This window comes from Macaca thibetana, chromosome 8 (genome assembly GCF_024542745.1).
Source record: "Macaca thibetana thibetana isolate TM-01 chromosome 8, ASM2454274v1, whole genome shotgun sequence".
NCBI classification, from domain to species: domain Eukaryota; kingdom Metazoa; phylum Chordata; class Mammalia; order Primates; family Cercopithecidae; genus Macaca; species Macaca thibetana.
This window is the reverse complement of record NC_065585.1, coordinates 72,702,436-72,774,524: the sequence shown is the minus strand read 5'-3', so window position 1 is coordinate 72,774,524 and position 72,089 is coordinate 72,702,436. Positions and strand designations below refer to the sequence as shown.

Genomic DNA, 72,089 nt, shown 5'->3' with positions numbered 1-72,089 from the left:
AAATGCTAGCCTCCTGTATTAGTCTGTTTTCATGCTGTTGATGAAGCCATACCCAAGACAGGGTAATTTACAAAATAAAGGGTTTTAATTGTACTTACAGTTCCACATCACTGGGGAAGCCTCACAATCATGATGGAAGGCAAGGAGAAGCAAGTCATATCTTACATGGATGGCAGCAGACAGAGAGAATGAGAGCCAAGCAAAATGGATTTCCCCTTATGAAACCATCAGATCTTGTGAGACTTATTCACTACCATGAGAATAGTATGGGGAAAACCACCCCCATGATTCAACTATCTCCCATGGGGTCCCTTCCACACACAACATGTGGGAATTCAAGATGAGTTTTGGGTGGGGACACAGCCAAACCATATCACCTCCTTTTCTAGTTGCTTGGTTTGGAAGAGTTATGTAATCTTTTTGAGCTTCAATTTCCTCATCTATAAAATAGGGAAGATACTAGTTACTCTCTTATAGGGTAGTTATGATTTATTTTATGTGAAATGTTTAGAATGGTCCATGTCATGATGTACTGCAGTTGGTTTGTACTGGCTCACAATGACCGATAGTGCACCTTTTTTCTGATTTTGCCAATATTCTCATCCTCATATCCAGTGACATCATATTGATAGCTTGAAATTAATTGGCCATGGTGAGAATATTTACACTACAGATATTTGCAAATACTATACAACAGAGGCTAGCTTGCCAGCACACCATCAGTTAGATGACATCGGTAAGTTCTGTGTAAAATTTAAGATTATTATTACTCAGTAGGTACTCCTGCTCCCTTATGGTTTTGAGAAAGCATTCTGCTAGTTAAATAAATCATTTTGAATTAAAATAACACTGATAGGACTCCTTTAGCAATGTTTTACCTCTTGGGAATCACTGCCTACATTTGTGGTCTATAAATCTGAATCCTTAATTCACTCGGATAGATTTTTGGCTCAATGAAAGTAAGAGCTTTTCTCACTGCTGTAGCCCCAATACATGGCACAGGCCTGGGACAGAGGGGGCACTCATAAATATTTGTTAAGTGAAAAAATAAATGAATGAAAGTATCTGAAACACTTGCATTTTCAAAAGGTTTTGACATCTATTTCCTTTTCTTCTCAAAGCTACCCTTTGAGATGGATAGGTCCTATTTTATCTCCATTGCATCGATGAAGAAACTGCAATGTAAAGAGGTGTCTAATTAGTGATTTACTTCCTTTCAACATATATGTCCATTACACCAGTGTTTCTCAAAATGTGTTCTATAGATCATAAATCCTGAAGGATGTTAATCGTTATTATGTGCCAGGGGACCCATGGGTATATAAGTTTGGAAAATAGTGAAGTAAAAACAAAAAAATGGTTTACTTACTACAGGTTTTCTCAGAGCCTTATTAAGCCAATGTGCATTGTGAATCCGGGAGGTAGTGGAGACAGCTTAAGTATGCAGCATTTCCTATATTTGACTATAGTTTGCTTGATTGTTTTTTTGTTTTTTGTTTTTGTTTTGAGATAGAGTCTTGCTCTGTCACCCAGGCTGGGCTGGAGTTCAGTGGCGTGATCTCTGCTCACTGCAAGCTCCACCTCCTGGGTTCATGCCATTCTCCTGCCTCAGTCTCCCAAGTAGCTGGGACTACAGGTGCCCGCCACCACGCCCCACTAATTTTTTGTATTTTTAGTAGAGAAGGGATTTCATTGTGTTAGCCAGGATGGTCTCGATCTCTTGACCTCGTGATCAGCCCACCTTGGCCTCCCAAAGTGCTGGGATTACAGGTGTGAGCCACCGCGCTGGCCACTTGATTGATTTTAAATGAAGCATCCAGCAGTGTTAGTGTGAAAGTTCATTAGGTAGTACTTTTCAGACCCTAACTTGCATATGAATGGCCAAGGGAACTTATTAAAATACAAATTCTGATGAGGAGGGAAGAGTGCCTAGGGCGGGGACCTGAGATCCCACATTTCTTTTTTTTTTCCTTCTTCTTCTTTTATTTGAAACAAGGTCTCACTCTGTCCCCCAGGCTGAGGTTCAGTGGCATGATCACCGCTCACTGGATCCTCAAACTCCTCGGCTCAGATGATCATCCCACCTCAGCCTCCCAGGTAGCTGGGACAACAGGAGCATGCCACCACATCTAGCTCATTATTTTATTTTTTATTTTATTTTTTTGAGGCACAGTCTCGCTCTGTTGCCCAGGCTGGAGTGCAGTGGTGCATCTCAGCTCACTGCAAGCTCAGCCTCCCAGGTTCACGCCATTCTCCTGCCTCAGCCTCCCGAGTAGCTGGGAGTACAGGAGCCCACCACCACGCCCGGCTAATTTTTTTTTGTATTTTTAGTAGAGACGGGGTTTCACCAGGTTAGCCAGGATGGTCTCGATCTCCTGACCTCGTGATCTGCCCACCTTGGCCTCCCAAAGTGCTGGGATTACAGGCGTGAGCCACCACGCCCGGCCATCTAGCTCATTTTTGTATTTTTTTGTGGAGACGGGGTCTTGTTTTGTTGCCCAGTCTGATCTTGAACTACTGAACTCAAGCAATCCACGTGCTTCGGCCTCCCAAAGCTCTGGGATTACAGGCGTGAACCACCATTCCTGACCAGAGATCTTGTATGTCTAACAGGCTCTCAGAGGGTGCCCATGCTGCTGGCCCACAGGTCACACCTTGAATAGCAAGGCGCCAGAACATACAAGAGTCAAGAGGAAATGGCATCTTATTGAAAGAGCAAACGAGAACATTAAAACACCCTATCCACCCTCAGGACCAGCTGTTAAAGAAGCACGTTGTTTAGAGGGGTGAGGAAATAAGGGACAAACCTCCATATGATGAGCAAGTAATGGAGGAACATAGAGCTAAACTAAATTGCTGGAGTAAGGCAGGTCCCTTCAGCTGAAGTCTAGGTAGTGAATTAATTATTGAAGGGACGCAGAGATGGCTAAAGGGACCCTGGATTTCTTTGTGGACTCAAGTAGCTTCATTTTTGTCATTTTAAAACCTAGGTTCAAGGAGAAGAGGGCAAGGCCCACTACTGCTTCAGACTTATTGTTTTCCCTCTCTATCCACAAACTCAAGTTCCATGAGTTATTAGTTTTTTAAAAAAAACTTTTTAATTATTCAAAATGGAATATGAATGTTAGAAATTGGAAGGGAAAAATGGGGACTGACATAAAAAGAGATTAGCCTGGGCCAGGTGAGGGAGTAATGCTATACAATGTATTCAGCTATTTAAAGGCTTCAGAAATGCTCCTATCTCATTCAGACTCATCTTCCTGACCTCATCTGGTCCCTGCTCTGACGTGGAAACTTAGCTTGGATACCTGTGTTTCTCCAGCAGTGGTTGTTCTCTGCTGGTGCCTTGAACTAGCATACTTTTCTTTCCTAGTTCCTTGGCAACAGTGTTCTAATAACCTTTGCGGGTCACACAGTTCCTAAGTGTGGAGCTGGGATTAAGCTAATGGAGGTGTGATAAGACTCTCCCACAATGTATCTATCAATGATTCACTTCTACTAATTATAACTTGACATGTTTTGATAACTTAATGAAAGCAAAAAGGTTAATAACTCATTACTTCCTTGTTGGTCAAATCTTTATCCATGTAAAGCAATAATTTTGCATAATTTTATATTTTTTCCCTTGCATTCTTTGGGTTAAGTTCATTTTGTCACTCCTGTTTATATTCGTATATTTATTTGTTCATCTTTTTATAATACTAGTTTAGATTATTCTCTAGGGATTATATTTTTTAACCCAGAAAGGGAGTATTTTGTTTTTTACTGAAGTTTAGATTAGTTGTCAGAACTGATAGATTTTATTTTACTTGTGTAGTCTTGTTTATGTTTTCACATTTGTATAGGTCTTGATGTTTTCTTTTAATTTTTTAAGTTTTTCTTATATTGCATGCTTTGTTTCTTTATATTTCTTTTTGTATGTACTAATGAGTACTTATTCTGTTTAAATTATATATATATATATATTTTTTTTTTTTTTTTGAGGCGGAGTCTCACTCTGTCACTCAGGCTGGAGTGCAATGGCATGATCTCTTGCTCACTGCAAGCTCTGCCTCCCGGATTCACACCATTCTTCTGCCTCAGTAGCTGGGACTACAGGAGCCTGCCACTGTGCCTGGCTAATTTTTTGTATTTTTAGTACAGACTGGGTTTCACCATGTTAGCCAGGATGGTCTCAATCTCTTGACCTCGTCATCAGCCTGCCTTGGCCTCCCAAAGTGCTGGGATTACAGGCGTGAGTCACTGCGCCCTGCCTAAATTATATTCTTGATTATCTAACAATTAAAAAAAGAATTATCCACCCTCTATTTTTTAGTCACAAGTATGTTATGAAGCAGTATCTTTAATTTGAATAGAATTGAGTCCTTGCTAAGAAAAATGAATGAGATAAGGTATTTCATCTTCTGTTCACCACCCGTACCTGTGAAAGCCAGTCTGACTTTTTACATCTGTCAGTGATCAATACTGAAGATATAATCTGTAGTTACAAAGCGGTTGGCTTGGGCTTTGAAATGTAAACAGTGATAATTTATGAACGGGTTTGTCATCTTCCCAAAAACATCTGCCCATGTGCCCTGTGTCATAACACATTCATGCTACTGCGTTCCTTGTCTGTTGTAACATTCGTTGATTAGTAAATATTTATAGGTGTCTCTTGTAACAAAGTTTGGCTTTGGGCATGATCAATTAAAAATAAATTTTAAAATATCATAAAAGAACTATGTAGTGTCCAAGAAGAACTTAGAAAATATTCTTTTCTTCATGTTTCTGCCCTGTGTTGTATTGCTCTTGTCTTATCTGGTAGAATTGTCATATATGTCAAACGGGTAGCCTCATTATGATGAAAAATGAAACAAAGGGTGCTTTTTTCCATTACCCTATACCCTGAAATGGCAAAATATACACATATGGCACCAGAAGAACAGGGAGTTTGCCTTTTTCTAGCTTGTTTTAAAAGTGCAGTGCAGACAAACTAAATCCAGCTGGGAATTCTGTGGGTCACAAGCATGAGGCGGTGCAGAACTGAAACCTCTGTCTACAGCAGACTCTCAGAAGATTTACGTGCAAGGTTAAGCTAGCATATTTTTGTTTGTGTTGCCTTAAATCTTCTCCTTTGAAGGTTATGATAGCTGCTCAGTGACTAAGTGGTTATTTTTTTAAATCAGTGATACATTCGTTGTTTAGAAAGCATCTGATACTTCTTGTCTTAATAAAAATTTTAACAACAGATAAAACTCTGTATATAAGCATATCTCAAGTGTATAATCCTAGTTTGCTATTTACCGATCTGATTTGTGTAACATTATACTGTCATTTAAAATATACTTTTTAAGCCAGATTTTACATTTCAAAAGTTATCTTTAGTAATAACTCTCAGTACACTTACTTGTAAATAGTACCTATAAAGTTTTTACAGACTGTAAAAATGTATTTACTCATCCCTGTAAGCTTACATTTTATAGCTAATTACTATTTTCTGATACTTTATGTATATATACATATATTTTTTCTTGAAAATGATTTCCAAAAATATTTATTTAAATGCGAATCATAACGGTAAGTGAAAACATTTAAAACATGTACTTATTTTTGTAATTGCCATTCTAAATCAAAACACCCCCATTCTGATTTCATTCCCATTCATCTTTTCCAAGAAGTTAAGAACCTGAGTTTTAAAAAACACTGTACCCAAGCAGCAAATTTGCAACAAATTGAAAGGCCTGCCACACGTTTTGGCTCTATTGACCCTAATACTTTTCCAATTAAAAATAAAAAAAACTTAACAAAAAATAGACTGGAATGATTACCTTAAGCCACTGGGCACTTTGGGGCTTTATTTTATTCTGTTTTCAAACTGGCATATGATAATTGAATTTTCTTGGGGAAAACTCGAAGCAGCAATCCAGCTTTTTAGGCAAAAACTCCACAAAAAATACACTCCACTTGATGAATCTCCACTCGCAAAGAACATCAATGAAGCCCGGGTGGTATTATGTTCGATAACAAAGAATCACCACATTTTGATGATTCTCATTCTAAGTGCTAAGACTTAAAATGACAATATAAAACATGGCTCAAAATGTTTTAGTAGAATTTAGCTTTATCTCTTGTTGACTTTTCTTTACAGTAAAAAAAAAAATAGAAACCACTTTAAAAGCATAAAATTTTGAAAAAGTAGACATGTCACATATGCAATTTACTTCATATTGTGAAGTTAACATGGTACATATTTCAGAGGTTTGATAAAGCTCTGTGCATTGTCATTCACTAGTTGATGGAAACTTTCAAAATCTCTGATCCTCTGGCTGGTCATTTACTGACAGTGTCCTTTATGGGCTTATGTCTTATCAACTTGAAGAACTGATGTGGCGGCATAGAAACAGGATGTTAAAAGGTACAGTCAGATCTTGCACACTGAGTGTTAAGTTTACAGTAATTTGGATGAGCGAAGGGCCATTTCATTATCTTATCAACTGAGAAGGAATGGCAGAGCTGACCACTAGACAGTGATGCTATAGAGGTTTTAGAGGCACAACTCGGTTTTATACTTGGGAATGAGACAGGAGTTCAGCAGGACTGGTTTTACAAGATACAAATCACAAATACCTTGCTGGTAAAACAGGATGCAATAAAGAAGCCAGCGAAAATCCGCCAAAACCAAGATGGCCAAAAAAGTGAGTTCCGGTCATCCTCACTGCTCATTATATTCTAATTATAATACATTAGCATACTAAAGGAAGAGCCCACTGGTGCCACAACAGTTTACAAAATGCCATGGCAACATCTGGAAGTTAACCTATATGGTCTTTTAGTGGGAGGAACCCTCAGTTCTGGGAATTTCCTGCTCCTTTCTCAGGAAACTCATGAATAATCCACCCCTTATTTATCATATGATCAAGAAATAACCATAAAAATAGTCAACCAGCAGCCCTTAGGGCTTCGTTGCCCGAAGAGTAACCACTCTTTTATTCCTTTACTTTTTAATAAACTTGCTTTCACTTTACTCTATTGGCTTGCTCTTGAATTTTTTCCTGCAGAAAGCCAAAAACTCATGTGGCCTCCTGGGCTGAGCCCCAGTTTCGGCATTTGCCCTGTGACAAGTAAAGAGACTATTTGATTTAATAAATTTTCCATCTTATTTAAATTTGGGTGACTTTAGCATATTTAGAATTGGGAAAGTTTTCAAAGTGATACAGGATGGTGATAAATGCACACATTTTTACAATTCAGTATTATAGCTTTCCAAGAGTTTTCTGGTTTCTTTTACCACACTCAGAATTTGAAAGGCAACCATCTGGGTCATGAAGATGCTTGCTGATCAACTGCTGGAGTAGAAGAGACTGCGGGGGTAGAAGAGACTTTAAGTCCCTTGCTGAAGACTGCAGTTTGGCTTACTGGTTTTAGTTATTTATACGACCTAACCTGTATCTCGAGGACTGTGGACGCCACACAACATCACAGAAAACTTGGTAGTTGGAGGTTTATCGGATTATGAAAGATTTTGTGTCTGCCTGTGGTATCCTGAAAGTACAGACACTTGCAGTCTTGAACCGCAGCTTCTGGATTATTTCAATTATGAATTCTTTAGAGAGTTTTTTTTCTTTTTCTTTTTTATTTTTGAGACAGAGACTTGCTCTGTTGTCCAGGTTGGAGTGCAGTGGTGCAGTAACAGCTCACTGAAGCCTTGACTTCGCTGAGTTCGAGTGACCCTCCTACTTCAGCCTCTTGAGTAGCTGTGACTATAGGTGCCTGCCACCATGACAGGCTATTTTTTTAATTTTTGTAGATAAGGGGTCTCACTATATTGCCCAGACTGATCTCGAACTCCAGGACTCAAGCAATCTTCCCACTGTGGTCTCTCAAAGTGTTGGGATCATAGACATGAGCCACTTCCCCTGGCCTTAGGCAGTTTTGGTTCCTTCAGAATTAATGATCTGCATCTGCCATCTGCAAGGCCTGTGGATCTCCACTGATTTACAGAGGGTGTGCCATTACTGAGTTGACTTGTAGAGAGAAAAACAAACTGCCTTTGTTGAACCGTTTGATTTTTCCTCATATTTTTCTCTTTTGTGAAAGGCCTTAACCAAAGATCCCTGCTTTGCCTCTGGAATATGCCTGCAGTAATGTTTGTTAAGAAATTTGAGTTTGGGAGTAACTGTTCCTGTGGGGCCGTAGAAGAGCTGGTTGTTATTCTAATAGATTCCCGACCCTTGCTATTGCTTCAAATTAGATTGTTGCAAGTTTAGAAGGTGCAGGTGAAGTTTTCCTTTTAGGTTTTGCTGGTACTGACACAAGCACAGACATGCTGCCCATGAGCGATAATCTCCGTCTTCTTCATCCTCTTTCTTCCCCATGAATTTTTAAAACAACCCAAATTACCTCTGATAACTGTCTCTTCTGAGAGTTTTCTCCCTCAATACTTACGTTTTTCAGACTTGGTTCTGGAGAGCGGATTATGTCTTATTTAAGCTGTTAAGTATTTGTGATTCACATAAAAGTATAGTGTTCCTCCCTTCTCTATGGGGGGAATCATGAATAGCACTGAACCCTATATATATACATATATATGTATATACATATGTGTATATGTGTGTGTATATATATACACACAGTATGTTTTCTCACATACATACATACTTATAATAATAAAGTTTCATTTACAAATCAGGCATAAAAAGAAATATTAACTAACAATAAAATAGGGCAATTATATAACAATATACTAAATTTATGTGACTGTAGTCTTTTACTGTCAAAATATCTTATTGTACTGTACTCACCTCTTTTCTGATCATGGTAGACCAAGGATAACTGAAACTTTAGAAAGAGAAACTAGGGATAAGGGAGGACTACCGTACCACTTTATACACCTGTTTTGTGCATCTGTTTATTGGCAGTCTGTATTATCTGAAGTAATTGAAATGAAAACTTTTTAAATAAGTGCCACCATCTGCCTTTGGACTTGCAGATTCTCGATAAATCTCAATAGAAAAAGGAGCAGAAGCATACGTTAATGTCGCTATAGGTTTTCCTGAGATGAGAGATCCTCCTGCACACAAGGGAGGTCTCAATGAGGTCTTTTGGTTCCAGCTCAATATCAATTACACCCCTAGAGGGACCGGTTTCCCTCAGTGGTTTCCTTGTTGACGTTTGCAGCTCAGGATCATGCCTCCTTTTGCCTCCTAGAAACCTGTGGAAATGCTGGACACCTTGCGTAGGGTGTCTGGAGCTGGAAATAGCAAGGGGTAGCCCACATCTTCCTGTCTTCTGTTGTCTCCTATCACTTCACTAAAACTATCAAGCAAAATCAGAGCCAAATGACAAGACGACTGGCTTCAGATTCTAGAAATCAGCCCAGTTTAGTTCACTCTGTGGCTTCATGATGGTTTAAACTTCATGATGGGTTAAACAACTTCACTCAACTGTACCTTCAAAAATTATGCCCTAAGTCTGAAGTCTATGACTCAGGCTTCCCGACTTCAGTGTCTGCTCACTTGTTTTTATTATGTTTGTGGTATCCCATGTCTCTTAACCTTAAAATGCCCTTACCTATGAATGTTACATTCAGATATCCACTCAGTAACCTCTGAAGTATAAAGTCAATGAAGAAAGTGTGCTCTTTTTTCTGATTCTTATTTAAGAGATAGTATAGCTTTGCATTAAGAACACAAAATCTAGAAGCAGACTGCCTGAGTTTTCATCTCAGCAATGTGACCTCGAACAGGCTACTCAGCCTAGAAGTGTCATGATTTGTTTTACAAAACAAGGATGATAATTATCATAGCGCCTACCACATAGGTTTTGAGAATCAAGTGAGTTAGTACATAGTACTTGGAACAGTGCCTGATACACAGAAAACTTCATAAGCCTTTTCTTTTTGCTATTATTTAATGTGCTCACATCAAAATGTCCAAAATGATTAAAAAATATTCATTGATGATGATTTACTCTGACTAGTAAGGAGTTGGTGCTCCATCAATGTTTAATGAATTGAGTCTAAAGCAAAAATAAAGATGACAAAAGTGCTGAAATATTTTAATCAAATTTTTCTCTAAATATAAGGTTTTTATTTTACTACACACATTCCAGGATTTGTTTGGCTAAGGGGATTCAGAAGTACGTGGGAGCTTCAATTTATATCAGGCTGCTAATTAATTAACTGCCAAAGAAATTCCATGGGTAATTGGTATGATGTGAAAATCCTAGTGCTTTGTAACTCCCTTTATCTCAGGTAAATCAGTTTTCTTGAACACATTGCAATAGTGTTTACTGAGTTAGGTACTCTGTATGCGTGTGGTTGTCCAATTCTACCAACACTATAAAAAATATATTCTATCATCACCATTTTAGAGAGGAGGACACATGCCCAGAGTCACTCAACCAATAGAATTAGAGTCAATATGAAGGCACAAGTTGCTTCTTGCAAAACACAAGCCTTTCAAGTGCCCATGCTAATCATAGTTAACAATCATTAAAACAACAGCCCAGATTGAAGTGGTGGGAACAAAAAGGCAGAAAAGTGGTGTTTAATGCTTCTTCCACCACTGAGAGGCAAGTCATTCAACTTCTCTAGGACACAGTATCAACAGAAAAAGGACACTAAACCACTTTTCTGAGGCAGACTGAGCCAGTTTTCTTGCAGTCTCTTTCAGGTCTGCAGTATTTATTATTTTCATTGATTTCTCTGATTTGCCTGTATGTATTTGTTGAGCATCTGTTATGTGCAAGGCACAGTGCTAGAAGCTCCACAAGATTTAAAAAAATGAAATATGATGTAATTCTTTGCCTCCTTTGAGACTACTGGTGATAGTGACCCATAAAGCTCAGGGAGTCTACCCTCTAGTTGGGGGAGGATGTGGCAAGTCACAGTCACCGTTAACAGGCTGCAGTAGCAGAGGAGAAGTGCAGTCTGTGCCAGTTCAGAGGAGGCAGGAAGCATAATGAGTGGGGAGCATTAGGAAAAGACTTCAAGGTGGAGATGGCATTTAAACTGAGCTTTAAGAGTTAGAGAAGGGACATTCTGGCTGGAAGAGAATAGAGTTGGAGGTAGGGAGTTGGGAAAACATAGTGTCTTCATGAAACAATGGTCTTCCAATTTGGATGAAATGAAGAATACTGGAAGATAAAGCTAATTTGGATTGAGAAGCCAGGTTAAGAAGATTAGGTTACTTATGAAGAAAAAGAAAACGTTTAAGCTTTTTAGCATGGGTGTGAAGGCTTAGAGCTTCACTTTAGGAAGATTAACTCAATTTAGTATGTTGAGTCCTTTTGAGTCTAGGAGCCGGAGAGAATCCTGGTACCATTGATGGAAAACAGGAAGTCCAGAGGAGTTGGTTTGTTTCTCTTACCATCAAATTCAGGTTTCTATGTAATTAATTTGAAGAACTGCAGAAATGTTGGACTGGATTTTAGGAGAAGGAGCAGAAGGGAGGAAACAGAGGAAACAAAGCCAGGTACAGACCTCAGGGATGTACACATGGAGTTAGTTGGCATGAAATAGAAGCCAGTCGGGAAAGAAGGAAGCAATCAGTGGAAAAGCAGTGCTGTGTTTGGGGCTAAAGGAGAAAGAACTGAGAAAATCAGTGAAGACCATTGAATTATAAGCTTCTTGAGAGTACAGGTTGATGAGATTGTTGTAAGACAATCCGTTTATTTAAATATTTCCCACGACAGGCATGGTACAGTGTTTCTCACATTCTTGGCACTCAGTGAATGTTGACTGAGATCTGTATTGTGCAATGCCACACAAGGTTTGAGGAGAGGGAAGACTGAAAAGACCGTTTGTCTTTATGATCAAGAGATCTTTGGTTACTGCTCCTGTATTGTGATTTTCCAGCCTTTCTGTTTTAAGAAATATAAAGAACACAGATATTATTCATATCAAAGATGAAGGCATATACAACATTGCCTCTAGGCCGTGTGTTGTGTTGGACCATGAATGTAAAAGTATCTGGTTTTGTAATAGTACATATTGTCCCTCAGCACTCTGCTGGTTTGTATGAATATCAGTATGTTTGAGAATGTGTGCAGGAAGGTGGAAGTAACCAAGCTGTCCAACTCTAGAAAAGTCCAGTGTGGTGGGTGCCCACAATGAAATAGTAAGCCACCTCGAAAGCCCTGTACTAGATGGAATACAGTAACACAATTGTATCTTGTAAACATCATGTCCAGTGAAAAGGAGTAAGAAACAGAAATGAGTAAAAAAAATAAGAAATAAGTGAGAAGAGAAATAAGAATAAAAAAACAGAAATCAGAAATAAAAGCTATAGCATAATAACATCTGTGTAAATAATAACAGACTCAAAACAACACTGTATAGCATAACACAAGGACACATACTTAGCCAAAGACATAGCCATTAGCATGAATGTCTCCTGGGGGTAGTGAGGGAATAAACATCCAAATCAGGATGATGGAGAAAATCAGACAAAACAAGAGAAAGACCTTGAAAAGATTAATGATGAGGTATGTGATTAATTCATGATTTGAGTAGACATCAAAAGAAAAAAGGGAATATGTGATGCAGGCGTGTTTCTTCAAATCTCAAACAAAGGTTCATACAATAATGACAGGGATACTATATAGGTTTTACATTTATTATGCTCACTGGCAAACAAAAACAGAAACAACATATATTATCTACAGTAAAATTCGTGCATATCATAAGGCCTATTAATTTTTGCTTCAACTATATGGTTCAAAGTGACATCAGGTGTGTTGGGGACAGCAAGAAGGGTGGGGCTATTCATCACAGTAGGAACAGAATAGTGCACATGGTGCCACCCACAGGTTCTTTCAACATGAAGAAGCTTTCCAAGAAGAAGCTTAGGTTAGGTAGACCTCAACCTAATATTTAAGACTATCATCTAAGGCATTATTAATACTTGTGACTATTTTCTAGGGCATCACATATTATGCAATTAGCAAGCAGGAATTTAGTACTGACATTTGCATTCTAGCTTAATAGTTATATTTATTACTTCTTTTCATTAAAAATTGTGTTCTAGCAAATTCATTTTCTACCCATTCAAATAATGAATTTATCTCTCATCAAAGTCAAGTCCAATTTGAACATATCTGCAAAGATATCCCCAATATATAGTGATTAGTAGAAAATATGAGTAGAGGATAAAAGATGGTTTACTTTTATAGAGCATGCAGGAACCACGATTTCACACATAATGAAATCAGATTTTTGCGTCTTCCTCACTCTTTTTAAACTGAAAATTAGAACCAGCAAGTCATGCACCCCCCTATTAGAAGCCTCATTGAAGGTCTGAGGAGCTAAGGCTCAAGATGGTGTGTTTTTGCCTTGACTGCTCTCAACACAGTATTCCATCTGCTATTTCTTTGTTCCATCTGCTCTTTCTTAAACCTGTCTTGAAAAGAACAATGGTTATCTTCATCCTCTGTCTCAGAGATGATCTCCATCTTCTGAATGATCAGTTTAATGAGCTCATGCTGTTTTTCCAGGAGAAAAGTAAGATCCTTCAGCCTAAAAGGACATACACATTTCATGAATTTATTTTCAGTTCTTCTTTTAGCCCTTCTGATTGTAGGAAGGCATAGGTTTTAACCTCGGTAGTCACAATCCTTCCAGGAAACACAATGTTTTTGAAGTTTAAACGGTTTTTCCCAAAGTTACACTGTTAGTTCATGGCTAGTTTATTTTTGTTCCCAGTTTACAGGTAAGAAACTATTATAGAGAAAGGTTAAGCAGCTTGCCCAGTGTCATAGTTATTAAGTACCTGGTTGAATAGGGGTTTGAACTCAGGTACTAACTAACTGTAAAACCCTCATGCTTAACCACTGCCCACCACATAGTTACTCCAGGGATCTTCAAAAGCTTTCAGAGCTTTGCTTTATGAATTCAGATGAAGAATACAGTTTATAATACTACCTCCAAGAGAAAGAAAATCAGCATTTTAATTTTTATTCACTTATTATTGGAAGCCAAACTGATTGGTGAATAGCGGCAAATATGTTGTTGGTTCTAGAGAATGTCTCATGACCCTCAATACACTAGCTACAGCTGTCAATAAAGCATGACAATTATAAAATAAACACCAATATAAAATATAACCTTATATTGTGCATTATTATTTATGAGTTTTAAATTTCTCAAGTACAGATAGAAGGAAAAATACATACCGGTATTTCTGCTTTAATATTTCCATTTCTAAAGACGTATCAGCATTTGGTATTTCTTGTCTTATTTCTCCAGTGCAAAATAAAAAATAGAATATATGCTGTTGGATAAAAAAATAGTAGTTACTCAAATTGAATTCAATTCAGGAACTTTTTCTTAAGCTTGTGCCAAAATTCAACCACCACTGATACAAATATGCATAAGGCATAGCTATGCCCTCAAGGAACCCACAATCTGCCAGGAGAAAGAGACATGTGAAGAAACAGCTGTGAAAGGAAGTCATACATATAGTCAGACAGAAATAAAACATGTACAGATAAAACAGAAGAGCAGTAAATTAGGGTAGAAAATTGTTTAGAAAGGGGCTTAGCTGAATTGTTCTGTACATTTTCATGAGAAATGCCCATCATGGAAGGTGGTATTCTATATGAGATTCATCGCTACTTTCTAAAACTGCACTGCACATTATCCAATACAACTCAACCAATCAACAAAGTTTCACCTGGAGAAATTTCTGAAATGTTATTTTAATACATTTCATTTTAATTTAATATCTTTTAAACCACAGTTGACTGGAGAGGGTCAAAGGGCAGATGTGAAACGATCAAGAATGAGGTAATTCTAGGCTTCCAGGCAAGAGAAAATGGTGACTTGCACAGGACACCCAGGAAGTCAAATGGACCAGACTGAGGGGAGAAGGAGAGGGAGGGGACAGATCAAGGGTGACTCCTGGGTGGCTGGCTCGCACAGGCTAATGAATGGTGCTGACATTGTTGCAAGGAGGAACCAGGACTTTTTCACTTCTTTTCCGGTAGGGGATATGTGAGGAGAGGGTGAAACATGAAAGCATTGAAGTTTGGTTTTGAACCTGCTGAATGTGAGGCACCTTTAAAACATGCAAGTGGAGATGTCAAATAGGCAGCTGGGTGTAGGGGCCAGGAACTGAAGGGTGAGCTCTAGGATTGAGAAATCAGTTGCTGAGCATTCTGTTTCTGTAGTAATTGTAACCATGGACATGTGTAAAATCAGTTGGAGAGATACTGTGGGGTTAGAATAAAGCCTAAACTGATACTCAGGGCCACTTTATCACCTTATGACTACACAGGGGAAATTAACCTGAAAAGAACTCAGGAAGAACAGGTGTAGAGATGAAGGGAGCCCAGGCATACTAAGGATTCGCACCCAGTTATTCTGGCTCTTCATATGGCCCTTCTTGCATTATAATGCAATGGTCTTGCTTAGTCTTTGATCACTTAATTAGCTCCTTTTCTATAGTGGACACTCTGTGTGTGTGTGTGTGTGTGTGTGTGTGTGTGTGTGTCGTGTGTGTGTGATATGGTTAGGCTTTGTGTCCCCACCCAAATCTCATCTTGCATTATAATCCCCATAATCCCCACGTGTCAAGGGGGAGACTGGGTGGAGGTAACTGGATCATGGGAGTGATTTCCCTCATGCTGTTCTCGTGATAGTGAGTGAGTTCTCACAAGATCTGGTGGTTTTATAATTGTCTGGTAGTTCCTCATGTGTTCGTTCTCCTTCCTGCTGCCTGTGAAGAAGGTGCCTTGCTTCCCCTTCACCTTCCACCATGATTGCAAGTTTCCTGAGGCCTCCCCAGCCAAGCGGAAGTGTGAGTCAATTAAACCTCTTTCCTTTATAAGCTACCCAGTCTCAGGGAGTTCCTTATAGCAGTGTGAAAACGGATTAATACATTGTGTGTGTGTGTGTGTATGTGTGTGTGAATGTGTGTTCTTTATTGTGTATTCTAAACACTTGGCTGTATATACACACATATATATCTACACATAAATGTAAATGACATGTGACTGGGAAAAGCAAATAAAGTATACCTGTACTGTAAAAAAGACACTAAAAGGGTATGGCTGGTCCCTGGCCCATCTGCTCTAACAGGGACAGCATGCATTTAACACAGATGCCATGGATGAGCCACCTGAAAGGGGAGAGCAAATATCACCCTCCTCTCACCCAGCTCTTTCACGTCTTGGGTTAATCATATCCTTTTTTTTAAAGCACAACTTCTCTGCCCACAGGCAGAGAAGACTCAAAGTCTATAAAAGGGCCCCCTTAGGGTTAACACAATGAATGGATGTCAAACAGTGTCATGTTATTGATGTTGTTATTTGTTATGTGTACTTACGAATAATAGCCCACCACATCTGGGTTTGTTGGGATACACGATGATGGATTTCTGATCCACTTTGCGTAGAAACCAAAGTGGCAGCTTCTTCTCTAAGCTGGTATGAAGTTCCACCTAAAGTGCATTTTGGGTTTAATGATAGAATCACTAGTTAGTATCTGGAATTTTTATATGGCACAGAGGCAATCATTAATACAGCAAAATGAAAACTGATTTCTATGTCCTGACTTCTGTGCCACAGCTGGGCTGGCCAGGCTTCCTTAACCCCTAGCTCACAGTCACCTGCTCCTTCCTCTCACCTCACCCACTGACAGGGCAGCAATCTGCCTTGGAGCAGGAAAAGAAAGAGAGGAAGAAGTTGCTTAAAAAAGGAATTCAATATTTAGTCACTTGCTCTTTATTGTTCAGGGATAGTCACCTGATGTTTTATTGTTCAATGCTGGAGATTTAAAGAAGAAAAGGGTAGTTCATACTCTTGGGGTATTGCAATACTACAAAATGTGCACAACTGGACAGTGTGAATGTGTGTGTGCATGCATACACGTGTGTGTGTACATATGTATACACACCTAGCGCAGGAGAGAAGGAGTGCTTAACTGGAGGAAGACAAAGGTAAGCAGTAAAAGAATTAGAACTCTCAGGCCTAAGAGTATGTCATGCATTTTTCATGTCTGTGCTATCAGGTGCAAAATGGTTTATCTACGATGAATTTTAAGTATAATTACTAATTACTATTTGCAGGGATAGCAAATGAGATATTTCCCCACACTTAATTTTTTTCATTTATTTTTGCCAAATTTATCTCTGCTTTTTTATACCCCTTTGTATCTGGTAAATAGGTATGTTTACTGTAACTACTAGTGAGATTTGCTTTCTAACACCAAACACCTTCCAATATTAGCAATTTATAGCCATAAACAGTGAAATGGTAAGAACTTCCCTGACACTACTGCTTAAAATTGTGGCTCCCCACTGTCCCCCACATGACTTTCCCCCATGTGGCTTCCTTGCTATTTTTACAGCACTTACCACCATTTAACATACTGTGCATTAGTTCCAGCTTCAAGAATAGCTATGTTTTCTTGTATTTTATTAATAATACCAGTTAAATATTTTCACTGATTTTCTATAATAATTTCTAGGGTTCTTTTTTTTCCCCTTTGCTCTTTAGGGTGATACTACTTTCCCCTTCCCATACATACGGTTTTAGAAGTCACGTCTTATTTCCTGACACTTGATTGAAAAAGATTTACTCAAGCTTGATGTTTGCCAACAGATAAAATACATAGTGTGTCTTAACCTGTTCATTATCTACATAGGTCTCTCAAAGATGGTCCTGGGGGAGGCTGGCAAGCAAAGCCCCAAGTCCAGTATGGGTCTGGCGGGACCCACTGAGCCTGGCTCCGCTGGGCTCAGGGAGCATCTTTACCTCCTCTAACTGGTGGGTTTTCCATGCTGAAGGGTAAGATGCACTCTGTGGATTTCCCTTTCTAATTTGCAGCAGGGATATAAATGTTTATGGACTGTCTGCAGCTGCCAAAACTGTGGTGGAAAGTGGAGATACCAACATTTAAAAACACCCAAACAGTTTCAAGTCCCTCAAAATACTCATCACACCTATCCCTAAGGAACTGACAGTCCCCATATAGAACACATCTCCCAGCATGCGTTGTCCCAAGGCCTGTCTCCACTTCCCATGGAGATGATTCCCTGAGAGAACTAAACGGCCCTGTCGGAAATGTGTGCTACTTGTCTGGTTCTGCTCATGGTTCTGCTGTGGGCTCAGACATAGGTTTCAGAATGGATGCAGAGAGTTTCTTAAGAAACCACTCAGGAGAAGTAGGAGAATGGCTTTCTGGTTTTCCAGTCGATGCTGTTTTTGATCCAAAACAAGGCATAGATAACATGGGGGCACTAGGATTTGTGCCATTTACTTTCAGAGAGCAGAGTAAACAATATAGGTTTGTGCTTTTCAGCTCAACCCCACTGACACTGTAATTGAGTGAGCTTCCCCAACTTTGCTTGTATTATTGTTTTTATCTATTCCCCAAGGTATTTTAAAGAGCTGTTAGGGCAGTTATGAGGTATTGCTGACATACCTGCCAAGAGGTTTATACATCTCCTCTCCATATCCATACACTTGAAGTCCTAAACACCATCTTTGTGACAGTAATAACCTGCCATTAGCTCTTCCTGCCTTCAATCTTTCCTCACTAAACCAAAATAATAACAGATCACTATAAACACCATTTTCATTGTGGAAGGGCTGAGAATAACTCTTCGCTAACTTACAAAATAACCTGAAGCACTTCATCATTTAGTGCCCTTTGCTAAGGTTTTTCTTTGCTGGTTTTGAATAAACCCCTCTATCATCTGGAGCAATCTAATCACCCACTAACATGAATGATCCTTCCAGGCAAGGGGGCCTTGGGCCGGGGCCTTGGGCCAGTGCCTTGGCCGTTTTCCCCAGTTCTGATGTGGCCCTTTGTTCTTGCTGGCCCCTCCTTTCAGGACGGTATCAATGTCCTGTTAAATCTCAACTATCTTTCAACACTGACTCATCTCACCCCCTCCATGTAGCATTCCCTTAATTATTTTTGCATTTTTTTTCTGTACCTGATAATCATTTGTGTTTGTTCTCTAAATGTTCCAATCACTCTGTTATCTCTGTATAATATACAGCCATGTCATAGAGCATATAATTTACAAATGGTTCTCAGTTGATTTTTGATATTTAATTCTATGAATGCCTAGCTGGTGTGCTAAGTAGAATAGCCAGGGATCACATTCCTCTGTTTCCTCTGGGCTCTCATAAGTTGTACTGGACTTTGTATACACTATGTATTGAAACATTGTTTTTCAATAAATAAATATTAGTGTATGGCTGAATGAATAACAAAGAAGAAAGAATTTGGACAAATAAAAGTGAAGAGGAGACAAGAGTGAATAGAAAGTTATATCATTACATGACTTTTCTATCTCCTCTCTCAAACTGGCCAAAGTTTCTGAATGCATATAGTCAACTGGTCAACAAATATCCTTGAAGCATCAAAAATGGCCATTTGAATTTGAAATTTAAAGACAATCCAGTCAAGAGCATAAAAATAACTTTGTGTTGTATGACAGAAAGGTACCTCACAAGGTTCAATAGCCAAATACCTAGCCAGGAAACTTTGACACCAAATTTTACATCAAATTGTCTATAAAAATGAGAGCGATGTTACAAGAGAACAAAACCTCACGGATGCAATTAAAACGTCAACATAAATCATGCCGTGGGTACCCTGTGATTTCCTGCATAAAATATAAGGAGTGCCTTCGAACAGTGGGGCTAGGATGCCAGTGATGCTCTCGATCCAGCAGCTAGCTACCTGGGTGGCCACATTTTAACATGGGTGGCCACATTTTAACATAACACAAGATGCTCAGGCAATTTCTCAATTTCTCTGCTAAGATTGTTCTAGGACATTTTTTTTCATCATCTTTTATTAGAGCAGGTATACCAGATAACATGCAAACAGACACAGGATGTGACTCCTCAGGATTAAGAAAGCTTCCATGCTAAATAACTGTGCTCTCAGAAAAGGAAGAAACGATAATGGTGTTAGTTTCAGTAAGTTTAAATAAACGTGATGCAGACAATACCTAACTTAGGATGGTCTGACTCATGATTTTTGACTTTATGGTGGTGTGAAAGTGATGTATATTCAGTAGAATCTGTACTTCAAATTTTAAACTTTGATCTGTTCTGGGCGAGCAGTGTGTGGTACTCTCCTAGGATGCCAGGCAGTGGCAGCGAGCCACAGAACCCAGTCAGCCATATGATCAAGAGGGTAAACAGTCCAACTTTACAGTGTAAGTGGTATAAATTTACAACTGGCATATTCCTTCAAAATGTCCATTTTTGACTTGTAATATTTTTAACTTATTGTGGGTTTACCAGAAGATAACACTGCCATAAGTGGGGAAGCACTGCACTTACCTGCATAGCTATCCTCTTCAATGATGCATGTTTCTGGACCTCAGCAATGTCACCAACTGCCAAACCAATCTGAAGTATGACACAAAATTTAATCACCACAGTTTAACGGCCCACTGAAAAATGCATGTAAGGTCTGTCTTAGTCCATTCACACTGCTATAACAAAATAGTTTAGTCTGGGTAAAGTATAAATAGCATAAATTAATTGCTTACAGTTCTGCATGCTGGGAAGTCCAAAATCAAGACTCGGGCAGAACTGGTTTCTGGTGACAGCCCATTCCTCATAGGTGGCACCTTCTATGTGTTCCCATGTGGCAGAAGGACAAAGGACCTAATAAGCTCCTTCATAGGAACTAACTCCATTCATGAGGGCTCTCCCCTCAGGGCCTAATCACCTCCGAAAGGCCCCACCTTCTAATGCCATCTTCTTGGTGATTAGGTTTCCATATATACATTTTGGGTGGGACATAAAAATTGAAACCATAGCAAGGTCTCTGTGGCTAAAGTGGGAGAGTGGGCATATGATCTACTAGTAGTAGTAGCTGCAGAATACTTTGGTCATACACCTTACAGAAAACTACAAGGCCTATATACCTCTGCAATGGTGATGGCCACATTCGGAGGTTCAGTACTCTAAAGTGCTATAAAAACTTATGACACATAAATTAATCTGAAATTCATTTCATTTAAGATAATCTGTTATTTTTTGAAAGGACAGGGATGATGTGATATCACATGCAATTGGGTGTAGCCACACAACATGGTGGGAAACTCCAGGAGTTTAGTAACTAAGGTAGACAAGAGTGATTTAACAACATGGAAAATAATACTAAACTGAGAGAATGATACATATTATATCTTACATATGTTCAGAAGGGAAATATATACTATAGGGGCAGGAGAGGCTCTGGTGAGAAACCAGAAATGTATGGCTAGATAGAATTAGGAGGGGGGAAGCTGCTAGCTCAGTTCTACTCAATCTGTTGAATTCGCTGATTTCACTCACTCATTTATTTTTCTGGTACTTAGTTCCTGCCTTTGCTGAGCCAGCATCTTGCATGCTGCACCAGAAAGAAACGTCAGTGACTGCTCTTGAGGAGCTCAAAGTCCAGTAAACTCTATGAGACGAGGGATCTGTCAAGCTCACCACTGTATGCCCAGTGCTTAGTATAGAGCAGGGCATGTAATAGGTAAACAAAACAGTCACAGAATGAATGAAGAGAGGGAGAATACATTCTAGGGCTTGCAAACTAGCACTGAGAACTGGATATAGTCAGGAAATAGGTTTCACTGGGCAGGATAATATTGTTTTGGTTTTTAATTTGCAAGTTTTCAGATGGGTGCTCTCTCCAATTTACATTGGCCCCCATCAAAACCAACCATCTCTGCCAGGCGCAGCATCTCACATCTGCAGTCCCAGAAATTTGGGAGGCTTAGGTGGAAGGTTCACTTGAGCCCAGGAGTTCCAGACCAGCCTGGGCAATATGGCGAAACCCCATCTCTACAAAAATTAGCTGGGTGTGGTGTTGAGCACCTGTATTTGCAGCTTCTAGGTAGGCTGAGGTGGAGGATCAGCTGAGACTGGGAAGTGGAGGCTACAGTGAGTCATGATCACTCCACTGTACTCCAGCCTGGGTCACAGAATGAGATCCTGTCTAAAAACAAACAAACAAACAAACAAAAAACTAACCCTAAAACTAACCATTTCATACCTGCTGCTTCACATATTTTAGATACTTGCCTGGGCTCTGAAGACATTTGAGCTTATAAGCCATAGAAGAGATCAATTATTAACTTTTAATGGTCACTAACATTTATCAAATGCATATCATGTCCCAAGTACTGTTTTAAGTTCCTTGTATTAGCTCATTTATTCTTTGCAATAATCTAGGAAGTAGGTTTTATTATTATTATTTGTTTGTATCCTAAAAACTATGGTAACACAAGGAAAGAGCACCCAATAGAGTAAGGTAATTGGAGACGGGTGGGTGGTTAAGGAAGTCTGCTCTGAAGAAATGATACCTCAGCTGAGTTTTGAAATCTTAGAGCTAACCCATGGTGGGATGTTTTCCAGGCAAAAGGAAGAGCCTGTACAGAGTCCAGACAGCATGAAGGAAAGTGTGGCGCACTCAGGGAGTGTGCATTTCTGGGTAAATCCTGGGAACAGTGAGGTGTTGGGAAAGATCTTGGTAAGATCCAGCTCACAGGGACCTTTGCCTGCTATGCTGATGGGTTTGGACTGGATTAAAGCTTTTGGAAAAATATTTAAAAGAGCCACTGATGGGATTAGCTTTTCATTATCAGGGCATCACTATGGTGGCCATTTGTAGGAAGAATGAGACAAAGCAGTGAGGTATGGTGGAGATGCTCTTGAGGCTGCTGGAGCAATTTGGATGAGGAACCATGACAGTCCAAGCCAACTGGAAGCAGATGTGAAAGCCAAAGAATTATTGAAAGAACTGTGGAAAAATGTGGGAGAGTGAAATAGAGACTATCTGCCAATGATGTGAGTAGGATAACTAGGAGATTCTACTGAGAGGCAGTAGAGATTCTGAAGGAAAAGATAACATTAGTCTTGGCTCTGTTGGTTTGATTTTCCTCCAGGATATCCAGGTAGAAATGCACAATGGATGCCAGATGTGTGGATCTTCAGAATGGGGCCAACCTGTACTACTGCTAAGCCCAATTCTCTTCTGGATAATTATCTTCCAAAACATAAACAATTATCAGAGAAGAATGTGGGCTTTATGTCATTCTCCATTATTCCTATTGCCATCCTTTGTTTTCCTAGGTCACCAAAATAAAACTCTGGAGTTGTATCAAATAAATGAATCAAAATACTTACTCATCTGCATATTTTTTTTCCTTTCCAGAAACACTGCCTAGTACAGTCTCTGATACATAGTCAGACTCAAAGAAAGTGTGTGGAATATGTACAGGTGTGCATAAATGGATAAAGGAAAAACAGGCACAACAATGCCAATCAAGACTCCCCATGGACCTGGAATGGGATGCACCTTTGCCTGCATCAGCCAACATGCTCATGCCTTGAGCAGATTCTCTAGAGAATTCCATGTGGAAAGGCACTCTCATGTCTGCTGATACTATCTAGGCTTTGACTAGGTTCAAGGTGGCATCTGAACGTTGTAGACGCCCTCTGCATGACAGACTTCCCCACTTGAATCTCTGGTCAATGGTAAATTCGAGCATAGAGACAATATATTCCATAAAGGTCTCTGCCTAACCTCTGATCCCCTTTCCAACTCCAAAACATCACACACCTTCATCTTTATTGCTTTTCCCTGCTTCTTATTTCTTCATAGCATTTATCACTCCCATGACATCATGCAACACATTTATTTGTTTATTACCGAACTTCCTGACTGTTTGTAATCACACTGGGACTGAATATTGGTCTGCTTTCTTCATCACTGGTTCCTAGAACTTGTAACAGTTACTGGCATTTAGTAGATCCTTGATATTTGCCAAGTGCATGCATCTTTGCATGCCCTGAGCCTCTTGATATGCCTGATGCTTCCCAGGCACCAAATGAGTGTTGAATGAATAGATTTTGTAGTAATCATCTCCCCAGTGGAGGGAGATTAAAGAAGTTAAAAAATAATTATCATTATAAAATGTTTCAAATGATCAACAAACAGAAAATACAAGAAAAAACTACTTACAAGTAAATTCATGAGGACAATTGGGACAAATATTGCGAAGCAAATAAGTTGTGCAAAGGACAGAAATGGATGTGCCAATTCATTTCTCAGATATGGTTCTAGGAAGGACTCTCGATAATTGATATCTCCTAACATCATGCTGAAGGTCTGGATTATAGAAAGCAATGGAGAGCTGAAGGGATCCTGAAAACACATGGTGAGGAACAAATGAAATGCAAAGTTTCTACCATGAAAAAGTGTTTCCTGGAGGTAGAATGATAAAAATTATATTCAGAATACATTTTTAAAGTCATAGGTATATAGCTACTGAAATACAGTGATAAAATATTAGTAAACAGTGGTAAAGTCATCAAAAATATGTTATCTGCATAAATAATAAATCATCTGCATTATACATAAACTTTTTGACAATGGACAAAGTTACTTAACATAACTATATATTTTTTTCGGCAATAAAAGTCATTTGAAAGAAATAGCAGATAAAAACTAAAGTATTCGAATACTGTTATGCAATTAAGAATTTTCTAGACTATTTAGATTTAAGTATAAATATATATTTCCATAATTCACAGCAACAAAATCAACTACTGATGCAACTGTCTTACCTGTAAATTCAGGAGGATGTAAAAGCTGAGTCCAAAAGCCAGAAGAAGGAAGATAAATACAACTGTAGACCTCAATAAAGTTTTCAAAATTACCTCCAACATAACAATAAAAATTCCACAATTTTCAAATCTAGAAAAGTAAAAAAACACACAGACACACACATTTACTCACTTTTGTAGTCAAAGTGTATTCATTCAGTGACAATATTTATCATGTATTAAACCAGGTATTAGATTTCACAGATGAGATCCTTGAGGCCAGTTATTTCGAAAAAGAAAACATAAGAATTAATTGAATAATCATGTCTTAATTTTCAAGCTGTTAGTCACATTACTTTTGCTTTTATTCTCATTATTAATGTTATCTGTTTTTTTTGGATACAGGGTCTTGCTTTGTCAACCAAGCTGGAGTGCAGTGGTGCAATCATTGCTCACTGCAGCCTTGACTTCCCAGGCTCAGGTGATCCTCCTGCCTCAGCTTCCTGAGTAGCTGGGACCACAGGCATACATCACCCCCAGGCTGGTCACGAACTGCTGGGCTCAAGCGGCAGCCTTCCTTAGCTTCCCATAGGGCTAGGATTATAGGCGTGAGTCACTGTGCCCAGCCTTAATGTTACCTTAAATGATTTTACCACTTGACGACTGGACATTACTTCGACTGAAGTAGGAGAGAAAAATAATAGCTTCTCAATATCAAAGAAAATGCTACCAAATGCTTAATAAAGAAATTAGAGAGATAAATTGTGTACTGCATCATGCAGAGATTGAGTTCATGAACCGGAAGGCACCTAATGCAGGGGACACACCACATGATTTGCATTTTATCCTCTTCATCTCCTTCGGTTTTCTTTTCTACTCCCTGCATCCTATATTGTGAAATGTTTGGATAGATAATGGGTGTGCCATCTGGCCTCTAACTTGTACTTTGCCTTTGACAAAGATGACTTTTAAATGAGGAACTTACAAGATTCTGAAGTTGAAAGGGACTTCAGCTAAATTCACAGAGACATATAATGACTCACCAAAGCCACTAATAATGACAGAGCCAAGGGTGCGACAGTGCCTGAACCTGTCTTAAATCCTATTTCTGGGCCACTGCCTTTCTCACCATACCATGTACTCTCCAAGGAGTGGCACTGAACTCTCTATCACTGTGCTCATGACACAGTAATGCAGAGCATATGGTGGAAAAGACACGTTCCCTGGAGTCAGAAAGACTTTGGTTAAATACCTGTATCTTGACTGACTCACTGAGATCTTCAGCAAATTACTGAACTCAGTGCTTCAGCTTCCTCTTTTAGAGAATGCAAATAATAACACTGACCTCATTATTGGAAAGATTATGTGAAATAACATGAAACTCAACATTACCAACTGTCAAAGGCCTGGGAAATCTAGAATTAGATTCTTTGGGCTTATTTTTTCTTGTATACCACTTTGATTCCCCATATATCTATCAGTTCATTTTGAGTGTTTTAATTCAAAGTAAATGTTTACAAAATAATATCAGGTAAAACAAGAATAGCCAATACTTTTCCCATTTACTCCCCCTATTTAATCTAGATTTGTCTAGACTAGTGTTCTTGACCAGGGCTTATTTGGCACACAGGGAACATCTGGCATTGTGTGCATTCATTTTTGGTTGTCACAACTGGAGTAAGGTGGATGCTACTGGTATCTAGTGGGCAGAAGCAAGGAGCCAGGAATGCTGCTAAGCATTTTACAATATACAAGACAGTCCCCCTCCACAGATGATGATGATGAGGAGGAGGAGGGAGAGGAGGAGGAGGAGGAGGAAGGAGAAGAAGAAGAAGAAGAAGAAGAAGGAAGGAGGAGGAGGAGGAGGAGGAGGAGGAGGAGGAGGAGGAGGAGGAGGAGGAGGAGGAGGAGGAGGAGGAGGAGGAGGAGGAGGAGGAGGAGGAGGAGGAGGAGGAGGAGGAGGAGGAGGAGGAGGAGGAGGAGGAGGAGGAGGAGGAGGAGGAGGAGGAGGAGGAGGAGGAGGAGGAGGAGGAGGAGGAGGAGGAGGAAAGAAGAAAGAAAGAAGAAGAAGAAAGAAGAAGAAGAAGAAGAAGAAGAAGAAGAAGAAGAAGAAGAAGAAGAAGAAGAAGAAGAAGAAGAAGAAGAAGAAGAAGAAAGAAAGAAAGAAAGAAAGAAAGAAAGAAAGAAAGAAAGAAAGAAAGAAGAAGAAAGAAGAAAGAAGAAAGAAGAAAGAAGAAAGAAGAAGAAGAAAGAATTATCTGGCCACAAAGTTCAATAGTGCCGAGTTTGAGAAACCCTGATCTTCATTCTGAACTCTGGAACCATGCTCCAGCGTTTCCTTAATAGGGTATAAAAAAAATTCTTCATATTTTGAAACAACTAGAAAAGGAATAAGTCAGTTTTAAATTTACACCAGGTACAGTAGTTTTTCTTTTGATATTAAAAATGCTTAAAGGATGTGGAAATCATTCAAGCTTGTTTTACCTTTGAAGATACAATAAGAAATTCATCCAATAGAGGTAAACAGCAATTGCTCCACATTGCCACTGCAGATGAGCTGGTATTTCAACGAACAAGGGCAGCACAAAAATGATGCCCGTTGTGTAGATAATCCATTCCAAAACATTGTTCATATCCATAAAATAATTCCTTTTCTGGGATAAAAAATAATAAAAAATTACCACATATAGAGACCTAGCATCTATAGGTGGTTATATACATGCACCCAGTAATAAAATTTTTCTAGCTTTGCAGCCAGCTGGGGAGAAGTTTAGGACCAAGGAGTAACCTCATGCCATCCTGGATTGACCTCAGTGCCCCCAGGGTATGAATCGGTGTTGGAGATGGCCCAGAATCCTCTGTTAACCTGGTGTTATGGGAGTCTGACGCCTAAGGAAATCTTACAAATTGCTGGGCTTTCCCTGTGGAGTCCACTCCATCTTAAGGAAACTTCTTAGGGACTGCAAGTTGGTTTAGTAATTCCTGGGCCTTTCTACCCATATAACAACATGAATGTGGAGCTCTCTTTACGAACTAAAGTTATTTCTAAAAAGGTTTGGGACATGCACTGAAACTTAATTAGGAAATAAAAACAAATAATAATGGTATTTTCAAACTTTTTATGTATTGGGCATTAGATTTCCAACAGAGTAGATCATTTAAATATTAATAAGAAAATGTGGAGATCAAATCTGACAGAAAATTCATGTAACTTTATAGCTCAATTTAAACTATAATCTGTAATTTTCATTTCTGGAAAATGAAAATAACGGCAAGAAAAATTAAGTAATGTGCCTTAAATCGTTTAAGGTAAAATGCAACACTATAGTCTAAGTATCAGAATTGTGACAAATTTCTTAAAGTATCTATATGAAAGTACTTGCAATGTATAATGTTTTAAAAATGCAAAGCAATATTATCAAATTTATAAATGCAAATACCTGTGCTTACATGATGCAACAAAGAAAATTTTCACAGAAAGTGAGGTGTTGTATGAAAGACATAAGATTTATAAAAATAATATTCATTAAAATATACAAAAAAATTGTAAAGACTTTCCAACCACCATGCTGAGAAAAGAAGGATCTATGCCATTTATCAACCAAAGGAAGGGCCTGCAAACAATTTATACACTTGGTTCTGATCTGAACTTGGCTCACTCATTTAAAAAGTAGAATATAAAGTAAAAATTTTGCTGTAAAAAGTTCCAAAATTGTATTAAAACCTGGAATTTTATTTAATCAAAAAAAGCATTTCTGTTAGAAAAGGAATTCAAAGAAAGACTCATTTGAAATGGAGTCTTGGGCCAGATAACTTCTTCATAAACATTTACATTTAAAATTATCAAGTTCAAAATTTAACCATTATGTTAGCAAAATCTTCAAAACTATGTAAGAGAAAAGAAAGTTCACTCATAAAGACCATTTGTAGTTAGAGAGATCCTTAAGGACCAGTAAAAGTGGAACATCTCTTTCATAGATATATCAAGTAGGCAGTGACCTTACCTAAAATCATGTGATTTCTACCTTTTGAAACATTTATGCTTGGTGTTTCTAATCTGTATGTTAGTCAAGCTATGTAATTTTATTATGACATAATATAGTAATAGCTTATCAATTAACTTATGTCCTGCATATTAAAATATGTGCAACTTTAGAGATACAAAATGTATTACATACCTGTTGGAAAATTTGCCCCGCTTCTTTGCAATACCCAAATATACTTGATAAAAACACTAAAATCATACAAGTTTTTATTAGATATGAATTCTAAAACAAAAAAGGACAAGACACTTAGTTATGAGAGATATAAAACACTTTAATATTTCCATAATTTTCACTATTAAATTTATTTTTTCTTTTTTTTTGCTTAATTTCTATATACTGTCCACTTTGAGTTGAACAGAAAATTTAACTGACACCAATACTAATATCATTTACTAGAGATGAACACATCCTCATTTCAGAATGTCCTTATTAAGTGAAGTTCAAAAACTGATAATTGAATTAAAAAAGAATATGAATCTGTAGGCCAATACAAATTTGTTTATTGTCACAAAATACATACAACAAAATTTACCATTCTAAAAGTGTTACATTTTACGTGTACATTTTAAAATATGTAATTCAGCAGATTAAGTATATTCACAGTGTATTACCACCATCACTATTATCTAGTTCCATAACTTCTTCATCATCTTGGATGGAAACTACATATCCATAAAGCATCTCTCCCCATTTCCCATGTCCCAGTCCCTGGCAACTGTAAATCTGCTTTCTTGTACACCTATTTTAAAGTTTTACACTTCACTATTTAAGCTGGCATCTAACACATGTCAGTTCCTTTTAAATTAGTTTACTCATTCGTTGACCTGTTTGTTTATATTCCCTCTCCTTCCACAAAGGATTTTAGGAGAAATTAGTACCGTATACAAATTCTTACAGGCTATTTATAATGAAGTCCTGATATGTCACATTTATTATGGGTTTAGTAGTCTTAATAAAAAATACATTTTTTATAATCTTTTATTTTAGAAAGTTAAAATTTGGAATTACCGTGGTATCTAGTATTTCTGAATGATCACTAGTTTCATTGATGATTCCGGTTGAGTTGAAAGCCATTCCTGGTTTTATATTGACAACGAGAATGGTCATAGGTATGAGACCAAGACAGTAAGATCCTAAATTCATCATATGAGCTCTAAATCCATAAGCCAACCTACAAAAATATAAGCAAGCCAGAATTGAGTAATTTCAAACGAAAATATTTACTTAAGATAGTTCGGGAAAAAGTGGTTATAATCTCTTTAAGAAAACTTGTTGGTAAATTCACTGAAGCTTAGAATCAAGTAAATCTTCTAATTCACCTTTTTCATTTTCAGAGAAGGACTCTCAAGTTCTAAGCAAATTATGACTTAACAAATTAATGAAAGAGCCGGGATGTTAACCCATATAATCTGTCAGCAATATGAGTGCTCTTCCTAGAACACACCTCTTTCTTCATTGTCAACTAAATTTCAGGGTCCAAGATATTTCTACATGTTCTATATAAGGATCCTTTCCATGCCCCAAATATTTCATTTAATGTTAAAGATAAATTTTAGTCTCTAAAGAGCTTCTTCATGTCTTATATAATAATTCCCTCCCACTCCAAATATTTTATTTAATGATAAAGATAAACAATGCCAGCATTTTTTAACCTTAACTTCTTTTTATTTGGTCTTTTTCACTTTATTTTATTATTATCATACTTTAAGTTCTAGGGCATTTGCCTTACTTATTTCTTCAAAGTAAAATCATTAACATAACAAAAACCAAAACATGAAAATACCATTACAATATAATTGTTTTGAAGACTTTGTAATAGATCCAATAGGCACAGCATTAAACAAGAAATACTATTCAATACCCACCATTTCATGAGTAAATATTCTTTACACACAGGATGATTGAGAAGCTCTATGCGGTTATTTTGTACCATTGCCTGAGAAATAAAAAAATGTGTAATAAAAACACAATCATAATCAACTACTGAGTATAAACTAATCTTTTTATTGTCTGGTTTTATAGCTGTGTTTTGACATTGTAAAAGTAACATATTTTAGAACATTAAAAAAATAAAAATTAGATCAAGATTTTAAAAAACACAAATTAGAACCATTTTGTACAGGTAAAATTGTTTGATTCAGTCTGATTCTTTAGTTCTCTGACTACTTGACCTAGCATAAGCTTTTTAATTTTATATAGGATTATAACAGGAAAGGACATTAAAGATAAATTAGCAAGTTATACCCTCATTCTGTCCTTGAAGAAATTCAGGCTTATCTTTCTAGAAGGATTTTATGCAGTAGAATATACATACATAGTTGTTAAATTAATCTAGATCATAAGTTTTCATTAAAGTTATTTGTGACTACAAGTATTTATTGAAAAATTAGTTTTTAACTATTCAAGAAATACATAAATAGAGGGACTGATGCCAACAGGGTAGCAAAATAGGAAGTCCTAGGCCCCCCTTCCTCCATAGAGATATGGAATTAAAAACAATACACAGACCATTTTCTTTGTGAGCAATCCAGAACTTAGTTAAGGTGTTTCTGTACCCAAGGTGAGCACGTAGCCAAAAATAACCATATCAAAGACAGTAGGAAAATGCATGGCCTTTACTTGCCACGGCTCCTCCCTCTGGCAAAGCACAGTGCCATTGGGAGAAAACTTCCAACTCCTGCCTTCTCCCTGGAAAGAGAAAGAAAAGGGTGGAACATATCCACTGACTTCTGACTTCTAAGGGGCTGACCAAGGGAATGATTTTTATCTTGCCTGAATCTAAGCTCTGACACAAATGGGTGCCAGCAGGGGATCACTGATAACGAAGTGGATCACTGGGTCTTAGTCTAGCACCAGAGAAGATAACAGTGTCAACAGACAGATCCTAGGCAGTGTCCCAGTATCATGACTTGCTACAGCACCAGAGATACAGGGAAAAAGAGACAAAAAGTCTACCACATACTGAAAACAATTAGCAAAATGGCAATAGTAAGTCCTTTACTGTCAATAATTATTTTAAAGGTAAACTGGTTAAACTCTCCTACTAAAATACAAAGGTTGATTGAATCAATAAAACACAGGATTCAACTATATGCTGTCTGCAAGAGACTCACTTTAGATATAAGAACACAGGCTGTAAGTGAACGGATGGAAAAATATATTCCATGCAAATGAGAAACTGAAGTGAAAAGAAACAGCCATATTTACATCAGACAAAATAGACTTTAAGACAAAAACTGTGACAAGAAACAAAGAAGGACAATATATAATGATAACAAGGTCAACTCACCAGGAAGATACAACAATCATAAATATATACAAACCTCACATTAGAGCTCCCCAAAATATGGAACAAACTTAGATAGAACTGAAGGGAGAAATAAACAGCAACACAGTAATAGTAGGAGACTTCACTATCTGACTTTCAGTTATGGATAGAACAACCAGACAGAAGTTCAATAAGGAAACAGAAGACTTGAACTTGAAAGAAGCATTAAAACATTTCAAAAGATTGAAATCATATAAAATAGCTTCCTCACTACAGTGGAATAAAACTAGAAATCAAAAGTAGAAGGAAAATAGGAAAATAAAAAAACATGTGGAAGCTTAACAACTCACTCTTAAACAGCAAATAGGTCAAAGAAAAAATAAAAGAGAAATTTAAAGTATATCTGGAGACAAATGAAATGAAAACATAATATACCAAAATGTATGGAGTATAGCTAAAGCAATACTAAAAGGCAAGTTTATAATGGTAAACACTTATGTTATAAGACAAGAAAGATCTCAAATCCATAATTTAACTTAAAACTCAAGGAAATAAAATACAAACTAAACCTAAGATTAGCAAAATGAAGAAAATAATAATGATTAGAGCAGAGATAAATGAAAGAGAGAATAGGACAAAATAGAAAAAAAATTAATGAAACCAAGAGTTGGTTTTTTGAAAAGATAAGCAAAATTTAAAAATTTTTACTAGACTAATTATGGAAAAAGGAGAGATGATTTATTGGCTATGACACCAACAGAACAGGCAACTAAAGCAAAAACAGACCAACAGGACTATATAAGGTTAAAAATTTCTTCAAGTCAAAGGAAGCAATGACCAAAGTAAAAAGGCAACCTATGGAATGGGAGTAAATATTTATAAATCATATATCTTATAAGGAGTTAATATCCAGAATATTTGAGGAACTCCTACAACTCAACAAGACAATAAATAACCCAATTGACAAATGGGTCAAGGCTGTGAATAGGTATTTCTCCAAAGAAGATACATGAATAGTCAATAAGCATTATTGCTTATGACTATTGAATGAGAAGATGCTCAACATCATTCATTATTAGGGAAATGCAGTTTAGAACCACAATGAGATACCACTTCACATCTGTTAGTTGGCCACTATCAAAATAACAAAAAATAACAAGTATTGGTGAGCATGCTGAGAAACTGGAATCCTTGTGTACTATTGGTTGGAATGTAAAAGGGGACAGCCATTATGGAAAACAGTATTGGGGTTCCTCAAGAAATTAAAAATAGAATCACCACAGGATCCAGCAAGTCTACTTCTAAATGTGTATATGAAGAGTTTAAAGCAGGATCTCAAAGAGATTTTGTATACTCATGTTTGCTGTAGCATTATTCACAATAGCCAAAAAGGAAACGCAACCCAATATCTTCAACAGACAAACAGATAAGGAAAATATGGTACATACATACAATAGAATATCATTCAGCCTTAAAAAGAAGAAAGTCTTGTCACATGCTCTAACATGGATGAACCTTGAGGAGATTATAGTAATTGAAATAAGCCAGTCACAAAAGTACAAATGCTGTAAGATTCCACTTTATATGAAGTACTTAAGGTGGAGAAAAATCATAGACACAAAAAGTAGAAGGGTGGTTGCCAAGGGCTGGGGGAAAGATGATGGAAGTTGCTGTTTAATAAGTACAGAGTTTCAGTTTTACAACATGAAAGAATTTAGGTATCTCTTGAGTAACAATGTGAGAATACTTAACACTACTGAACTATACATTTGAAAAGAGTTAAGACAGTAAATTTAACTTTATGCTTTTTACCACAAGTAAAAAAGAAAAGAAATATCCAAACAAATTCTCTTAAAATACTGGAACATTGGGATAAGGCCATAGTTCTCACCACACCTAAGCCTCAATTCTGGGCAGGACTCCATTTCCCCAGTAGTATCACCATTGCTAACTTGTACATCCTTCCAAATCCTTTTCTGTATCTCTACACAGAAACACCCATGTTCAAAAACTCAGATGTAGTTATAGAAAAAAAGGATAATTATTTTGTATTTATGTTTTTACTCAAATTATGTCTTCAATTTGCTTATTTATTCAACACAGCCTAGAAACATATCAATGTTATATAAAGATTCATCAAGAACATTGTTTTTAAATACTGCTTAATATTTCATTATTTGGATATAGTAGTTTATTGCGACCTTCCCTTATTTATAAATATTATTATTGTTTGACATTTTATAATTAAAAATAATGCAGCCAGAATTGGTCTTCTTAGCCCTTGGGCAAGTTTTTTATTTTAATTTGATGAGTTATATATTTCATTTCTAGAAAATTCTCAGACATCCTTTCAATTGTCTCCCTTCTATCTCTTTTTAAAAATGTTCATCTTTCTGAAATAACTTTTAGATAGAAATTGGAATTTCTATTTTTAGCTTCCTTGTATTAACTCTGATTTGATTGTACTTTCCAAAATTATTCTACCAAACAACTTCTAGGTTTTTGCACTAAACACCCACTTACATTTTGAAAAAACCCTATACTATAGTTTTCATCAGCACTGTGTTAGATTGTTTTCAATCTTAGTGTTCATAAAAATCTTTTCAGAAGCTTATTTAAAATTTTGATTATTAGGTCTACCCTCTAGCATTCTGGGTTAGTAGGTCTAAGATGGGCCTTAGGAAACTTCATTTTAACAAGAACCACAATAATTGTGATTCAAGCAGCCAGAGATTCCAGTTTAAAAACTACTACTGTGACACCAACAATGGAATATTTGCAGGTTCACCATTTTTCTTTTCTATTTATTTTTACCCTAACCATTTGAAAAGTAATTGAGATATATGTATATACAATATTCTGGGGGAATAAAAGAACCCCTTGCAAATATTCATTACCAATTGGATGCCCAATGGAGCTCATAAAGCTATATCTCTAGCTATTCTTGGAAAAAAAAACACAAAAACCTAGCAGGATCTAACTATTGTTTTTGAGACCTCATCTAAACTTCCACGTAGATTTGATTTTTTATCCATTTAAAATTGATGGTTTATTCAAGCTAAAATAAAAAATATGGAAAAATATTTGTGAGAGTAATTCAAAATGTTACTATTGATATTTTTAAAACACCATACTAGAAACACACACAGATACTTGTTTTCAATGTGCTTTCATTAAAACAATCCTCTTGTTTCTGAAATCTTGTAACTCTGCTTTTAAACTAATAACAAATACAACAAACCTACCCTTTGATGCATGCAAGTACATTGTAAGTTTAAATATCACCCAAATAAAGTGTAAATAAGACTTAAAGTATCCTATTGGTAGCTATGCTAATGGATTTTCCATAGTAGCTCTACTCTTGCATGCACCATTAATGAAAATAGCTCTCACTGGCTCCAGTTTGTCTTAATCTCAGTATCTGATTTCTTATGTTCTCTATTTGGTCCATCTAGACTTTCAAATTTTCTGTGCACAGTAATTTCCCATCAGGTCAGTTACCTTCCTGAAGAGCCCCACTCAGCTCACTTATAACTAAAGCAAGGTTTCCTAAGCTATTTAGGCATTGTAGAATCGGGTGCTGGTTTGATACCTAATATATTGCATTTATCTAAGTGAACCTATTTTATTTAAATTACACTTTGCCCATTATTATATATTGTCTATTTCTTTTTAGATGCTATATAGATCTTATTTCTTCCTATTCTTATTCTGATAATGGAGACAAAAATAGATACATTTTTTCTGATAGAAGTATTGCCTATTTTTAAAATTATAATTAAAAAACACATACATATGCAACAAATTTTCTAAGTATAACTGTAGTGTAGTTACTGTTAGATCACTCGGCTATCGATTATGAACTATACTCATAGCAAAACATAACACACTCAAGGAGAGCTAAAATGCTTAGAGCAATGGTGAGTCAGTTACCATCACCAGTGTTAAGGGCATAAAATCCCCACGAGTCTGCATTCTCCACACTCCAAGTGCTCAGTAAGCCTTGTAGGTTTAACTTTGGGTGACAGCTGTTACCATGGTTTGTACCAAAGTCTTCAATGTTGGGAAATGACCTCATTGAAGGTGAATAAAAATTCTTCATTGACCTACAGCAATGTTGTGTAATAGAATTTTCTGCAATGATGAAAATGTCTTCTACCTGTGCAGTGCAATATGAGAGCTGCAAGCCAAATGGGCTACTGAGCATTTAAAATATGGCTAGTGTGACTGAAAAATAAAATTTTAACTTTATTTACTTTAAACTAGTTTTTAAGTTAGGAAGCCACATGTGACTAGTGGTTCCCATATTAGATAGCCCAAATCTAGACCAAAATTTGCATCTCCAGTCCTCAAATGGTTTACATGCACACAATTTTAATTTGTTGCCAATATTTACACAATTGTGGGCTGCTGTTGTCACATGGCAATGATTTGTTGAAACTAGTAGCCACTGTCCTTTTAACCAGAAGCCTAAGTTACTTATCTGTTACTGTTTTCTCTGTAGTTATTTCAGTTTGAGACCTTTGATTCAGATTGAAGAGCATCAAATGCATTATTTTCATTGCTTCATTGGCTAGAAACATAAAAGCATCTTTTAAAATAATAGTTACTTTTTTAAAAGTTTCTTGGGAAATTTAAGTCCATGCTGTGCCTTAAAAGCCTACTTCAAACTGGGTTTATTCCTCTGGAATCTAAGATCTAAGAACCTCTGAATGGTCAGAGTTTACCTTGGAACCCAGTGGCTAGCTGAACTTAGAAGCTGTGGCTGTGAAATAATCACCTCTTGCATTTTCCTGTGGTTGACACTGGAGGAAACTCTTGAATATGTAGGTGGATAGAGGTGGCAAGCAAGTGTTACCTGTGTTGCCCATGGTTTATTTGATTCTGGATTGGAGCAGATCTTATGTGACCATTAGAAATGAACTGTAGAACTTTACAGCAATTGAAAAAATGATTGCTTTCTTTATTAAAAAATAAGGGTTTGAGTCACATGGCAGACATAGACATAGAACTATAAAACTGGAATTCTCTTGATCCATCAAGTATTAAAACATTTTAGACTATTGTATCACAACATTTTAGAACCCAACTAGAAACTATTTAGATAATGAAAACATTGAACTTACATTGAGGGCTGTGAGAGGTTCATATATAACATCCTGTGTAGGTGTTTTTTTGGTGAATTCTAACGGGCATTGAAGATATTTGAAATTATACTCGATCTGTAGAAGACAGATTTTTTTTTTAAAAAAAGTACAGTTAGTCAAGTATAGAATCCCCAAAGTAATTCTTGAAAAAATCAAATACACAAGTTTACAATTCTGCTGAAAATTAAGTGATTTGAAGAAAGTTATTTCAAGTGGAGACAAGAAATTAAGTTATTGCATATTAATTACAAAAATAAATATCCTGGAAGGCTGTTATTCAATTGCTTTATATCTCATAGGCATGGAAAGAGAGGAGTTCTCAAAAGATCATTTAGATATTTTAGATCTTCAATATTAAGGCACAATTAGTTAAGGAAATATAAAGACTAGAAAAAATGATGCTATTAAAAACTATTAAAATGTTAGGGGAAAACAGAATGTAAGGGAAAAATTCTCTCACAAGTAGATAATACAATAATACGACAAATTAGATCAATACCTTCTACAGTAGGTTACAGATCAATAGTAACAATATTTTTAATATTTTTCAAAGAATTATAACAAAATAATAAAATAAACTTACATAGTAGTCTCGGCAGGACTTGTCTTCTGTAGAATGCAACATGCAGAAATCTAAAAGTACCTTTGAAAAAGAAAAACCAGGTAAGATATTGGGGCAGTACACTACATATTAGGAAGGATTTTACCTTATTTCTAAAATAACACACAAGACATTTCCTTTCCTTGGCCTCTTGCATCTCAAGAAAAAATTATAATCTATGTCATTCAGGAGCAAAGTTTAAAATACAAAATGTTACAAATACTTTTGCATGCCTCAGAAACACCAGTGATTCAGAAAAATACCATGTGCTTGAGAATAAAATTGCATGTACTAAAATCTCGGTAAGAGATAGTCCACTAGTTGTGCCTAAGATTTGATGTCTTTCTGGGCTTTTAGAGGATATATAGATTACAGGTTGAGCAACCCTAATCTGAAAATGTGAAATTCTAAATGCTCTAAAATCCAAAATGTTTTGAGCACCCACATATTTCCATAAGTAGAAAATTCCACACATGAGTACTTAATATAAACTTTGTTTCATGCACAAAATTATTAAAAAACTATATAAAATTACCTTCAGGCTATGCTTTTAAGGAGTGTATGAAACACAAATGAATTTTGTATCTACACTTGGATCCCATCCTTATGATACCTCATTATATATAGGCAAATATTCTGAAATCCAAAACATTTCTGGTCCCAAGACGTTGGGATAAAGGATAGTCAATCTGATTCCTTTTCTGAGTACCTTACAGTGACAACTTATTGTTCCTAATCAAGATTTTCCATCCCAGCAATGGAGTCTTTCTATGGTTTAGGTCCCATCTTCTGAATTGCCCCAGTCTGGAGTAACGTGTTTGCTTCTGTACCTCATGTGCCAAGCAACACGGAGAGAGTATGTGTTTAGAGGAGGGTGGACAGGGGGATAGATGTTGTAATGAGAAATAGATGAAGGCTCTCTAGATACTTAACTTAGGGAAAGAACACTTATGGGGTCATTAGAGCCACCCCTATGGTGTTCGGGAACAATTGTTTTTGTGGGGCTGCATAAACAATGTGAGACACCCCAAATCTAGTGGTCCAAATTTATGGTCCTGAGAAAGAAATACTACCTAGCCAGGCTGCCCTCTTGGAACCAGGACTAGACACGATACACCATATGGCCCCATCAATGCATCTAGGACCTCCTGGGGCATCTGGTGAACCTGCAGAACTTGAGGGTAGAGTGTCAGACTATATCCAGAAGGGAAGAAACAGGGCCCTGGCTGGTCTCAGGTAGCAAAGGGATTAAGAAAATTACAAGGCAGGCTCTGTTGGTGACTGGATAGCAGTACTAGAGGTCACAACAACCATCATGAACAATAAAGACAAGACTAGCCAGTAGTGCTGTGTAAGGCAGAAACAGGCAGGTCTGGTTGTTATAGTTTGAAAACTGGGTAATAATCAATGTGTGCAAAATAAAGGATGGGCTGTCTTGGATGGGGGCCAGGGAGATTTCAAGAGCAACTTTTCAGAAATGTTGTATAAGTAATTCAAATGCATTATGTCAGGCTTAAGACATTTAAATTCACTTATTTTGCTGAAAAGTAGTCACAATACAAAAGTAATAAAGTCATTATAGAAAATTACCTAGAAAATGTAGTAGCATAAGGAAGAAATTAAAAACTAATCCTATTCCTGTAACAGATAATTCTTATTAACATTTTGGTATAATTTTGACTGTTTACTATGTTTTCACATGGGAATATTTCAACATTGTTTTACAATTACAAATAATGTTGCAGAAAACATTCTGTAAAAGTCTGTATCTCTGATTATTCATTAAGACAGATTTTAACAATTGTTAACTACAGAATAAGAAAGTTTGAGATTGAGTATTTATGTGTCCTTTGATGAGATGTAGGCACCTAAAAAGTTAATCTGTCTGCCATTTGTGTACTGGACTGCTCAAATTTTCATTAGGCATCATAAAAAAGAAAATGCCCAAAATATTTAGTGCACAGGAAGTCCCTGCTCAATAAATAAAATACAATAAGTGCTAGTAGTACTAATAACCACAAAAGCAGTACAAAAATAGTAGGAGGTATATTATGTATGAACCATTATCCTTAGCACTTTATATATTTTACCCCCACTTTTGTAATCACGTTGTAAGATCAGTATTAGCATCATTATTTTAGAAATAGAGAAAACGGAAAATAAGCTCAGAGAGGTGAAATGACTTGCCTAAAACAACTCAGTGAAAGGCAGCACCAGGATTAAATCCCAAGACCCCCAGAAGGCTCCAAATCTGGTCTTCTATTCCCTGCGTCACTATATCTTACTGCCTCCTTCAGCATTTGGATATATTTTTCCTTTGCAAGATATCTGAAGTCATTCTGCCTTTCTTGATCATTCCATGTCTGTCCCAACCCTCAAATCCCAACTTTCCCAGATTGCCTTTTAGCATCCTTTAATACTCATCCGCTCAACAATCTGTGCATGTTTGTCTTGTATGGAGTATCCGATCATATGCTGGTGTATATTTAATGTAGCAAAGAGAGTCACATATTTAAAAACTCACAGAGGCCAGGCAAGCAATGTAAATGAAGGAACCATGCCAGGCATAAGAGTTTTTTTCCATTGTTCTTGAGATGTTGGCTATCCTTGGGCAAGCTTTTATCTTCACAGTTTGGATAAAGTCATAATTCAATACTTCTCTACTATAAGGAAAGCAATTGCATAAGAATGACAATATGTGACAACTAGGCACTGGAGCCCAATATACAAAGGGGAGAGGTGGAGCATTTTATTTTATTTTATTTTTTATTATACTTTAAGTTCTAGGGTGTATGTGCACAACATGCATGTTTGTTACATGTATACATGTGCCATGATGGTTTGCTGCACCCATTAACTCGTCATTTACATTAGATATTTCTCCTAATGCTATCACTCCCCCCTCCCCCCACCCCACAACAGGCCCCAGTGTGTGATGTTCCCCACCCTGTGTCCAAGTGTTCTCATTGTTCAATTCCCACCTATGAGTGAGAACATGCGGTGTTTGGTTTTCTGTCCTTGCGATATTTTGCTCAGAATGATGGTTTCCAGCTTCATCCATGTTTTTAAATAGGAGAGTGATTGTCCCACCCATGGGAAGCTGCTGGTGCTCAGCTCAGCAATTCCTGCCTTGTGAGAAGGTAGGCCCAGGTACAAGATCTCATTCTTATGAGAGGCTAGATATTTGGAGGAAAATATAACTGGAGGAAACCAGATACCTTAAGGAAAGCATCCTGGTTTCAAACATTAGCAATTCATGCAAATTTGAAACATCAATAGCATGCATGCCAAGTGAAACATATACAAAGGCTTTATTCAGCCAACAAACACCAGTTCGTAGCTCTGCTATAGGCGCAGATTATTTAAATAAAAATATTTTACCATATTATTACCTATTACATATAATAATAGGATTCTTTAATCCAAGAAGGCCTTCCTTAAGTAGTTATTGTCTCATTTCCCTTATAGCCTAAGGAAAATGAGAAGCTTTAAAGCTGGAAATTATTATTATTAGGTTGTGATTACAACAATAAATCCTCAGATCATATATGTCAAGCATAAACCCAGGAAGAATTTTGTTTTAGAGAGTTTACCTTCATGCATTCAGGGAGGTATTCTATCATTTCTGTAATTGGACATTTGTTGCCTGGAGAATTATGACTAAAAACCTTAAGACATTCATCCCATCTGTAAAAAATAAATAAGTAAGATAAGCACAGGTCTTCATCCTTCTGTTCTATACAATAGCTGAAACTCAAGATTATTTCTTTAGGGGAAACCTAAACTTAAGCGTATTCATGAAATACAATGCTCACCCTTGGTTCCAATGGAACCAACATGTAAACCAAGATCAACTCAGTAACAGGATCCTTGTCCATTAATGGACATTAGGAATGTGGGTAAATTTCAGGATGGCTGTTATAATCATTGTTCTGTCTCTGTATCTAAATGCCATTCCAAGAAGCTGGGACTATATCTTCTTTTTCTCCTGAAGTTATGAAATGGTCAGTATTTACAGAGCTGACCACGTTAGGTAGAGATTCCACATTCACATACCTATATCATCAGTGTAGTACTCGTCCCATATTTAATAACTAATGCATGTGTACATCCTGTATTGAGTTAAACTACAAACTAACATGCGTAAAGTGCATTGATAAGCATAGCCTCTGCCAGAACATTCCAGATTTTGCCCATTTTCTTCATCACCATCCAACTGAACAGGGTAAGACAGTGCTTACCATACCAAGGAGGAACTAAATCTATGGCAGGAGGCAAAGAATAGCCCATTTATCTCCAAGATCTTATCCAATTCTCCGTTAAACTCTATCAGTAAAACCCATCTAGTACATCTACATTGTCAAAAGAAAAGTTTGGATTGAACACTTGCATTAAAAGTGCTTTAAAGGGATGATCAGTAAGAGATTTTTTAGACTGCCCATGCTCAAAAACACAGGTTTGATGTGCCTTGAATATGAGAATGTTTGCTCTGTGTCCACTACTAGGTGACACTGGGCCCTTGTGCGTATCTATCTGTGATTATTATAGAAAGTGATACTAAAAAGATATTATGAGAAGTGGAACAAACTATCCTCTAACTTAATCACTAAAACTCCTTGGCATATGGTTTACAAACCCACCAACTCAAAAGATTACATGTTAAGAGTCATCCCATTATATGGCACTGATAACCAATTCGATTTGCCTTGGGGAATATTTTTGCCAGCATCCAGTTTTAGGGTTTCTACTGGCACGTGTTGGGCAAATTCAGGTAGGGCAGTGCAGAGTTTGTTTGACAATGATATGGTTCCAGACACTACACCTGAACCCCTGGAGTCTCACAAGAGTGATGTGAAGCTTGGTTTTATGTGCCCACATTTTATTTTTTAAGAAATATAAACTGAAGATCAGAGAGGTTAAGCAATGTGCCTGTTGTCATCCAAAAAAATTCATTTATAAATTTAGGTAGACATTCAGAAATAACTAAAGGAGTATAATTGGATTGTAACACAAAGGATAAATGCTTGAGGGGATAGATACCATTCTCCATGATGCATTGCATGGCTGTATCAAAGCATCTCATGTACCTGATACATATACACACCTACTATTTACCCACACAAACTAAAAATAAAAGGGTCGGGCACAGTGGCTCATGTCTGTAATGCCAGCACTTTGGGAGGCCGAGGTGGGCGAATCACTTGAGCCCAGGAGTTCGAGACCAGCCTGGCTAACATGGGGAAACCATGTCTCAATGAAAAATACAAAAATTAGCTGGGCATGGTGGCTCGTGCCTATAGTCCCAGCTACTCAGGAGGCATGAGAATTGCTGAAGCCCGGGAGGTGGAGGTTGCAGTGAGCAGAGATCACGCTACTGCACTCCAACCTGTGTGACAGAGCTAGACCTTTTCTAAAAATAAATAAATACAAATTAAAAATAAAAAACTTTAAAGATTGATGCAAACAACTGATATTTTAAATTTTAATTAATGGCCGAAACTCATTTCTTTTCTCTTATTTTCTCAGACTTCAAATCATCCTGACACCAGAGAACACTACATGACAGTGGACAGGAAGACAGTATACCTTTTGCTCCTGATGATTGTAAGAACCACCTCCTTCCTCTTATTGTGAAGTGCAAGGTGCAAAAAGGAGGCCTGCTGCTTGTTCAGGACTATGTCAGCATTGTGGCTCAGAAGAAGCGCAACGGCTTTGGCGTGGCCTTCCCTTGCAGCAAAGTGAAGTGCAGTGTTCTTTTGAGGAAAAAGAGACACAGAAAATGTGGTGACAATGTCTAATCTGCCTTATTTCACCACTTAACTGCTTAAAAGACATTAGCGACACTACTATTTAATACCAAAATACATAGGATTTAAAACTCGTGTTCAGAATCAAGCTTCAAAATAATGAGTTCACAGTTCAAACATGGTGTGTGTGTGTGCATGTGTGGGAAGTGGATCTGTGTGTGTGTGTGTGTGTGTGAGAGAGAGAGAGAGAGAGAGAAAGAGAGAGAGAGAGAGAGAGAATGAATTCCAAGGTATTTGTTTTGTGTTGCTTTTGCAATGGGATGATTCTACACGGACAAAGGATAAGCTTTCAGGGTAAAGATGTTGGGTTGAACACAGAAGAAAATCCTCCTGAGACTGATCATTTGGAGAACAGTGGCTTACAGATTTGGGGCTTCACAAGCTTGTAAATGTTTTTTTTTAAATCAGCGACTGTTATAAGTTTGCCCATTTTTAGTTTCCCCACATAAAGATTTTTTTTTTTAAAGGCAACAACAATCTTCTATCCCCATCATTTTATGAACAAACATACGTTTCAAAAGTCACTCTCCCCAACAGAAGGACATAATAGCACAATAAAGGGCAGTATTTCAAATCAATACACTTCAAAACAACACTTATCTTAATGAAAACTCACCCCTGCCTTCATTTCTGTGGACCTACCAGGGAGTAAACGCTTTGCCATCAAATTTCAATGGCCTGTGGACCTCGCTGCTCTGTGAGACTGGGGGTTTCCTCAACATTCACCCACCCCTTGGTATTCTCTCATTTCTGCTGCCTTTTGATTCATACTTCACCTCAAGAATCCACTTGCTAAACATCCAACAAAAGGCTGGGAATAGAGCAAGGAAGGTAAAAAGGTGTCTTGGAGAGTTTTCTGGCAATGTTGGAAGTTTCTGCTATGTCAAGATTTTGGGTAAGCATGAGGACCACAGTGCATACCCCGTCTTCATCCAGGCGATCTGTGCACTTCAAATTAGTATCAAGAATGACCTTCATGGTCTGAGTGTACCCGCCCATGGACGCATGATGCAAAGCCGTCCAGCCATTGTGGTCACTAGTAAAGAGTTAAGAAAAGATATGCGCATACACTTAGCAGACGAAATGTGGGATGGGATGCCATTTGGCTTATTCTAGGTAAATCTGATGACAACAAAAAGCATAAATGACATCTGGCAACTAAATATTTATAAAACATTTATAATAAATGAGCGAATTCCAAGCTTAATGATCTTAAATGACCTATTTCTAACGTGATTCACACGTTTTTTATTTAGTGGTTTAAAATACGAAAGTATATAAAACATTACCAAACACTTTGGGGTAAGAGAAGTACGCTTAGCGTGTCTGTGTCATACATCATTGTTTTAAAGCTATAATGAACTGATACACATCAATTTAAATCTTGTTTTATTCTTTCAATGAACATTGTATCAACAAATTTTTATGAAGTAATGTTAGTCTTTGTGGTCAATAGTTATTGGTAATACTACTAATAATATAGTATATGGCTATAAGATACTTCGCTTAGTGTCAGTTATTATTCTAAGAGTTTAAATCTGAAAAACTTCCCTCTTGTGCTCTGAAAGATGCTTACTCATTTGCTTTGAAAAATGTTTATCCTTTTCCACAGAAATTCAAGATGTAAATACAATGAAGCCTTATCATATTAGTTATCTTTTTTCAAATTACACGGAAAAAAATTCCTGACACTATTTGATTTCAGTGCTAGTGAGCAGATGTTTTAGAGTGCAAGAGCCATGTTGCTATATCAGTTATGATGTAAATAAGCAACAACTGTCTGGCCTGGGTCTACTTGGGTCCCTCTGCAGGCCAGTTTCTTGGTGTTTCTTTGTAAACCAGAAGAAACTGAGCAAAACATTTATTCTTGTAGCTGTAGCACTAATTTGCTGTCATCAATATTATGGTAAGGAAATGTGTTTTTGAACATTAGCCTAATAAGCTCTTTGCTACTGCTATGGTAAGATATTAAATGAAAAACCTCTGTAAAATGTTTCCAGGTTTTTTCTTTCTTATCACAATATCATTTAATTATGCCACGTATTTTCTTATGCTTACATATTTTAACTTTGTTTTGTTTCTTGTGCTTGAGCTCATTTAAGCATAATAAAATTCAGAAATGTTTACTGTCTTCTGTTGTCACTTAAAGGGAGCTTTTTATATCTACCATTCATCAGATTGAATGAAAAGTAGAATATTTGAACTTGTATGTTTTGTGTGTGTGTACGTGCACACACACACATACACAACCATGGTTTTGTCTCTATATAGGAATATGGCAGCAAGATGAGGTAAAATATGAGAACTGTATTTCAAAGAAAGGTTCTGAGAAAGACTGCACAAAGCCACTTATTCTGTGACCTCGAACAAGGTTCTTCAAGTCTAAAAACTTCAAAGTCTTTCAGTTGGAAATAATACTGACTTCCCTTCCAGTATTTTTAGAAGTTATATATGTTTTGATGATAAAATAAAATGGATAAAAGTACTTAGTGAGATATAAAGTTAGACCTCATAATTAAAAATATAATGAAAAGATAGCCTCAAAATGGCTAATTAAAGAAACTATATAAACATTCCAATCATATATCCTCACCTGAGAAACAATGCACCTTTTTTCAGAAGAAGCTGAACTACTTTATCATGTCCATTCTTTGCTGCCAGATGGAGAGGAGTCATTCCATGAAGGTCCCCTTCATTCAGAAGCCTCGTATCACTTATGTCTTGTAGGAGCCTCTGACAGGTATTGATACGCCCGTAACTTGAAAAAAATTAGGTTTTGTATTTTCAAAGCAAATATTAAACGGAAAGAAAACATGTTCATACATTGCTAGACTGACCCTTACCTGGCTGCAAAATGCAGAGGTGATTTCTTATCTTTGCTTTTGGAATGAATGGACACATTAAAGCCAAGAAGGTTATTTACAGAATCAGGGCCCCCCTGTCTACATGCATAATGTAGAGGAGTACACCCATCATTGTCTTCATCCATTACCAGCTCTTTGATCTGTTGCATCTATAGGAAAAAAATTCATATTATACAAATAACTCTGCTATTATGCTAAAATGATGGTTTTAAAACTATTGTGTAGGAAAATATTTTCCAACAAGGGTCAATATGTACTCCTTAGGGCCAAAATTGTAAATAACCTAAAGGATTTGAGAGTAAAATAAATATGAAGGAAGTTGAATGCTCTGTCTTCATGTAATGTACATTACCATATTAAAGGATCTGAGATACCATGCCAATGGGAAAATGTACTTAACATTTTTAACTCAGCATTTTTCAAATATATTGGATCACGGCCCTTCCCTCTGCCCCTCCTCTTATTTCCTCCCACCCCCAAATAACACCCAACAGCTTCATGTTAATACATTCTGTTAGGTAAAATGGATCGGATGTTAACATTAGGTTTACTTTATGTTTTATATGCTTAAGCTTAAGCTTCTCATATTTTGTTATTTTTTTAATGTTCAAATACATACATATTTTTTATTATGAAAGACAATGGCAATATTGAAATCTATTGATGACAAAAATGTGTATTTCACATGCATGTGCTAGTCACTAAGTATTAGCTGGTGAATATAAACATAAAAATAATGCTTTCAACCTCTCCTCAGCAAGTCAAGTATGCTGAGTAATTTTTCTTAATAGATGGTGGAGTATTGATAATTCATTATTTTACTTGGATTTTTCCACTGATATGCAAATCATAATGGTCAAAGAATGAAGAAAATCAAACTAATTAAAGATGTTATCTTTATCATAGATGATTGCATATGAAGTTCCTTTGTAGGTTAAAAAACTCAGTTTCACTACAATTATCATTGTCATCATCATCACCACCACCACCATCACCATGTTGTAACTATTCAAATATGTCATCTTTATTTTAAAACATTTTTAAAATTCCAGAATCAGTTTCTATAACAACAAAAATTACAATAAACAAAATTAGTTTATTTTCTGTTGAACCCAACTCAGTTAATGGAAATCCATAGATATACATTACCTGCATAAATTCAGGTCGCAGATTTTTTAATCCATAAGGTTGCTGTACAGTTAAATGCAGAAAATTACGTCCAAAATTATCTTTTATGTCTACTTGGGCACCTGAAAAAAACACTATGTAAATATAAACTCTATTCATTTATTTAAAGCATTGTTTATGTGGATTCTCAACTTAGCAAAAAAAAATTTGACTTAAAATAATGTTGACCTTTAGTTTACAGGAAATTGTGTTTAGATGAGAAAACTAAACATATTTAAAATCAGGTTTACCTTACTCTGTGTGTCTTTGTGTGTGTGTGTAAGTGGGGTAGAAAATATGTGATGCATTACATAAATACATAAAGCCTTACCTTTTAAAGCATAAAATATAAGTACAGACACATTAGAGATCAAGAAAGAAGAGGACAGCAGAGAAGGACACCTCACTTCTTTCTTATCAGGGGCCCAGGTTAGAATCTAAAACGGGGAAAGTTATAGTACCTACACCACATAGGACTGACACACTGAAAGACAGTTAATTAAATGTTCAGCAAATGCCTGGGATATAACAATTGCTTTATAAATGTTATCTACTATTGTTCTGAAATTGTCTTTTTAAGTATGCTCCCTTACTGGACAGAAAATTATTCTAGACATGAAAAGTGTTCTATTTATCTTTGAAGTCACAACATCTGGCGCAGGGCCTGGCACACAATACATGGTGGCACACAATGAAGGTTCATTTGGTACACAATGAATGTTCATCTAACCAAACTGAGTAGTACTTCAAAAGACTTGGCTTGGTCCCTCTTGGTACCTTTAGAGAGTAGCAAATTTACAATATTCCAAGATGCAGAAGCAGTTGCTAATATAAGTGGAGAGCGTCCTTCAGAATCGATCTTATTAATATCTGCTCCCTAAAAATCAAACAAATCATTCAACAAAGAGCTTAAAAACAGAAAAACCATCATATATTGTAATCTCTAACTAATGGTAATTCATTGATATAGAGTGTCTATATTATGGCTAGCACTGAACCATATGATTAGTTATAGAATTATTCGAAAGTTTCCCATAGTTCATATGTTGTATCATCAGAAATCAAGGAATTCATTTATAATTTCAACAAAAAATTATTCTCACATATTAGGCTTTTTACTGACACCTGGCAATAGCACTAGTTACTACTTGAACCATAAAAATAATATCCTTTTACTTAGATCAATAGTTTCCACTGCAAGAAATAATTTTTAAATGTCTATAATTTTAAGTCTTCCAAATTCATTACATATATGATTTAAGAAACATTTACAAAACACCATCCACTTTTTAAAAAAATCCTATTTTATCTGAAATAGATGAACTGAAATAATTGAATTGAAATCACTCAAATTCTAAAGTAAAATTTTAGCCATTTATTTAAGAAAATTTATATTTAAAAATCACATTAAATATATATTTTTAAATGAATAAGTCAATGTTAACCATTACATATTATAATATTTGATATGACAAGAAATCAAAGGCGTTTAAAAATTTCATGGAAATAATTCTGCATTTTATATAGGGTAATAAAAAATAGCTTAAAATTCAAACATGAATATTTATTTGTTCTTTTGGGGCCCACTAATATAGATGACAATGGGGGCAGCATCCCCTTGGCAAGTTCCATGGTCAGTGAGGCTCTGCCACAGTTCTCTTGCCTGGTGAAAAGATGGCAGCCTTTGCAGGAAATCATGCATAACTATCATTTATGGTTTATGGCATATAACACATAGTTTATGGCATATAATGAGTCTCCCCAGGACTCTTCTGTGTAATTATCGTAATTTCAATAGTTATGATTGACAACACACACATGTTCAATACTACAAATGGAAATCTGTCATTGCTGATATGGTGCAGCTTACGTAAATTCACCACACATTCATCCGTATAAAGGGCTTATTAAAATTCAACTCAAAAGCTGACTGATTCCACCTCCCAGAGTGAAAAAGATCCCATGCTTCATGCTTTCATTTGTAATAAATCTTTGACAATATTTTTCAACTCCTCAGTTTTTAAAGGTGGCACTGAGACAGCTGGCGTAGGAGCTTCCCCCTGTGCTGCCTGTCCTGCCTCCACCTTAAAGCCACCAGGCTGAAGAAGGGTCACCGCCCAAGCTCACACTCCTGTAAGACCCTCTTACAGGCTATGGGAACAGCTTTCCTTGCAATGTACCTGCCAACTTCCTGCACTAAAAACACTGATATGGATATCCAAATTACGCTTTGACACTTCTAAGTTCACAGTAATGTTTGGTCATTACGTATTCATACACAATATACTCTGCTTCCAAGTATGTCAATCATCCTTTTGTACACTGTTTTTGCTGATAAGCAAGAAATTAAAATTTGATTCATTTTTGAAAATCCATATTATGTAATTATATGATTTCTTCAATTATAAACAGTAATAAAAATAAACCAGTAAAAGGAATAGTTACCACTGAAATTAAATAGTCTGCTAGTTCATGGTGATCAAATAATGAAGCTCTGAAAAAACAGAATTATAAACATTATAATAAAAGTACTATTGACGTAAATACAAATGTATTTAATAAAGCTACTATATTTGGAAAGTGAATTTAACTAATCATAAAATAACATGATAGACTGTAAGAGAATTAGTAAGCTTTCAAAATTTATAATTTGATTCTGACTAGGGTAGCATTTTCAAAGTAATAATAATAGGAGAACACCAAATACATCATAATATTTTCTTCCTCATCCTTTAAGAAACCTATTTTATCCTGAAAAATCACCATAAAGATGTTCTGAAGTGAGTAGTAACATCTGTCCCAAGATAGAAAAGACAAGGAAATCGCTGGTACTGCTATGATCATGGGGAATAGCAAAAGCTACATGTAACGTGTGCCTCAAATTCACTTGCAGGGTTCAAAAGCCCCTCTTTGGGGGGTTTCTCTTTGGCAAAAGTTAAAAGGCAGTGTTAGTTTTTCTGAGTTTTTATAAAGCCAAAAATAATGATGGAGAGAATTGAAAACATTTTGATATCATCTCACAGGCAGTCATAAGCAACACCATAACAAATGTTAACACTAATGATTCAAAGCTTTGTGTTTCCTATCGCAAATCTCCTATCTTTGTTTCAAGGTTCTCTCAGCTATTTTTGGCCTTTCATACATAAATTTCAGAATCAGTTTGTTAATTTGATTGACAAGAGGTTGCATTATATTTAAAATATATTAATTATATTTAGTAATTACAAGGGAACAAATTCTAACATTAAGGCTCCATTTTCCTAAGATAACTTCTCATTATGCGTATTAATATATTAAGGTTGTGTTCTAAAGATACATTTTAACAATAACCAAATCATTGGGTTTGTAAATTGGTGAAACATTGGAAACAAAGAGTTTTCTTCTTTAATTCCTGAGACTCATCTTAAATACTTTGATATATTCTAGGTTATAAATTGGCACTGGGATTTTGTGAGCTACCCACATGATTCTAATGTGCAACAGCTTGAGAATTTCTGGTCTAGAGGTTAGTCTATCTATTGAGTTTTCATTTTATTTCAATGGCTTTTTTAAACTTCTTTTTTACTGAATCGTTTTCATATCACCAATCCTGGATTCAAATATGACAATCTGTTTTTCACAATCTTATGTTATCTTCATATATTTAGTTTTATGTAAATGATTATTCCTTTAAATTTTTGAAGGTCTCAAATATCTTCATTTTAAAATTCTTTTTGGAATGCCCTATTATTTCTATTTTCTTGGAAAAAAATTGGTCTTTGGTCAAATGTGTAGATTTTTACTAGTTTTATGCTATAAAACTTTAGGTTGAAAATTCATCCTAAGTGGGAGTTTCTTTCTATTCACACATATCCTATTGTGCCTGGTGGTTTTGCTGTGTACATTTATTAGAAACAGATCTTATATTGGTAGCTAGAGTTTCTTTCTTTTTTTTTTTTTCTAAGAGATATTGTAGAATTCCAGGTCCAATTGCCTATTGAAAATATATTGGCAGCTCTGTGTGTGTGTGTGTGTGTGTGTGTGTGTGTATGTGTGTGTGTGTGTGTGTGTGTGTGTGTGTAGACCGAGAGAGCGAAGGCTCATCTCAGATACCTCTTTCACTCACATGGGTAGCATCTGATACTTGTCTTTCCAAAAGAACTGAATTTCCAGTCTACAAGTAAGCCTATGGTTTAACACACTTTGCCTGATGTGTATTTCTGCTAAACTTCAAATAAATTTGTTATTGTTTTTGGAAATTTGGTTATAATTTCCTAAAACTATATCTTTTGAAACCATTTACCTATAATTGTTGGTCAGCAGGAGGGATTAGCGTGGGGGTGACATATCCATATGTATCTACTCCATTTTTATCACTAAAAATGGGGATAACATAAATATGAGAAATTGGAACAGATTAGAAATGACTTGGAAGACCGTGTATGTAGACTTCTTTAGCACACAGAAAATTAATCTTGAGCCTATATCCGCTGGACTTGAATCAGAATATGCCACAGGTGATTTTATTTTGTGAAATTTCTTTAACATTCTACTCCCATTCCCAAGGAACATATGCGATTCCAGTTGATCCACAGGGTCTTTGTTATCTTTGCCTTTTTCCTTTGAATCAAAAAATCTTTGCTAGCATTAGTGCTAACTGCTCCTTGCAATGTCTAATTTCACGCAGGAAGATGGAAAATCGGTATACAGAATGATAGGTAGGAAACTTGCCTGTGAAGCATGGTCTCATGACTTCCATCGGTTGTGTTAACAATATCCACGCTACCAGAATAGGACGATATCATCAATTTAACAATCTCAGTGGCTCCCTGGGTGGCAGCAAAATGAATGGCTGTGCACCTTCCCTTCTGTAAAGGATTTTAATACTAGAATCAATGTTTAAATCTCAATGTAAGAATATAACTTACATTTGGCGTGAGCTTTTTCTTCACAGATTCATAAAATCAAGGAATATCTATCAGACTGATCACCATTAATCATCTGAAATGTGATAGATATTCCTTGATTTTATGGACCTGCAAAGAAAAGCATCCATAAACAAATGGTAGCTGACAATTGTGCTTCCTTCTATACAACATATACTTGCACCATCATTGTCTGGGTGCCATTCTTTCCCCCAGGGAACATGAGAACAATGTCCCAATCATTGCTGTAAGCATTCAGTGTATGAAGTGACTTCAGACCCCATACCACCATTGGCAGCTCTTCATTTCTATATTGAAGGGACAATATAGAAAGAGTGAAAGGCAGTGTTAGCTTTTCTGAGTTCTTATGAGGTTTCCAGAAGCCACATGAGATTAATATCCAATCTTCTCTTCCTACATAAAATACAGGCCTTTGGAGTATATTGGAGGGGAGCTTGTTGCCACTCAAAACTCAGACATTGAAGGAGAAAGGGCCAGAACTCTCCACTTTTGGTCAGAGATGCCTGACATAAGCTCAGCTCCCAAATACAGTCAACACTTTCACATACATATTTTTAGAAATTAGTTAAGTGGTCCTTAATTTAAAAATGACAACTCTTCTGAGTAGAACTAAAACCAAATACATTCATGATTGCGCTTTAATGTTCCTGGCTGAACATTATCGTCTTCTGAGGGTAGGCCTTAACTTCTTTTAATGGCAACTGCACTAGATAAATATTCTTTGTTGTATCTATATTTGTGTCTGCAATTGTTTTGGGGAGCACTCAAAATTTGTTACATAGATTGAAACTTGGGGTATTCTCTTGTTCTGCTTCTTCATAAGCAGAAGGAAATATGTATTTCTTGTATGCATTTCAATCTAAATTAACTGTAAAAGAGCTATCAAGTATTTTACATGCTTATGACAACTCTAAAAGTGTCGTATAGAATATGAAGAGTTACCTCCACTGGGTCTATTTGTGCGCCATTGTCCAGGCACATTTTGATCATTTCCAAGTCACCATTTTGCACAGCCAAGTGGAGAGGGCTGGCTTTCCCATTATTCACAAAGTTAATGTGCAACTGTCTACTGTACCCATGCTCTTCACCTTTAGAAGAAAATAACATTCAACATAACAAGTATATAAAATAAATAATAGGGAGGGTTTTTATTTTAAAAAATGAACAAAGCATAAAACAAAGAAAGGGCACTGAGACACATAAAAGCTTGTGTTTAATTCTGTTAAATATTTTTCAAATTAGGCTGGGTGCGGTGGCTCACGCCTGTAATCCCAGCACTTTGGGAAGCCATGGTGGGAGGATCACGAGGTCAGGAGATCGGGATCAGCCTGGATAACATGGTGAAACCTCATCCCTACTAAAAATACAAAAAATTAGCTGGGTATGGTGGCATGTAACTATAGTCCCGCTACTCAGGGGGCTGAGGCAGGAGAATCACTTGAACTTGGAAGGATGAAGTTGCAGTGAGCCGAGATCACACCACTGCACTCCAGCCTGGGCGACAAAGTAAGACTCCATCTCAAAAGAAAAAAAAATCAAATTAATAGCATCCACCAAAATAGACTTATTTATAGTGTATAACATAGAAAAAGCCTCAACTCACCAAACCTTAGTATTATTTCCATGCATTCTTTGGAACCTGAAAATGCAGCTTGGTGAATAGGGAAACATCCCCATTTATTTGATTTACATGGCTTAGCTCCTTTGTTAAGCTGGAAGAAAAGACAGAATGAAAAATGACACCAGTTAAACCCCAAATCACAAGGGTCTATTTGTGTACCATTTAAGACGAGAATTTACGTGCCTCTCCCATATCATTTTACTACTATATGTCTATGTAAAAGTACACAGAGAGCTTCATATGTTATGAAATCTAGGCAAGAAGGTAATTTTGAAGTAGACTAAGATTCTGAAATAGAGATATTTTATATCTTCCAAAGAAGTAACAATGTAGACACAACAATATCAATCTTGATACCCCAGCAATAAAGTCAACACATTTTTCAATGAGATTAAAGAGATTTTTGAAGACATTATCATGACTTCCACGACCATTTTCAGTTTCTTATGCAAATAAAATGATATTTCCTAGATTCTTTTCCCTTTATTTATGCAAAATTAATAAATGAATGTGCCACTACTCTTGTTAAGCCATAATCAAATATTTTCACTAATGACATTTCTTAAGTAAAAAGATGTTAGAAGAACTGAATGTTATATTACCTTTTTATGTGATCCAATCATTTTAAACTACCATTTTTTGTAAATCATTAGCCTTCAGTTTTAAATACCTCTAATTACTACAAAAAATGATTTTGAAAAAGTATAAAAGTGTGAAGAAGCCAATACCACCTGTAATCTCAGCTTTTAGAGGTAGTATCAGTTTACTTTATACAACATAGTCCAGAAATTTTATATATATATAAATATATATATTTAAATATATAAAATATCTATATATAAATATATAATAAATATAAAATTTTATATATAAATATAAAAAATATATATATATAAAATATCTATATGGAGAGAGTCCAGAAATTGAAGATGCACTTTGTAAAATCATATTATTAAAGAATATTATTAAGTAAAAGCTTTTTTGAACAATATTAGCACACAGTATACACATAAATTAGACTTGCAAGGAAGCCAGACTTTAAAAATATATTGTTTTCTGTAGTATTTTCAACAATACTATTTATTTATTCCAATTTTGTTTTGGTTAATTTAAGGCTCTTTTCCTCAATTCTTGGTTTGAGTGTTACTTATTTTTATTTTCTTTATCATTTATTCTCTTTGTGGTCCAATCATGACAGCTTAGAGTATGTACCTGTTTCTAAGTCCATCTAGTAAAGGTGCTAAAACATATTTGTACGGCACATTTAAACATTAGGTAAATAGTTTTAAATTATTTGATTGTATTTTCTTATTCTCTGAGATTGTGAAGAGGTAAAATCAAGTGGGGAAAATACAGATGCTGGCCTGGATAACATGCAACTAACTGAGGAATATTTGAAAACAGTCTATTTGCCGGCATTCTAACAGCACACTCAGATGGAGCACTGCCAGAAGCAGGAGGAAGTCATGTAGACAAGCATCTCCATCGCTTCACTGGACCATGCCAGGAAGCCTCACCAGAGAGAAGGCTGGCTCTACTCTCAGGCCTGTGGCTAAGAACCCTTGCCATTACATCACACAGGGCTCTGTTTTGAGACCCAGTGACAGGGTCTTCAGGTCATGGGAGCTGTGTTTCCTTTGATTTTTCTCTTATGGGCCAAATAAATCTGCAACTGACTATATTCATCTTTCCTTTGACTATTCAGAAGCTCATAATCATACATTTGATCCATCTTTATAACATTCAGGCCATTATACTTTGTATTTTGCATTCTAGCCTGACCACCAGCTTCATCTCAACTTTTCCTGCCTATATTTTCTTTTCACTTTGATTTTCTCATAATTTTCTTTACTGCTTTACTATTAGTCTTCTATAAGCAATATCAGATCCTCTTAAGGGGGGAGTACATACACAAAAACACATAGAACAACTTTTTTCTGACCTAGTTTTTGTATTTTATATTTTTCTAAGGAGAAAAACTTAAGAGCTTTTATAAATAATAATAATCCATGTTGTATTCATGAAAAGATAAAGAAAGCAGAAAGATATGACAAATATACAAACCAAAATCTGCAGTGCTTCACTATTATTTGTGGTGCACGCAATGATCACAGCTGTGTTTCCATTTTCTCCTTCCAAATTAATATCAATAGTTCTGTGTTCAAGCAAGACCTGCAAAAAGGGGGGAATAATTGTCAAAATTCTTGCAAATTTCCAAATAAGGTACTTGCCTTCCACTAGAGTTTCAGTTTTCAAATGCCAGTGACCATGTCTGTTTATCTTTTATTCATCCTTCTCTCACACAATCTGGCACAAAATCTTGCACATTGTGGGTACTAATTAATTTCCCCATTAGATGAAATAATCATGATTTCAATGTCACAACAATCAAGGCAATACTGAGTTCTGGAATTGTAAATAAAATAAGAATTATAGATACTAGTTATCATAGCTTCACTTAATACTTCCGACTTGTATTAAGTGAAATTATGTTAACTAATATTTTCAGGAAAATAAATGTGTGGAGCCATTAGAATGTGTTCATGGTGGAGGGGAAGAGAGTTAGGGAAGAAGGAAGAGAGTAAAACAGAGAGAAAAAAGGAGGGAGGGAGAAAGGCAGGAAGGGATTTTTTTTTTCTCTTCCAGTTATTTTTCTTTTACCTGGATTGTAAGAATTTTAGGAAATGTCAGTGGAAACTCTATTCTCTTTAGTAAAGAAAACAGAGTTTTGTGTGGCATAACCCAATTAATTCAAACTTGTCCTGGAATGGAAACTTTCTCTACAATGTAAGAAATTAGCATCCTTATAAAATGGTCAAGTAATTTTTCTGATGAAATTTCATTGAAGACCTGTTACCTCCTCACCTGACTGACTGCCATCTGATTACTGCCCAAGTATCTATAGATCTTTGACTAGTCTTTCTTTTACATTCAATGTAACAAAATTATCTCATATAAACGTCTTATCACATCTTGAATTGGCCTACTAGAGGCTTTTCGTCTTGCAGAAAGACTATGATAAATGATGACATGTCCTTATAATTAAATAATGTTAAAAGAATTTATTAAATAAGCTGTTTCTTAAAAACCTTCACTTCTTTGAAAAAAGTATGCAACCTCCTACCAGAGCCTCTTGTTAACAGAATATATCTCTTGTGAGTGTCAGCAAATAAATTGGATTTATTAATTAGCTCTGCTCATAAAAGAAAATTAAACTCAGATTTTAGTACATAAGAATATGTGGAGAAATGATTGACAGAGTAAGGGAAATGAGAACATAAGATTCCTTCCATGGACTTTAGGCACCATTGCATTCTGTTCTTAAGCAGCTCTAGATTCATATAGAAAATAGCCCACCAAAGTCTATAAGAAGAGGGTTTTCTCTCTTTGCCCTCTTAGAATCACAGATCATAAATGTATAGCTGTGTTAAATTATATGTGGCAGGGATCCCAGAGAGAGCAACTAAACTGTGCAGCTACTTCAAATTCAGTCATGACCAGGCAGGTCTGGAAGGTTCGGAGGTGAGCTCTCCACAGGTCCCTTTGTTGAGAATCTGGAAAGCCTCATGGAAGGGTCAAACAACTGGATACTTTGAAGTAAAGCCCCAAGGACTAAGGCCTGCAGGCCACTGAGAGACAAAACCACCCCCTAATCCCCAGGCCAATGTGTCCCAGGGAATATTATGCATACCATAAATAATTGTGCAAGAACTTGAAGTGATGCGTGGATGACAGTTTTTTTACTTTACAACTATTATAGGCAGCAGAGGAAGGTTTAAGGGAAGGTCAGTGGAGTAGTCCACAGAGCAGCTTCTAAACTGGCAGGGGCTGGGTGGGTACAGGCTGGAACATGGGCATAACTGGGAGAGGCAGGTAGAGAGGATTGCTGTTTGCAAGCATGAGGGGAGACATTCCAAAACACCTTCTCCTCCCTCTATTCCTGTCATCTCTGGTGAGCCAGAGGAGTCTGAAAATATTTTTACACATAGTTGAGGTTGGTAAGACCAAGTAAAGGAGAGTCGGTTTTACTTAGAACTCTATTTTTCTGCTTGCTCTTGTGTCACCAGGAAAATTTGTTTTATGTCCATAACAAAGTTTACGAATCAGTTAGGAGCTTTATTTTCTATTTCTATGTGATACCTACCTTTCTGTGTTCGTTGGTCTGGAGATTTCTGTTTCTAATTAACAACAGTCCTTCAAAAGTTACCTGTCTTCAATTCCCAAACCACACTTTCAGGGCCAATATTAATTAAGTTAATAGGCATGTGTTCTTGAAAAGAGCCTTCAGAGGGAGCAAGAGCTCCATGAGGAAATATTTGATATCTCTGCAGGAGTCCCTGCAGTCACTAGTGACCCAATCCAGATGATATAGAAACAGCACTTGACTCATGAATAATGAATAAAAAATAACAGCTTGTTGCCAGAGAACTTTCTAGTAACCTCTTCAGGGAGCCACCCTGACCCATCTCATAGGTACTGAGACTTCTGATCTCCCCTTCTCAGTCAGTCAGAACTCCCATTTACTCGTTTGTTCATGCATTCATTCATTCATTCATTCATTCATTCATTCAACAGCCATCATTTACCAGCACAGTACTGAGGAATAAGAGACACTTGAATTAGTAAGACACAGGTCCTCCCTCAAGGATAATTAGCCAGTTGGGAAGAAAAGCACATGAACATTTGATTCCAATATCACATGTTAAGAATTTTAATAGAGCCACATACAAGGTACAGTAGAAAAGCAGAAAGTGGCTCTCTCCCACCTTTTATGCCAGACTTAAAGGAGCCAAAGTTTCAGAGGGCTGAGAGAAAGTTTCCTGGGCTAAATGGAGCCTGAAACTCATGGAACTCTTTGGATATTGTTTCTACCAGAAAACTTATTATAAGTTCCAAATAGCCTACCTTAGAAATGAATTTCTGGAACATGCTCCATTTGTAAATTGCATTCTTCATCCTTTAAGCATGTTTGTGTTCTAGGGTGTTTGAGAGACTCTGAGATGTAGTTTACAAACCATGGCCTAATTCTTACCCTTTAGCATTTTTCCAGGCTTTCCTCTATTTGACTGAACTTACTCTTACACCTTGAAAACCAATAAGATGTTTCCCAGTGGTATCCTTATGTCTTCTGCTAACTAATCTGTCTGACAGGCCATCCATTCTAATAAAAATAGTGAATCATAATTATGTTTTCTGTTTTCACTGAGTCTCTCATTACCTTCCTCCTTTTAATCATTAAAACAGTCAGGTAAAAGTAATGAAGCCTAAACCTGAAAATATAAAGATGAAAATAAACTTCCTTGGTCTTGCAGTTTTACTTGTGGTGTGACGTTAGGCAAGTTATTCAAATTCTTTTGGCACCTCAGTGTACTCAGCTATGAAATAAGAATTCTAGTAGAATTACTTCATAGTGGGTTTGCTTAGATAAGAATTTAATAAACAAACACACATAAAGCTCTTACGAAAATGCCTGATGAATAAGAACTATTCAACAAAGTCAGAACTAATCATCATCATTAGTTACTGAGAAGAAAAGCAAATGTAATAATTACATTTTGTTTGCCATGGAAGCTTAGAAGGTGCTCATCCTGGTGCAGGCAGAGAGAGCTGGATCTGGGTCCCAGCACCTGTGCTGCCAGTCAGGCCCACTGGAGCCGGCCAGTAGCCTTACCTTCATCACCTCGTTGTGCGTGCCCTGCACAGCTAAGTGGAGGGGCGCCATCATGTTGAAGTTTCGGAGGTTTGGGTTTGCTCCTCTGCTGAGAAGAAACTTAACACTTTCAATTTGGTTTTTTTCTACAGCACAATGCAGAGGGGTATTTCCATAATCATCCATTTCATTCAGTACTAGAAAAAGAAACCAAAATGTGGATTAAATTTTGCTTAGACTGTATTCAACACCTCCTGAGTGCCTATCCACTCCAAACGCAGTGCCAAGTGCAACTGACATCAGCTGCATCTTTTAATGGAAACTAAAAACACAGCTTCAGTTCTAATGAAACATTTAATGGGCACCTAGTGGGAATATATAGTAGCACGAGACTGACTTTCTCAATTGAGTGAAATTTCTATGGGTAGCATTAATAAGAAATAGATCCTCCTATTGCTACATGTTTTTATCTATATGAGTTTTGGGATTGTAATAAGATATTGGGATTATATAAAAGCAAGAACCATGTTCTAGGCACTCTGCTAAGTTCACATGACCATTATTTCATTCAAGCCTCCAATAGCCTGCAAAGTAACACCATGACTAATGTTCAGAAGGAGGAAGATGTTGAGATTCAGAGAGGTTAAAAGTCTTGCCAACATCACAGAGCTAGTAAGGAGGTATGACAGTTACCACACTTCTCTGAACCTCAGCTTTCTTGTATTCAAACTTGGTAAAAAAAAAATTTGAAAAAGCATATATTCATATACCTACACACATACACAGGAGGAGAGAGAGACAGAGAGAAAGAGAATCAGAGAGAGAGAGAGAGACAGAGACAGAGAGACTCTGTGATGTTGCAATGTTACTGGGACAATAATATTAAATCATGTCTCTAAAGATCACAGCAGAGTGCCTGGCCTGTAGCAATGGTTCAGAAAATGTTAATGAGAAATACAACACACCACTAATAAACCGCAAGACTAGAATTTGAGCTTCAGACCCTGATGCCACAAGTGGTTTCCATGTATTTCTACGATAGGATATATGGCACTATGTACCCTGTGAGCTCAGCATATAAGTAATATGTCCTTTCATCCTGCAAAGTCCTATAGCTATTCTAAAATAGACATGGCTGACTGCTTTATCAACCTTGTAAATTGGTGACAGTATATCTTTATGTCCAGGAAAGGAGAAAAAGTATTTGCTCAAAAATATGATTTGGGGACTATCTATGATACATGGTACTTGGAACCATACAGCCATGTTTTCTGTTTCTCTCCTTTTTAAAAGGTGTCTCTCCGCCATTTCCTTTCATTCATCTAAGTGTTTCATTCTAAATAACACACACACACACACACACACACACACACACACCTCTTGACCGTTCTGTCTGATCAAGAAGAAGCACTCCATTCATCATTCCATTTGGCACCAAACTTAAACAGGGATCTATACTTACAAACTCCCATTCACTAATTAAATAACTTGAATTTGGCTTTTATCCTCATCACTTTTCAGAAATCATTTTTATTTTTATAGAGGTCACCGGGGCCTTCTAATGTAGAGGCTTTATCTTGATCTCCTTCATACTTGATCTCTTTGTGGCAAGGGCTCCTTCTAACTCTTCTATTCCAGTAACTTCACCCACGACATGTGTATTTTCACTATCTTCATCTTTTTCTGGCTTTTGCTCTGCCATCTGTCTCTTGATGTTGGTACTCTACTCTTAGCTACCTTTGCTAGCCGTTTTGTGATCCCCTAAAGGATTTTCACACATTTCCACTGTCTCAGCAACTTCCTGTGCAATCATGCTCCTGTAGGGCAGCCCCTTTCCTTCTGCATTTCTGTTGTGTGCTGGATATTTCCAAGAGGATGTCCCCTGGACCCTTCAAACTCACTGTGACCAAATCTCACACCTTCGCACTCACTTCCTTTCTGTTCTCTCATATTCCTCCTTTTGGGGGATGATTATATTATTAGCCTAATCTCCTAAATTTAAGAATTTCAAAGTCAGTTCTAACTCCCTGCCTCTTTCTCTTCCCATTTACTCTGCTGTTGAGCACTATTGACTTTACACTAATATCTCTTGAACCTCTCCCTGTCTCGTTTTTGTAGCTGCACAACCCTGGCAAACTCTTATTCTCTCTTTACTATCAAAATAGCTTTTTAGTTTGGCTTCCACTTCTAATCCATCTTCCACAATATTGACAGAATTATCTTATATAGCAAAGGTCTTATCATACCACTTCACTGCCTTCATCTCTGTGGTATCCACCTCCTTCATTGTCTGCAGTTGAATTTCTTTTCCTTTTTTTTTTTTTTTTTTGAGATGGAATCTTGCTCTGTCGCCCAGGCTGGAGTGCAGTGGCCGGATCTCAGCTCACTGCAAGCTCCGCCTCCCGGGTTTACGCCATTCTCCTGCCTCAGCCTCCCAAGTAGCTGGGACTACAGACGCCCGCCACCTCGCCCAGCTAGTTTTTTATATTTTTTTAGTAGAGACGGGGTTTCACCGTGTTAGCCAGGATGATCTCGATCTCCTGACCTCGTGATCCGCCCGTCTCGGCCTCCCAAAGTGCTGGGATTACAGGCTTGAGCCACCGCGCCCGGCCCTGCAGTTGAATTTCTTAAACAAGGTAGAGTGTACAAGGCTGGCACCTGGAAAACATCACTGTAGGAGCATGGTACACCTTCTTGAGGTGTCAATTTTATTTAATGATGATAATTTAAATGTAAAATAACCTCAATGGAAATAGTATAAAAGAGTATGTAAAATGTACACGCATTCTTACAATCTATCTAAAAACTCAAATGAAATCTGTGCTTGTTGTGGGGTGTCCTAGATCTCTGCAATATGCTTAGCTATATTTCAGTAGAAGAAGTTGAGGAGTCCTGGTGTGTAGGAAAACTCACAATTCTAAGTGAAATATATAGGCTCTTTATAACTGGCACTAATTGCCCTTAAAAATCACTTCATTCCATTCTTTCCAGTGAATTGAATGGGATGAACGATTTCCGGAAGATGCATTGTAATATTTTGTTACCTTCCAAAGAGGAATCTCTGGTGATCTTCTCCATTAGCTCAATTTGGCCTTCTGCTGCGGCATAATGCAAGAAGAAGGTGTCCATATCATCACATCTTTTTAATTTCTTTTGTTTATTATAGTTTTGTAATCCATATGCACTTCCTTCAAAAACCACCTAGAGGTATTTAAACACCGTTACACCAAACAAGCATAAGCAAAATTGATAGCTATAACCATTTTATAGCCTGAAAGAAGTTATTATTATCCAAAACTATCTATCATGCTTATAATGAGGTAAATATTTTTCTTGAAATACACAAAATGTTTACATACACAAAGAAGGTTTGAGAAAATGCCCCAAGATTGATCAATATATGAAATAAATTTTTTAATCCTGAACTCATTCATATATGCTTAGAAATAAAGGCCTTTCTTCCTCGTTGTGAAGGAAATGCAGAAATCTTCCCCAAACAAATGATTCAGGTACTTGCTTTAATTCTACCTTTGACCATAACTAGTCACATATGCCACATAATATATATCCAAACTCCAGTTTTTTATTTTAAGGATAACTAGAGCATTTCTCACTACTGAAAATAAAAGCTATCAATGAAAATGAAGTATTAAGGTATTTAATGTATCTTTAATATAACTAAGAAAAGATTTAGAATATTAGGATTTATTCAGCAAATGTTAGGTTGGAATAATAAAACTTAATTTCTTAAATGTTTGACCTTTAGTTTTTGCTTCTGTTATTACAGAATAGTACCTAACAAATCACTTTCCTATGGTAGTCTCTTAAATTGAGATGTGTTACTTTTTTCCATATAAGCTACATATAGCTTTAGTGACTACAGGATATGACAATAAGCATCCAACCACTTTCAAATTTACACATATTCAGTAATAAATTTAAAATGGGCTTCTTGCAGAAATAGGGACTTTTTCCATGTCTTATCCTATCAAAGAAAGTGTTGACCTAAATCTATTTGGAAGCATTTTGGTACTTGAATTTGATATGCTCTTTGCATAATAAAGGGATTATGCTGCCCACTCCCTAGTGCCAGAAAGAGCAGTTTAGGATGTCTGTTCAGCAATGTGCTGTCAACACAAACCCAATTCCACACTCCTTAGAGGGAGTACTAGGTTCAGGTGCTCACAAGATATTACTGAATTCACAATGACAAAACAGCATCTAAATACTTTACATGAGCATATCAGATGTACTAGATCATCTCAATCAGTACCTGACGTTGTCAGGCTTTGAAGAGATTTTTTAAAGTTCTGAAAGTCAGCCAAGGATGTCATTTAGACAAAATATATATTCATTTAATGTAGTTTCACGTTGTCACAGGGTCACTTCAGATTCCTTTGGAATCTGAACTGTATGATTAGATTCAGAACATAATAGACTAGATCACTTTTAGATAACCTAATTCTAACTAAACGCTTTAAAACAGAGATATCAAATACATCTTTTTTAGGTTGCTTTAATGAAATACATATAAGTAGCAATGTGGCCAAAAGGTTGGAAACTAAGGTGAGAGAGAACAATTGGAAGGTCAAACGCTAAAGTATTCACTATCTTGAAAGAAAATAATTGGAAAAGGCCAAAAGCATCAGTCCAGTGGTTCTTTGTCCACATTTCTCACCTTGTAAGTTTTCTGTGATCCTTCAGTTTTGTTAGTGTTCCTGAGATACTGTGTATGTGCTGGAGAAAATATGTTATACAGCTTTTCTTCTAAATTTGGAAACCACCAAAAACCCTCTAGAGTTCAAAAAGCCCTTTACAGTATTACATATGTTTCTTTGTAATGAGTACAACTACTGAGATTTTTACAAAATGATATGGAACTACCACAGCTAATGAAATAAAATATATAATCTCTCCATCTACAAACTAATGTAGCTTCTAAAAGGCTTTAAAAACATAAGTTGCTCTATGTAGGCGATAAATCTAAATAAAGACAATTAGAAATATGAAGACAAATAATTTTGAGACTCGCTGCTAAGAAATTCTTCAGCAAATATCTCTAGAAAATAAAACCACATGGGTGATTTTAGAAATTTAAAATTTCCCCCTGTACCATATTAATTGTAAAGATACTATTCCAGTGGTTGAAATCTATTCATGACTCAGTTCTCTGGAGTAAGCCAAAAGGCCACAGTTATCATGCTAACATTAAGAAGTACAAAAAATGTCTGTGGCCAAACTGGACATGTCAACAGACTCACCTTGGGAGGCCTGGCTACTTGGTGTGTGTGATTAACTATACATGCCTGACTTACACACACAATTGGCAATAGTGCAAATTCCTGCAACCTGTTTAGACAGCAATTTGTCAATTTCTACCAAAATTAAAGCTGTAGTACCTCTTGACCCTGCTAGGACTTTAACATACAGACATATCCATAAAAGTACCAAGGGACAGACAGAGAAGTCACAGACATACTCTGTCACATGTGTAATAGCAAAACAAAGCTATTTTGTTACATACAAAACAGCCTAAGTGTCCATTAGTGCAAGACTGGTTAAATAAATCATGATCTATTCATACAGTGGAATATTAAGAAGCTGGTAAAAACATGAGGTAAATCTACAAGTGCCGATTTGAAATGTATTCTAAAATACATTTTGTGAGTAAATCAGAGTGGAAATCTGTGAGTTCATAACTTTGCAAATAAAACAAGATCTATTAGCATGTGTGTTTTTGTGTAAGCATTTTTTTTTTTAACCTGGAATATACATAAGAAACTGTTAACATGGTCTAACTGTCGAAAGAGATTTGTGATGAGGGTTTGGAGAGACATTTTTAATGATGTCTCAACCTTTTAAAAGAGCCCCTTTCTCCTGCTGACAATCTGATGAAATCCAGTGGTGGACTCTGAGCACCCAACAGCCTTTATCCCTTAGACTATGCCATCAGGTAGCAGCTAGTGCTGCCTTCAGGTCCGAGAACTGCATAGGTAATATAAGTGCCCATCCTAGAGCCCCAGGCCACCCACCCGTCTTCAAAAGGTCACCTCCTCCACAGCGTTTCCTGAAGCTCCTACCCCCTGGAGAAGGAATTTGCCACTCCTGCCTCTGTTTTATTGGGGACATGTTCTGCAACGCTTTTTGTGCAGATAATAGGTTTCTCTGTTTCACTCTGTTAGAGCAGAAGGCTTGTCAACCACCAAAACTCTTAAATAGTTATCCAGCGACTACTAGATACAGTCATTCGGCTGTTTGGTTCTAAATAAAATCTACGGAAAGGTCCAAGTGAAACGGCACACATTCCAAATTGTCCTGATTTTAGGCAGCTGCCCAATCTTGTGCCAGATGATACAGGTACTTTTTGAGTAGGTTTCCCCGGACTACAGTAGCCAGTCCAGGAGCAAGAATTCGGTTGGACAAACAAGCAAAAAAAAAAAAAAAAAATTGATAAAGCGGGCGCTGTGTAGGCGCGTCATGAGTGGGGTCTCCTCTTGGACTGTGAACACATCCCAAAGCTTGCAACCTCCTGGCCACCCCACGCTTTCTCCAAACCAAGTGCCCGCAAGGAAACCTCCAGCCCACCCCCGCCCGGACGTCGGAACCCCTCCCGACCCGCGAGCGCCCAGGGTACCTTAAGCGTTTCCTTGCAATCGTCGGTGTCGTCCTGCACATCCTCATAGACAACACCCTGGGACTCCTTCTTTTCTCCAGGGCGCCACATCTTCCTCAGGCTGCGCTTCATTGACCCCACCCCGGACGCCACCTGGTGCAGCTGCTCAACACGCGCGCGGGCACCTGAGGCGAGAGTGCTCTGTCAGCCAGCTAGGCGCTGGGTTCTGCGCGAGCTCGAGCTCTCCAGCGTTGCAGCTCAAAGGCAGCGAAAAAGTCCCTCCGCCGGAGTGCCGGAGAACTTCTGGAAGGAGTTCCGAGTACCGCGCTACTTTTGTAGTGCAGGAAGCAGGCGGGGCGCGGAGAGGAGGTAGAAACCCACACCTCCTTCGCAAAGAGGGCGGCGGCGCCGCGTCTGCCTTGGACTCGCCCCTGCAGGGACAAAGTGACTCGCCCGTCCCGCTGTCCTGCAGCTGCAGCAGCGCGCTCCCAGAGTAAGCGTGTCAGGTCGGGGTGGATGCAGGGAATTTGTTACAATAAACACACTAAGAGCCCCCTTGCCCTGCCCCCCAACCGTGTATGTGAGTGTGTGTGTGGAGTGGGGGGGCGGTAAAGAGAGAGGAAGAGAGAATGACTGTGTACATTGGAAAGATTTTTAGTTTTCAGGAGTTTTTTCTAACTAAAATCGTATGGACCTGTCTTTCCCACCACGTGCACCTTCTTCTGGGGGCCTCTTTGATTTGGAAATAAAGTTTTTAACAAAACTTCTCGTTCCAAACATTTGGGAAAATAGCTAAATCCTAGCACTGGTTTGAGGGACTAGATTAAGTCCCTGTGAATATCAGGTCTCGTTTCCTGTGGATAATAATATTGATCCCCCTCACGCTTTGGTGTTTAAAGGTGGTTAATAAAAAGGTCAGGTTAAACGTAAGCCACTGCTGACTGGTGCAAGTTTGTTTGTCCCCAGCTTTGTATGAGAGACTTATATTTATAGGACTGCTCTTCATTAAGTGTCAATTGTGTAGAATAAAAAGTGTTACCTCTCAATCGAAGAGGCTGGTTCTACTTTTATGTGCAGAGAAGAGAGCCTCTGAAACTGTTGGCGGTAAGTTCAAGTTAACAAGGCTAGAAAGCAAGAAACCTTCTTTCTAAGGCTGATTATACCTTGCACAGGACAGAACGTAGCTTTGAAAGTCTTTTGCTTTGACAGACTGTGCTTCCTGAAGGCCCTGGATTGTCGTATTCACCTGCTCATATCCAGCACTTAGCCCAAGACCCCCGTGGATCTAGGACCTGGCATAGAGGTGCACTCAGTAACGGTTTGTGGACTGTCTGACCTAGGGGCTATGGTGGGCTGAGTTTAGGGCCAGGCAGAGTGGACATGATGACGTTGAGGAACCATGAAAGGTCCCCCCAAAACTTCCAATGGGTATGGCAGGTTGCCATCAATTCCACCCCTGGAGTGGAATTCCTTGGAAGGATTATATTGAACTTAACCACATCATGAGTCCATGAGTATGACTTGCTGGAGGATACAGGTGTTTGACTTCACCTTTGCACTCTTTTCCCACCAGCATCTGTTCCGGGTGTGTAAGACAAGAATCAGTTGCACAGCTTGCTATGATTTAGTTGAAGGAGGTAATGCATTTGGAGAAACCAATAAAGAAAAGAATCCAAGGGTTGGGTACAAAGAATAACTCATTGAGCCATTGCTGTCTACCTGACATTTTCCATATACCGAGTTAATGTTTTAAAATGGAAATGCCTCATAGGAATATTAAGACTTTATTTTTTATCATTGACTATTTTGATCAATAGCTTTTCTCACAACACTTAGCTGGAAAGGGTCACTAAGGCAAAAAGGGAATAAAGAGGATGTTCAAAGTGGTCATTTTGGAAGCTGGGGCAGTGAGCATGTCATGGTAGCAAGCATCAGATACCCTGTTGGCCCCGAGAGACAGGGGGCGAGGGGGGTTGCGGGGCGGGGGAGGGCAGCGTGGCCCGGTTCAGGGAACTCCAGCAATGGACGGTTGAGGGGAATTCTGGGAGAAGATTGGCTCCAGGCCAACAGCACCCCTCCTTTGTAATATCCCCTGGGGTCAGCTGCCAGCACAGAATGATGCTTTCTGCATTCTTGCTTCTCTACCCTATTGACATTCCCCAAAGCAGGTATTCTTTTTAATTTGTCTTCTCTGTCTTTAACACTGAAAAATACAGATGGTTAATATTATAAATATGAGTATTTTCCTGCTTTCTGCTTATAAAAGCAAAGAGATTAAAAGATAGTTTAATTTTTAAAAAATATTACGAGGGTCTTGTTCATTTAAGGCATTTTTCAGGCAGTGTCTTCCTAAGACCTCTCAGGAATTCCCATGACTATTTCTTCTTAATTGTTAAATTATTTCCTACCCATCAAAAATAGATTTTTCATAGGCAGGCAGGACAGCTTCCTCTAATTGCAAGATTAATTGCAAATATTGGTCTTAAAATGCAAAATGTAGACAGGAACAAGATGGTAGCTAGCTATTTACAATCAGGATCTTATTTCATTTGAAGTTTATTGATGAATAGCAATAATGTGCAAGCTTTTTATATCAATTATACTTTTAAAATGATAGTTATTAGAGAAAAGAAACCTTGCTAGAAATTTTCTGAAGGGTAATTTTTATTATCAAATTACAATTTGACATCACAGAGGACCTTATTCGAGAAAATGAAAAGTAATAATAATAAATAATTTTATTTAAATTATGAGGGAAAATATAGTTATATGCATATATTGTTCAATAACATTTTATGAAAAAAATCTAAATTACCAAAATTCTCCTTATTTTGTTCCTTAAATTTAAAAATGTTTTGTTTATAAATTAATTACAAATATATTTATTTTTAAAGTCACTAATCCAGATATATTATTAATGAAAAGGGGCCCAATATACATACTAAGGAAAATAGCATCTTTTATGAAAAAAACCATAAAATGCACCCATGGAAAGTGCACAGTGTGATGATTTGTGTAGTAAATGTATACAGTTATACAACTATCTATGTAATCCGGTTTTAGAATATCTCCATCAATTCAAAAAGTTTCCTTAGACCCAGATGTAGTAATTCCCTCCCCCACCCAGACCCCTAAGCAACCTTCAATCTGTCTTTGGAGCATAGTTTCTATAGTTTAGTCTTTTCTAGAAATTTCAGATACATGGAGTCATACACTATGTAATCTTTAGCATCTGGCTTCTTTTGCTTAGTATAATGCACTTGAGATTAACCCACATTGTACTATGTATCAGTAGTTTCTTCCTTTTTATTGCTTAATAGTATTCCATTGTGTAGATATACCATATTTTCTTTACCCATTTACCAGTTGGTAGACATTTGAATTATTTCCAGTTTGGGTCTATTATAAATAATGCTGCTATGAACATTTTCATACAAATCTGTGGACATACATTTTTATTTCTCTTGTTTAAATAGATATCTAGTAGTGGACTTGCTGAGTAATGTGACAAGTATGTGTTTAGCTTTGTATGAAACTGCCAAATTGCCTTCCAAAGTGGATGTACCATTTTATATGGCCTCCAGCAGTGTATGAGGATTCTACTTACTCCATAGCCTCACAAAAGTTAGTATTGTCAATCTTTTTTATTATGGTCATTCTAGTGGTATATACCATTGAGTCTTTAATTTAGCATTTCCCTAATGGCTAATGATATTGTCCATATTATCATGTCTTATTAGTCGTTCATATATTTTCTTGATGAAATGTTTATTAAATTCTTTTGCCTCTTTTGAAATTGGGTTGTCTTCTTAATATTAAGTTGTAAGAGTTCTTTATTCTAAATATAACTCTTTAATCAGATAATTTGCAAAGCTTTTTTCAGAATCTGTTATTTCTCTTTATTTTCTTAATAGTGCCTTTTGAAAGCAAAACTTAATTTTAATAAAAGTGTAATTTGTTAATTTCCTGTATTGTGTTTTGGGTGCCTTATATAGAAACTTTTGCCAGTGTAAAATTAAAAAGCTTCTCTTCAGTATTTTCTTCAACAAGTGTTAGCTCTTAACTAGATCAATTTTGAGTTAATTTTTGTTCAGGGTGTGGGATAGAGGTCTAAGTTCATTTTTATTGCATATGGATATACAACTGTTACTAGTTGTTAAAAAACTATACATCCCTCATAGAATTGCCTTCGAACCATTGTCAAAAATCAATTGACTACAAATGTAAGAGTTTGTTTCTAGACCCCTATCTTCTTCCATTGATTAATATCTCTATATTTAAGCCAATACCACATGGTCTTGACTTATATATTCAGGTTAATAATCTCTTGTCAGATGGGTAGTATGATGGTTAATGTTAGGTGTCAGCTTGACTAGATGGAAGGATGTCTCGATGACTGATGAAGCATTGTTTCTGGGTATGCCTGTTGCATTTAGTCTATAGATAGATTTGGTGAGAAGGGCCATTTTAAAAATATTGAGTCTTCTGATCCATAAACATGGTGTATTTTCAATTTACATAGATCTGTCTTGATTCTCTCAGCAGTGCTTTGTAGTTCTCCATGTACAGTTCATGCATATTTTTGGTTAAATGTATTCCTAAGGATTTTATTAGTTTTAAACTGTTTTAAATGAAATGATTTTTAAAATTTTACCATCAGATGATTTGTTGTTTACAGAAATACAATTGAATTTTCATAATGATCTGTTTTCTACAGTATTACTAGATTTGTAAGGGACTTTTTAGAATCTTAAACATACAAGACAATGCTAATAAAGACAGTTTGCTTCTTCCTTTTGCAAATGTATGCCTTTAATTTTTTTTCCACCTCAATCACTGATTAGAAGCTCTGGGACATTGTTGAATATAAGAGGAGAGAGTGGATATCCTTACCTTTTCCCCAATCTTAGGGGAAAACAATATCTTTCAACATTAAATACTACATTAAAGTAGGATTTTCATTGATATCTACTATCAGGTTGAGGAAAATATTTTTATTCTTTGTTTTTATCAAGAGTAGGTGTTGAATTTTGTCTGATGCTGTCTCTACAACTATTGAGATGATCACGTGTTTTTCTCACTTATTTTATATTAATAGATATTCTAATATTAAACCAACCTTTTCATATGTTACTAGATTCAGGTTGCTAATATTTTGTCAAAGATTTCTGTGTTTAGGCTCAAGAAGAATATTTATCTGTAGTTGCCTTTTTTTTGTGATATCTTTGTATAGTTTTGCTATCAGTAGTGTAACAGTGGCCTCCCTGAATAAGTTTTAAAATGTTGTCTTCTATTTTCTGAAGTAGTTTGTATAATATTGGTATTTTTTTTAAAGGTTTAATAGAATTCACCATTGCAGGCCTTTGGGAAGATACTTAATTACTAATTCAATTTTTATCTTTTATAGAGCTATTTTGATTTAATATTTTTGCTTGAGTAAATTTAGGTAATTTGTTGAGAAGTTTGTCCATTTAATCTAAGTTGCTTATGTATTTGTTGGCACAGAGTTGTTCATAGAATTTCTTTACAATCAATTTAGTCAATCAGTTTCTTGTAGGGTGTGTAATAATGCCCCTTCTTTCATTCTTGTTTTTTGTCATTTATGTAATCTCTCTTTCATAGCTAATAGTTTATCAGTTTCGTTGATTGGTTTTCAAAGAACCAACTTTTGATTGTATTGATTTTCTCTATTGTTTCTCTACTTTTGGTTTCATTTTTTTCTCTCTTTAACTTTTCTTTCTAATTATTTGGGTTCAATTTGCTCTTCTTCCTTTACCTTTTTGAGGTAGAACATTCAGTTGCTTATTTGGATCTTTCTTCTAATGTAA

General features: G+C 36.7%; 1 protein-coding gene across 1 annotated transcript; it reads right to left on the bottom strand.

Moving 5' to 3' along the window:
* Positions 1-12,249: 12,249 nt before the first annotated feature.
* Positions 12,250-66,568, bottom strand: TRPA1 (transient receptor potential cation channel subfamily A member 1). Its single transcript, XM_050801918.1, has 27 exons — positions 66,283-66,568; positions 62,693-62,849; positions 59,670-59,845; positions 56,063-56,170; positions 53,981-54,089; positions 53,320-53,465; positions 52,163-52,299; positions 49,898-49,946; positions 48,230-48,329; positions 47,435-47,535; positions 46,265-46,434; positions 46,015-46,179; positions 44,343-44,457; positions 43,201-43,367; positions 41,208-41,301; positions 37,597-37,656; positions 36,993-37,088; positions 30,464-30,534; positions 29,607-29,769; positions 28,731-28,820; positions 27,037-27,206; positions 24,574-24,703; positions 23,969-24,151; positions 20,287-20,355; positions 16,305-16,418; positions 14,152-14,249; positions 12,250-13,495 (listed from the first exon to the last, which is right to left on the bottom strand). The coding sequence occupies exons 1-27, from the start codon at positions 66,391-66,393 to the stop codon at positions 13,285-13,287; spliced, it is 3,360 nt and encodes a 1,119-aa protein (XP_050657875.1). The 5' UTR covers positions 66,394-66,568; the 3' UTR covers positions 12,250-13,284.
* Between the last annotated feature and the right edge of the window lie 5,521 nt (positions 66,569-72,089).

Bases quoted from the DNA above. Each gene is read 5' to 3' on its own strand.
- TRPA1 (XM_050801918.1), bottom strand. From the start codon at position 66,393: ATGAAGCGCAGCCTGAGGAAGATGTGGCGCCCTGGAGAAAAGAAGGAG. The intron at 54,090-56,062 runs GTTTGTATATTT...CTTTTCTTCCAG, and splicing joins GTGAAGCACTGCAGATTTTG to CTTAACAAAGGAGCTAAGCC. The intron at 14,250-16,304 runs GTAAGTACACAT...TTTATCCAACAG, and splicing joins GATGTGGTGGGCTATTATTC to CATATATTCTATTTTTTATT.